Below are 72,089 nucleotides of genomic sequence, written 5' to 3'. Positions count from 1 at the left end.
TAGAACTTAGAACTACTTAAACCTAACTAACCTAAGGACATCACACACATCCATGCCCGAGGCAGGATTCGAACCTGCGACCGTAGCAGTCTCACGGTTCCGGACTGCAGCGCCTAGAACCGCAAGACCACCGCGGCCGGCTCGGAAACTGTGTTCTTGCGAAAAGTCACCTTAATGAAATGAACACATAGAGATACGGAAAGTGCCAGAATATAAACAAGAATGACCAAGATCATCGCACTTGCATTTTTTTCGCTACATGTAAGCTGTTGTCATATTATTCTCACATGTCCATCTGTATGCAGTTTCAAAGCTTTACGTTTCTTTGTACGTGAAGAACAAACTGTTAAATTGTTTTCTGAGTTTCTGCTTATGTTGCTCGAGATGATATCTCTTTGTTCGGGTTCCTTACGGGTTGGGATAGCAGGACGTCCGATTTTTCTCCATGAATTGTAATGGAACTGGATATTACAGGGGTCTATTTGGATAGTTCAAATGGCTCTGAGCACTATGCGACTTAACTTCTGAGGTCATCAGTCGTCTAGCACTTAGAGCTAATTAAACCTAACTAACCTAAGGACATCACACACATCCATGCCCGAGGCAGGATTCGAACCTGCGACCGTAGCGGTCGCTCGTTTTCAGACTAGCGCCCAGAACCGCATGGCCACTCCGGCCGGCTATTTGGATAGTTGTTCTACTTTGTCACGGCACTGTTTAAACTCATGTCGGCTAAATTTGTGTTAGTATTTACTTCGCATTTTTGTCGTATAGTTTTTAAATTATTTTGTTCAGTTTCAAGGTTGCTTAGCGTGACCTCAAGCCTTGTGTTTTATTCGAGTGTTTTGCCTATGTCTGTAACTGTCCTGTGTTTCGTTCAAGAGTATAGTAAGTCTAATAAAGTTGAATTATTGATTTCCGCATTCGCGTTTACTGGACTTGCAACAACTGCGTTCGAATTTTCAGTAACTGAAGATGGCGCGTTTATTGTTTGAGTGAAAGAAACGGAAGCAAAACCCGAATCGACTGTCTCAATAGGTGGTGGTTTTTGTGAAATTTTGCATGACTGAGGCTACTTGTCACCAGCCGTTTCGTCTTCTGAAATTTCTTGTTCACTGCTGGAAATCTGTTCCGTTGTTTTTATTGATAAAAACTTATTTGTGTTGAGAAGTTATTTGCATTCTCTGAAATCCCAAGTAAGTCATTTATATGTATCGACTATTGTGCTTCTTCTGTTTCATTAATAACTGAAACATTACTTTGTGATGTAGTTTCAGATCTAGTAACACTACAAGTATTGTGTTGCTAGCCATAATGTCTAAATGCAAAAACTGAGTCACCAAACAGGCTTTCTAATTGCAGTTAAATAACGGAAAGTAATTAATAAATTCTTTCACGCAACAAAAATATTGCGAATGCTCTATGAACACTGAAATGTCTCGCACGGTCTGTACTATCGTCTGCCTACGCAATAAAAATCTTCACACTCAACATTTTTTTGCAAAAGGAGAAAAAAAATTCACAAAAAATGACAATAAAATTACAATAGTTGAAAGAGAAAATTTAAGCGTTTGCGCATATATGTGTAGCCCTAATTTGCTTTAGATAACCTTTGTTGCAATTTAACTACCTGATCACAGAAGAGACAGAGGACTGTTCTCGGCGAAAAGAGTTAACATATGTAAGCTTTCTATAAAAAAATTTGTCTATATGTGAGAAAATAGAATGCATTGATTTTAAAAACTTCCTCCTCAAGTAACGCGTACTGTAGATAACGTATTCAGTTACTGAGCAAACGTGACAGTTGGTTGGCCCGATGTTGCGCGTGTGTACAGTGTGAACTTAGGTTTTCTTTTGCGGAGGAGTTTCCATGTGGTAAGTTCAGTTTTTTATGTTTTTGTTTTACTGCATTTGTTTGTTTTGACGTATTTCATTGTTGTATTATACCGTTACGTATGTACGAATGCATGCTTTCGCGGCGATATCCGTTAGTAAAACATTCTCGGGTTTCAAGCCGCGTCAAGTGGTTTACTGCCCACGAGATTTCGGCAGAGATCTCCTCTGCCACTGTCAAGTGGATGACTGTCGTGTTGTTGTCATTGCCGTGCTCATATAGCCGCGCCGTCGCTCGTGACGTCACTGGTGCTCGTTTCCGCACCATATATTGTAATGTTTTGGCCGCGCGACCGCCGGACCCGCTTCAACTCCCTCAACACCGGATCCCACGCTGTACTCAGCTGCAATCCACCGTCTCTATTGAAGGTGTTGTCAGAAATCCTAATCTCTATGGCCTCGTTTATCACGCTATCCCAGAAGCCATTAGTCCGTTTAATAATAGACGTCTCATTGAATGCAATTCGGTGTCCGTTTTCCAGAGCATGTTCTGTTACAGCTGACTTCTCGGGATAGCGCAGATGGTAACACCTTTCATATTCTAAGCGGCGCTGTTCAATAGTGCGAACAGTCTGGCCGACATAGAACTGCCCACATCCACACGGTATCTTGTAAATTCATTGCGTTCTGAGGCCTCCATCGTCTTTCACAGATTTCATTAGTTTGCCGGATCTTTGCCGGAGGCCTGAAGGTTGTGTCTATTTTACGCCTCTTCAGGAGCCGAGTAATCTTCCCTGTTGTCGAACCACAAAACGGTAAGAATCCAACCTGCTTGGTGTCTTCTTCAGATATCTTCTTCCTTTGAGGCTTGGATGACACAGCTTGTGAGATCCGTTTGTTGTTGTAACCGTTTTCCGTAAAAACTTTACGTAAATGGCTCAATTCTCTCGGCAAGTTTTCAGCGTCTGAGACGGTTTCAGCTCGATGTACCAAGGTCCTCAGAACTGATTGTTTCTGTGCTGGGTGATGGAAGCTGGTGGCCTGTAATACCGATCCGTGTGGGTGGGCTTGCGGGAAACGCTATGACCTAGAGACCCATTGGGTTTACGGCGGACAAACACGTCCATGAAGGGCCTTTAAAAACAATTGAAAGAAACTGCTGTGCGGGAAAGTGGCCAAATATTTCCAAGACAGTGTAAGGTAAACATATGCTGAAAATATAATTCATAAGTAATTAAAAACACATGAAAGCCACAGGAATCTTATGTCAAGGGAAGTGAAAATAAATCATTTGTTATTAAAGCAGATGATCATATTTTATTACAGTGTCTTACACTTTATAAAAAGGACAAGTGCTTATTTCTTTTGGATACCATCCTAATTTTACTGTGGGTTCCATATAGCTCAAAAGAGAGTCTTATCAGCTATCATGAAACTGTCGTTCTATTCAAAAAGCACAAAATCTCCTCTGTGAAAATTTTGTATCTCAATATTTACTTCGCTACTTCCAATAAGATAACGTTCAACCTAAAACTCACTGCACTGTCTTCGGCCCAAGTTGACACTGTAGATTACTTTCTTCTGGATTTCTCTGTGGTGGACACTTTTTACAAGAACAGCTGAAGTTTTCTTCCTCGTCCCTACACAAAAATGTTTCTCTTCAAGCTGTATTAGGAATGCATCTGACACAAAGTTCGAATCTAGGCACTTCTCCTGCTTCCACAATTTGGCCCTTATTTTAAACGAAAAACTATGCTCTCTTTAACCTAGGACATAACTAGTCTACAACAGTGATTTTTCATTCTCGTAAAACTTATTTAATAAGCAAGTACCACCTTTCCAGCAACAGATGGCTCCCTTCTGTTCGGTATTTCCCGACACTCCGCCACTCCATTTTGAGAAGATTCTTTAGTCAGCATTGTGTGGTTTTGGTAGATGAGAGCAATTTGTTAATCAAAACCAATCTAAACATTATTTTAGACTCTTAAAATACATTCAGCTGCTATGAAACCCACATTATCACTTATGGCAATCTTTTTACCTCACAGGAACCGTGGCCTACATTTGAATAAAAGAAGTAAGGACATTAGGTAAGGCAAGGGTGGAGGGAAGGGGCACCATTTCTTACAACAAAGTAAAGTATCATTAACTTATTCATCAGAATATGAGGGAATTAAGAAATAATGTGAATAATTTTTTGTTTATTTAGAGAGATATATACCCTATACCTGTCTGATACAGATAGAGAATATAATTATAAGGGTTCTGCAGTGGCGTTTCCTACTGTAAGGTAACTATGGAAAAGGAGGAGATGCGACATATACAAAGGCCAATTTCTTTCTTAGAAAAACTAAAATACGTAATTCTTGTAAGATCAAAACATGGAGGCACATGATTACGAGCAAATACTAAAAATCTTGTCATTCATAACTGCAACTGTGTATACATCAATTGAATGTGTATTAGGCATCTTAAGTCTTTGCCTGTGTGACAAACAAAAAGAAGCAATGGTCTGTGGTAATGTAAATGTAGATTGTCTCAGGAAGTGTGAGCTGACAAATTACTTAGAAACATTATTTGAACCATACATCTTGGTTTCAGTAATTAATTTTCTAAAAACCACAGATCAAGGTAGAACCTAGACTCATAACGTCTTTATAACTAAAGTTCAGAGCAACAAAGCAAATATACTCAGTAATCAATACTGTTCTTCATGAAGCTATTTAGGATTACATACTGAGATATCACTACAATTTATGACTAGGATAATTAATAACTCCAGGACAAAAGGTTTCAAAAATGATTTGACAAAGGTGTACTGGAACGAATTTTATATGGAACAAAATATTAATATTAAATTCAACAAATCCAATCACAATCTTATAATTCTCTCCACAATAAAATAATTAAAAAGTCATTAAACAAACAGCAGATCACTACTGATGTTCAGTATTTTGTAAATGGAACAAAGAATCTAATATGTAATAAGCACAAGTACAGATTCTACTTTTGTTTCATACTGCAACAGTAATTCAAATTTATCAAAAAAAGTTACTAGAAACTCCACACAAGACACCTGAAATTAAAAACTCATATAACATAGTTCAACTATATGTGTCATAGAAATCTTAGACATATCTACAGATCGAAGAAGTAAACAACATCTGACTTGTATCACTGCTGATAATATTTTCTGGTGTTCTCTAGAATAGTGACTGCCTTGGAAATAATAATATAGTGAGTAAGTCATTATTTGGCTTTCATGAAGGTTTATAAACGTATAATGTTATTTACACATTCGCTCAGCAAATATGTCATAGATTAAATACCAAAACAGAACCAGTGGTATTTTATGTGACTTTTTCTAGGCATCTAATAGTATAAATCACAACATTTTGTTAGAAAAATTGTGTGTTTTATGCAATTAATAGCCTCGCTAGCAAATGGCTCATATCATACCATAATGCAGAAAGATTTGCTATACAGTTCCACAACAGTTATTTTAGTAACAGGTATACCATTAATAGTGTTCTACAGTGTTTTCTATTATTTTTCATGCACGTAGGAGTTCAATGTAAGATACACAAAGCAGAACTGATTATTTTTGCAGCTGATAAAAGTTATAATCAACCCCAATAGTCATACAATAACAGAGGAAATTGACTGGTTATCTACATTGATCTCTTTGTCATTAAAAAACTCAGCATACCGATAGTAAACATCAAAACGTGCTACAGGAACACATTTAAATCACTGGCTAGATTTAGTGAGTATGGTATAATCTTCAAAAATGTTGGGCATACAGAATGATCAAAACAGAAAAAATCCATTTCAAAATTGTTAAACAACTTAGTTCAGCCACTTTTGCATCCAAGCCTTGGCAACCAACCAGTAAGTTAACAGACTTTTCATATATTCATTCAGTTCAGGTGATGCTAAATCCCTCAAACTAAATGTGAGTCAATCACTTAGAGACATTTCTATAAAAGACTAAGTCAAGGCAGCTTTCTTGACACAGTAATAAAGAGTGCAGTTGGTAATATTTACACACTAAGATACACTATCAGCTGTAACACTCTGAAGGAAATCCGTTAAGAAACACAAAGACGTTATGCTTAATCATGGCTGCCCTTAATATTCACGACAGCACAGCCATGTGTCAACGACTTTATTCTGTTAGCTAGTAAAAAATGATTTCAACAAAGGAAAGGAGAAACAACGTCTTTCGTTACGATCAATACTCAAGTGTTAAATCACTTATGTAGAATGGTAGTGCAAGGCAGATAACTCCATATGTAAAGCACTTAGTTCTTAAAGGCCCATGTATCAAGGGATATCGCTCAGTGGTCTTGAATTAGAGGGTACAATCACTTACGTCACCACCCTTAAACCAGGTCATATGATGACTTAATTAATGCAAAATTGGTTGCATGTGATTTTTAATGAAATATTCGTTGATCAAAGAGGATGCAACTTCCCCAATGAGAGGCACAGAAAAAGCTCTTTCAAATATGAAAAACCCTTTCTTATTCTTTATTAAAAATTCTAGAAGACATCTAGCTAATAATGTTGTTATATTTCAAAATTTTAAGATTTTAATAGAACTGCTGTGGATATATAGCGGAAAGTTCTATTCATCTACAGTTCTGTGTTTCCTGCAGTTCTGCAAGATGCTGCATTTTCTGAGCTACTTGTGATGCCAGTTTTATAAGGCAGTTTCACGATGTACAGAAAAATTTACCAGCTGTTTCATACAACGATCTGAAGATCTCCACTTGAGAAACTGTCTGCAAAAGTTTTGGCTTACTCTGGATCACCAACCAGTAACTTTTAATTTCTCTTTGGCTTTGCCTCTTCTTTTGAGGAAAGGATTAATGAGAACGCAATCATTGGCTGATGACCATGAAGTAGTTCAGCAAGTGATTGGATCTGGAGCTGTGCGATATGTAATAAGCCTTTTCTTTAGAGCATCTTGCTTGTTCACTCTTCCCCAGTTAGCCTTCTTCACAGCGTCCTTGAAATCCTTGAGTTCCTTTTATACAAATTGTGCACTATTGTCACAAACTCTGGAGTAGAGAAATCCATCTCAGATCGGGAGATAACAAAATACATTGGTATTGAAATGGACACGTTGTTTTAGGAACTCAGTGGTAGTCGAAATTTCGGCAAAGAAGCCATAATAGTATGGGGAATGATTTTAAGCAGCACAACCACAATCAGGGCGCAATAACTATTGTAAAATGTATAGAGAAATTCGATTGCGATGATATGGGTCTGAAAAATTTATTTTGTAGAAAGAAAGTGAATGATATGAATGTATGTTTGACAGAAAATTCTGTGATCAGAAGAGAGGCTGAGATGGATCTGATTTGGTGAATGTGAAACATATGATCAATTCTTATGAATTTCTAGCCAGTACCAACAATTAGAGTAACGTAAGTGAAAGTAATATAAACGAGATTGTGTTGGCAGCAGCAGGTGTATCTATCTATGAAAGCGTAGCTCTAGTCTGGTCAGCTGGAGATCAATTTTGTGATGTATCGACAGAAGGATGGAAATATATTTGTCAAGGTGGTGTAGCAGTAGTCTCGTCAACTGATGACGAATGTTATTATGTTTCGGCAGAAGTGGGTGGTATATTGTTGAAGGGAGGTAAAAGTGATGTTTTAGGTGCTGAAGTTGCGAAAGTTGAAGGTACTGAGTTAGGTATCTTGGGGGAAGGAATTTGTGCATTTATTTCTATTGATGAAAGTGAGCTGATGGTTCTTGATGAAAAGGAATTGTGAATGTATGTTGAGGAGTGAATGTGAAAACAATGTGTTAGGAAGTACCTTGAGGCACAAAGTGGCGGAGGCATCTGAGAGGAGAGGAAATGTTACAGAGACAGAGGTAGTTCAGAATTTGGTGGAATTCGAGTGTACTGTGAATTCTGATGTCATACGATGCAATAGCGACAATTTGTGTGATGTATCACAGGAGGTTAATGGAATGATTTCCATAACGTATCGACAAATGTAAAGGGATTTATAAGATACGAAACTTACAGGATATCTGTGGATGTTAATGGAGGTAATTGCGATACAATTTGAGGTGATTCGGCGGAAATAAGGGAGGTATTGTTTAATGGAGATGAAGTAAGTAGTGTGGTTAATTGTGGAGAGGTTGCAGCTACTGGTATCGTTACTTTCGAGGAACGACACACTTTATTTGATTCTAAAGAGAACGATGAAACGACGGACTACAGATGATTTAGAAGAAGATCTGAGGAAGCTAGTAATGGATAACGAGATTGATGGTTGATCTAAAGTTATGATGTATACCATAAATATGGACGATAAAGGAAGGGGCGTTGAAAATGGTCTTTTGAGGGAGCAGTGTTTGAGAGGGATGAAATTAAAAATGCGCAGCCTGTACGTAAAATAATCGATGTTGATGAAGAAAGTGAGTGTGAGTGCCTCGAGTTTAAATGTGGTGTTCCAGCGGTAGTAAAAAATTTTGTATGTAAACGCAAAGTCAGTTTGCAAACGAGGAAAAAGGCTTCGAATTTAAGCAGTTCGAAAAACGCAAAACAGTGAGATTCCAAAGATACGCACACTGTCAACATAAATGTGTAAGAGGCAACGGTAGCAGAGTTGCACCATGTTAAAGAAGAAAGTGCTGTGTATAAATATAAGTATGTATATAAGTGAACTTCCAGCATGCTGGAATAACTTGGGTCAACAACTTCTGTTAATCAAAAGAACAAAAAACCAGACCTAGTTGCAAATATTTTATTTTTAATTCGATGACTAGTTTTGGGCATAGACCAATTTTCAGATCAAAATAACAATGTCGAAATGGTATGTCCGAAGATGTGTAATGTACATTACAGTGCCTACAGACATCTGTGTATACAGTGCATATAGTTATGGTTTTTCTTTCTATGTACATAAGTGTATTTTCATGTTTAGTATTTAAGAATTTTGGGAGTTGTTTTTGCTTTGTGCAATGGATAATTTGGTAAATTTAATATAAAAGTGATAAAGTATGGATACACAATTTAATGCAACAAATGAGTAAATATGAACTACACAAATATTTGTGCGAGGAGATCGGAGGAATGTAAATAATTTCATCTTTTAGTAAAGAGATAAATATAAATTGTACTGTACATAAGGCATGGGGGAGATAAATTTCAAGGGGTTATTTAAATATGTTATTCGTAAAATTTTGGATGGGTTTCTCATGTCATATATGTAGCTAAGTTGTAATTATTGTCTGCACAAAATTTGCTGCACGGAGATCAGCAGACCTCAGTAAAAATTTAATTGTTTGTGAGGACAGAAAACGTAATTATGTGCAAAATATAAGCTAAGTTTTGGGTTCATTCCTGGTGTTCATACTACATGTTATTTTGGAAGGGTCATTAATAAGGTATATAAATCTGAAGATAAGTTTGTATTTCTGAGAGAATAAATTCTGGACAGAAATGTTTTACAGCGTAAGTACATACGAATACTAGATGAATTTATAATGTAGTTAACTGCTGAAAAAAAGGATTAAGTGGGAGAATTCTGCGCATAGTACATTCAGTTTTCTCTTTTAAGTTTCTTTTCTTTTAAGTTCCTGATTAGATCTGGTAAAATTGTGAGAAATGATAAAATGTTGACATACAGTGTCGAACAAATTTCCTAGCACGTAAAACATGTATTCTAATGGGAATGTGGGTGTTTGAAATGCCTAGCTGAATCGAACGGATTTTGCCAAAGCTATAAGTCAGTTTATGCTTTATTATCCTGTTTGTGAATGTATCGTCTCCACTGGGGAGGGCGTTCAGTGCTTGATTCATGGAGATTCGGGAAGTCATTTGATGAATGGAAACTACACCACAGTCGTATTTCGACAGCTATCGTTCTTCAACACTGGGAGTGGCTACGGTCTGACGCAGGTTTCGGTGCATATACGTAGAGTCAAGGGTTTCTGCAGAGGCGGTTGGACTGAATTTTGTAGCCAGAATGCCGATCGTGTGCTGTGTTAAATACAGTGGCAGGGAAGTGCTACAATGAAATGATTCAAGCAAAAATTTCCATTAAATGAGAGCAACAATACTAAAAACTTTTGAAAAAGTCGGGTTGACTTGAAAGTTTGTTTAAATCTGTTTGTTTTGTATTTATATTGGCATTTAATTGATATGCCAAAATGTTTATAATTTGTGTCGGATTTAGAAAATTTTTGCTTATAATATACGACGTTTCCTAGGAGATACATGCTGCTTTTTTCAGTTTTCTGACTGGTTAGATGTGGCCCGCCACGAATTCCTCTCTTGTGACAACCTCTTCATGTCAGGGTAGCACTAGCAACTTACATCCTCAATTATTTGTTTGATGTATTCCAATCTGTCTTCCTCTACAGTTTTTGCCCTCTACAGCTCCCTCTGGTATCATGGAAGTCATTCCCTGATGTCTTAACAGATGTACTATCATCCTGTCCCTTCTCCTTGTCAGTGTTTTTCACGCATTCCTTTCCTCTCCAAGTCTGCGCAGAACCTCCTCATTCTTTACCTTATCAGTTCACGTAATTCTCAACATTCGTCTGTAGCACCCGTCTCAAATGCTTCGATTCTCTTCTGTTTTTATTTTCCCACACTCCATGTTTCACTAACACACAATGCTGCGCTCCAAACGTACATTCTGACAAATTTCTGCCTGAAATTAAGGCCTATGTTTGATACTAGAAGACTTCTCTTGGTTACGAATGCCCTTTTTGCCAGTGCTAGTCTGCTTTTGATGTCCTCGTTGTACAGTCTGTCATTGGTTATTTTGCTTTCAGGCATTTAGAATTCCATAATTTCATCTACTTGATGACCATCACTCCTGATGCTGAGTATCTCGCTGTTCTCATTTCTGCTACTTCTCAATACTTACGTCTTTCTTCGATTTACTTTCAATCCATATTCCATAGCACTCATTAGACTATTCATTCGCCGGCCGGAGTGGCCGTGCGGTTCTAGGCGCCACAGTCTGGAGCCGAGCGACCGCTACGGTCGCAGGTTAGAATCCTGCCTCGGGCATGGATGTGTGTGATGGCCTTAGGTTAGTTAGGTTTAATTAGTTCTAAGTTCTAGGCGACTGATGACCTAAGACGTTAAGTCGCATAGTGCTCAGAGCCATTTGAACCAGCCACTATTCATTCCATTCAGCAGATAACATAATTCTTCTTCACTTTCACTCAGAGTAGCAATACCATCAGCGAATCGTATCACTGACATCCTTTCATCCTGAATTTTAATCCCACTCTTGAACCTTTCTTCTATTTCCATCATTGCTTCTTCGATATACAGATTGAACAATACGGGCTAAAGGCTCCATTCCTGAATTACTTCCTTTTTAATCCGAGCATTTCCTTCTAGGGCGTCTACTCTTATTATTCCCTCTCGGCTCTCGTAAATATTGCATATCACTCATCTCTCCCTACAGCTTACCCCTATTCTGCATCTACATCTACATCCATACTTCGCAAGCCACCTGACGGTGTATGGCGGAGGGTACTTTGAGAACCTCTATCGGTTCTCCCTTCTATTCCAGTCTCGTATTGTTCGTGGAAAGAAAGATTGTCGCTATGCCTCTGTGTGGGCTCTAATCTCCCTGATTTTATTCTCATGGTCTCTTCGCGAGATATACGTAGGAGGGAGCAATATACTCCTCGGTGAAGTTATGTTCTCGAAACTTTAACAAAAGCCCGTACCGAGCTACTGAGCGTCTCTCCTGCAGAGTCTTCCACTGAAGTTTATCTATCATCTCCGTAACGCTTTCGCTATTACTAAATGATCCTGTAACGAAGCGCGCTGCTCTCCGTTTCCGTTGGATCTTCTCTATCTCTTCCATCAACCCTATCTGGTTGATGAGCAATATTCAAGCAGTGGGCGAACAAGTGTACTGTAACCTACTTCCTTTGTTTTCGGATTGCATTTCCTTAGGATTTTTCCAAAGAATCTCAGTCTGGTCTCTGCTTTACCGACGATCAACTTTATATGATCATTCCATTTTAAATCACTCCTAATGCCTACTCCCAGATAATTTATGGAGTTAACTGCTTCCAGTTGATGACCTGCTATATTGTAGCTAAATGATAAAGGATCTTCCTTTCTATGTATTCGCAGCACATTACACTTGTCTACATTGAGATTCAATTGCCATTCCCTGCACCATGCGTTAATTCGTTGCAGATCCTCCTGCATTTCAGTACAGTTTTCCATTGTTACAACCTCTCTATATACTACAGCATCATCTGCAAAAAGCCTCAGTGAACGTCCGATGCTATCCACAAGGTCATTTATGTATATTGTGAATAGCAACGGTCCTACGACACTCCCCTGCGGCACACCTGAAATCACTCTTACTTCGGAAGACTTCTCTCCGTGGAGAATGACACGCTGCGTTCTGTTATCTAGGAACTCTTCAATCCAATCACACAGTTGGTCTGATAGTCCATATGCTCTTACTTTGTTCATTAAACGACTGTGGGGAACTGTATCAAACGCCTTTCGGAAGTCAAGAAACACGGCATCACCTGGAAACCCGTGTCTATGGCCCTGTGAGTCGCGTGGACGAATAGCGCGACCTGGATTTCACACGATAGTCTTTTTCGAAACCCATGCTGATTCCTACAGAGTAGATTTCTAGTCTCCAGAAAAGTCACTATATTCGAACACAATTGCCCGCATCTCGTGGTCGTGCGGTAGCGTTCTCGCTTCCCACGCCCGGGTTCCCGGGTTCGATTCCCGGCGGGGTCAGGGATTTTCTCTGCCTCGTGTTGGCTGGGTGTTGTGTGCTGTCCTTAGGTTAGTTAGGTTTAAGTAGTTCTAAGTTCTAGGGGACTTATGACCACAGCAGTTGAGTCCCATAGTGCTCAGAGCCATTTCGAACACAATACGTGTTCCAAAACTCTACAACTGATCGACGTTAGAGATACAGGTCTATAGTTCTGCACATCTGTTCGACGTCCCTTCTTGAAAACGGGGATGACCTGTGCCCTTTTCCAATCCTTTGGAACGCTACGCTCTTCTAGAGACCTACGGTATACCGCTGCAAGAAGGGGGCAAGTTCCTTCGCGTACTCGGTGTAAAATCGAACTGGTATGCCATCAGGTTTAGCGGCCTTTCCTCTTTTGAGCGATTTTAATTGTTTGTCTATCCCTCTGTCATCTATTTCGATATGTACCATTTTGTCATCTGGGCGACAATCTAGAGAAGGAACTATAGTGCAGTCTTCCTCTGTGAAACAGCTTTGGAAAATGACATTTAGTATTTCGGCCTTTAGTCTGTCATCCTCTGTTTCAGTACCATTTTGGTCACAGAGTGTCTGGACATTTTGTTTTGATCCACCTACCGCTTTGACATAAGACCAAAATTTCTTAGGATTTTCTGCCAAGTCAGTACACAGAACTTTACTTTCGAATTCATTGAACGCCTCTCGCATAGCATTCCTCACACTACATTTCGCTTCGCGTAATTTTTGTTTTTCTGCAAGGCTTTGACTATGGTTATGTTTGCTGTGAAGTTCCCTTTGCTTCCGCAGCAGTTTTCTAACTCGGTTGTTGTACCACGGTGGCTCTTTTCCATCTCTTACGATCTTGCTTGGCACATACTTATCTAATGCATATTGTACGATGGTTCCGAACTTTGTCCACTGATCTTGAGACAAAACTTTTGTGTTGAGCCGTCAAGTACTCTGAAATCTGCTTTTTGTCACTTTTGCTAAACAGAAAAAATCTTCCTACCTTTTTTAATATTTCTATTTACGGCTGAAATCATAGATGCAGTAACTGCTGTATGATCGCTGATTCCCTGTTCTACCTTAACTGTTTCGTTCGGGTCTGTTTGTCACCAGTAGGTCTAATATGTTATCGCCACGAGTCGGTTCTCTGTTTGTCTGCTCAAGGCAGTTTTCAGATAATGCACTTTAAAAAATTTCAGTGGATTCTTTGTCCCTGCCACCCGTTATAAACGTTTGAGTTTCCCAGTCTATATCCGACAAATTAAAATCTCCACCCAGAACTATGACATGGATGGAAAATCTACTCGAAATATTTTCCAAATTTTCCTTCAGGTGCTCTGTCACAACAGCTGCTGAGCCAGGGGGCCTATAGAGACATCCAATTACCATGTTTGAGCCTGCTTTAACCGTGACCTTCACCCAAATTTCCTTCGATACTATTGCACTTTTTATCGCTATGAACACGCCTCCCCCTTCAGCCTGTGTCTGCGGTATACATTCCAGTCTGAGTTTAGAATTTTACTACTGTTTACATCTGGTTTCAGCCAACTTTCTGTCCCTAGTACTATGTGGGCATTGTGACCGTTTATTAATGAGAGCAGTTCTGGGACCTTTCTATAGCCGCTCCTGCAGTTTACTATTACCACATTAATATTGTTATTCCCTGTTGTGTTTTGCCTACTACTACCTTGTCGCGTCTCAGGAGGCGTCTTGTCGGGCCTAGGAAGGGAATTCTCTAACCTAAAAAACCCACATGTGCACTCCACACTTACTCTGCTACCCTTATAGCCGCTTCCTGCGTGTAGTGCACGCCTGAGCTATTCAGGGGGACCCTACATTTCTCTTCCCGAAAGCAGAGGTCGATAAATTTGCACCCCAGATCTCCGCAGAATCATCTGAGCCTCTGATTTAAGCCTTCCACTCGGCTCAAAACCAGAAGACTGCGATCGATTCTGGGAACGATACTACAAATAGTTAGCTCAGATTCCACCCCGCGAGCGAGGCTTTCCGCCTTCACCAACTACGTCAACCGCCTGTATGAACTGAGGATGACCTCTGAACCCAGACGACAGGAGTCATTGGTGCCGACATGAGCAACAATTTGCAGTCGGGTTCACCCAGTGTTCTCTATCGCCGCCGGCAGGGCCTCCTCCACATCTCGGATGAGACCTCCCGGCAAGCAGACAGAGTGAACACTGGTCTTCTTCCCCGACTTTTTGCGCTATTTCCCTAAGGGGCTCCATCACCCGCCTAACGTTGGAGCCCCCAATCACTAACAAAGCCCTCCCCCCATGTGCCTGCTCGGACCTTGCTGAAGGAGCGGCCACATGTCCACTCACAGGCAGAGCGGGCGATGCCACTCGGCCAGCCTCCACATTGACCCTCAGCCTCGTGCGCCGCGAACGCCGCTGAACCCGTCACTCCCCTTGGGGAGAGGGTGGCCCAACCGCGCCCGGTACCCGCGAAGATGTCTCGACAGCAGGGACCGTGGGTGAAGCATGTAACACCTGGGGTGTACCATGCGACGCACCAGACTCCCCACTGCCGCTACACTCCGAGGCAGCAGCCCGAAGACGGCTGACCGCGGCCATCAACACGCTCAGCTGTTCGCGAACAGTGGCCAGCTCCTCCTGCGTCCGTACACAGCAGTCACACATCCTATCCATGCTAAGAAATCAACAATTTACTGTAGAGAGTTAATCAACTTTTAACTAGACTGCCAATTCAATAAAGGCGACTGATAGCTGACTAAACTGTGGTTACTAGACACTTCTTGTTGAAAACAATGAAAATAAGCACTACCTGTCTCTGGACTGTATTCAAAACAAACACTAGCACTACTGGCACTACAGCTGACTAAAGGGACTCTCTCTTACTGTATTCAAAACAAACACGAAATCTATGGAACACTATTACTAGTACTCGAAAATTAAAGCTTCCTAGAAGCAAAAACACACGGAAGAAGAAGTGACAAGTAAGAAAAACACATTTAATACTTACATTAACGTAGCTCGGTGCACAGCAGATGTGAAGCAGACTTTTTTCAGAATTTCAAACGTCTTGCACCATTTTACACTGTCGAACGCTTTTTCCATGTCGATAAATCCTATGAAAGTCTCTTGATTTTTCTTTAGTCTTGCTTCCATTATTAACCGCAACGTCATACTTGCCTCTCTCGTGCCTTTGCCTTTCCTAGAGCCAGGCTGATCGTCATCTAGCACATCTTCAGTTTTCTTTTCCATTCTTCTGTATATTATTGACGTAAGCAGCCTGGATGCATGAGCTGTTAAGCTGATTGTGCGATAGTTTTCGCACTTGTCAGCTCTAGTCAGATGATATGTCGCCAAATTCATACATTTTACAGAACAACGTGAACAGCCATTTTGCTGCCACTTCCCGCAGTGATTTTAGAAATTTTGATTGAATGTTATCTATCCCTTCTACGTTATTTGATCTTAAGTCTTTCAAAGCTATTTTATATTCTGGTTCCAATACTGGATCCCCTATCTCTTCTAAATCAACTCCTGTTTTCTCTTCTATCATATCAGACAAATCTTCCCCCTCATAGAGGCCTACAAATGTACTCATTCCACCCATCCGCTCTCTCCTCTGCATTTAACAGCGGAATTCCCGTTGCACTCTTAATGTTACCACCCTTGCTTTTAATTTCACTGAAGGTTGTTTTGACTTTCATTTATGCCGAGTCAGTCCTTCTGACAATCATTTCTTTTTCGATTTCTTCACATTTGTCATGCAGCCATTTAGTATTAGCTTGTCTGCACTTCCTATTTATTTCATTCCTCAGCAACTTGTATTTTTGTATTCCTGAATTTCCCTGGACACTTATGTACTTGCTTCTTTCATTGATCAACAGAAGAATTTCTTCTGTTATCCATGGTTGCTTCGCAGTTACCTACTTTGTATCTACGTTGTTCTTTCCAACTTCTGTGATTGCCCATTTTAGAGAGGTCCATTCCTCTTCAACTGTACTGCCTACTAAGCTATTCCTTATTGCTGTATCTGTGGCCTTAGAGAACTTCAACCGTATCTCGTCATTCCCTAGTTCTTCCGTATCCCACTACTTTGCGTATGGACTCTTCCTGACTAAAGTCTTAAACTTCAGCCTATCACTACTACATTGTGGTCTGAGCCTACATATGCTCCTGGGTATGCCTTACAATCCAGTATCTGATTTCGGAATCTCTCTCTGACCATCATGTAATGTAACTGAAATATTCTCGTATCAGCCAGCCGTTCCCGAGTATACCTCCACCTGTTGTGATTCGCTATTGCTAGCTGAAATTTATTACAGAACTCAATTAGCCTGTCTCCTCTCTCATTCCTTGACACAAACTCATATTTTTCTGTGACCATTTCTTCTACTAGTTTAGGGACCGTTCCACACCCCAAGGGCAAGAGAGTGCTCTGAACCTCTATCCGCTCCTCCGCCCCTTATGACAATGCCGTTGGCAGAATGAGGGTGACTTATTAAGCCGGAAGTCTTTGGCCGCCAATGCCGATTATTAATGCTGATTATTAAAATTTAAGCAGTGGTGGATTTCGAACGACAGTGCCCCTAGCCCACGGGTGCTTCATATACCACACACCATATATCATACCTATTGTTCTGACACACAAGTAGTATATTTATTGTTACGCATTTATTTATTATGTTATGTAAGTATGTCAGATTTTGTGTGACTTAATGTGCCAAGTTAGCAAGCTAATATGTGACATTAAGTAGTAGTGTAATGTTACAAGTATGTAGACGAGTTATTGGCTAAAATGGTTCAAATGGCTCTGAGCACTATGGGACTCAACATCTTAGGTCATAAGTCCCCTAGAACTTAGAACTACTTAAACCTAACTAACCTAAGGACATCACACACACCCATGCCCGAGGCAGGATTCGAACCTGCGACCGTAGCAGTCCCGCGGTTCTGGACTGCAGCGCCTGAACCGCTAGACCACCGCGGCCGGCAGACGAGTTATTCGGTCGCCTTGTGTTGTACTGAGGAGAGATGAATTTCCTTGCTTGGCTGAGTGCAAGTTGGCGAACTGTGGATGTCGTGCGGCCACTGCAGGTGAAGTCAGGTACCAAGGCAATCAGTGTGACCAGAAATGGGTAAATTCCAAAGCAGGGAGAGCTGGGCAATGGTTGCTTAGATGGTGGGTGCAGGAGATGTACCATAAATGGCGAACTTTAAGGTAGTTTGAAATATAGCTTGTTAAAATTCTTAGAAATTCTATAGCAAATGACAGTTACATAATAAATCGAAACTGAATACATCAACGATCTCAAAAAAATCAAGTGCGTTCAATGAAATGATAATATTTTCAATATTTTAAAAAAGTACAGAAGCTGATATCATACAGTGAATAAATATTATCACAATGGAAATTCGAATTAACAACTTTTAAAAGCTTCATGCGCTTTTAGCAAACGATGTCTCAGATGATAGCATTGCACCATAGCTACCATCCCTGAAAGCCATTCATCTGTATCTAATTTATTTATTGATTTGTTATGTTTCATACCTTTTCCTTCATGCAAATGTTTGTCAGGACACCATATCCTCCACAGTAACATAGCAACTTAATGCAGCACGAATACCTCATATTTTGTCAAACTTGTATAGTTATTTAAGGAATAGGTTATCAGTTTTGCCAATAAGTTTATTTAAATATAATTACCCCTGATGTGAGAAAACTAACGTAATTTAAAAGTGGTCAGTCGCATGTGTTAGCTGACACCGGTATTGAAAAAGAGTGCCAAAAGACACTTATGTCAAGCAGACCAAAATAATTGTTTAAACAGTATTTAATAACAATCTGCCGGCCGCTGGTGGCCGAGCGGTTCTGGCGCTACAGTCTGGAACCGTGCGACCGCTACGGTCGCAGGTTCGAATCCTGCCTCGGGCATGGATGTGTGTGTTGTCCTTAGGTTAGTTAGGTTTAAGTAGTTCTAAGTTCTAGGGGACTTATGACCTCAGCAGTTGAGTCCCATAGTGCTCAGAGCCATTTGAACCATTTTGAATAACAATCTGTTGTCATTTAACAGGAGCACATTTGCGCAAGAATACTAGCTTATTTGTGTGTGAACAAACTACTACCTGTGTTTATTATGAACAGTGTGTGCCAGAACGTTTATAACATTTCTTTACTCAAATATTATCATAATATATTAGTTTTATGCAGAAAGTGGTCAAATTGAGTCAGATCATGTCTGTAGAACATAATCACGATGTATTTTTGAAGGGGACGGTCCTCCGCCAATGGAGTAGGAGACAGCGGCGAAACATTGCTGGAATCAAGTGGAGATGGGCACTTTTTGAGAGTTGCGCTCAAGGGAACGACTTGGCTCTCTTACGTTTGAGCTGGAAGAAGGCAGACCTGCTTGTGGTAATATGGGTTATTTGATCGCGTCAGCGATAGATTCTGGGCTGTGTGCAGCCAGTACAACATTTTAACTTTTGAAGGAACTCTAACTCTCGCGAGATCTGAATCTGCTCCTGTGCAGAACTCGCCATTGCATTACGGAACTGAGAATAGACGAGTATTAATTCCTACCCATTATCTCGCATGTGTTAACGTGTGAACTATTTAAACTAGTGAATATTTTATTTATTTTGATCATGAAACGTACTTACTCTTCGCGAATCTTGGATGACTATTTAGCTAGAGGATTCAGCTACCATTCTCATAAGGCTCTCAATGCAACTTAATTGCTTTCAGTAAGGTTATCATTCCGTCTGACACACACTTTTTTAAATAAAATATTCAAAGGAAAGCTCTGGTGTCATCAGTTTCAGAATTTAGAATAGAACCCTTTTCACTAATTTTTCATTTATGTTTTATTTAATATTTTTGAGCCGGCCGGTGTGGCCGAGCGGTTCTAGGCGCTTCAGTCTCGAACCGCGCGACCGCTACGGTCGCAGGTTCGAATCCTGCCTCGGGCATGGATGTGAGTGATGTCCTTAGGTTAGTTAGGTTTAAGCAGTTCTAAGTTCTAGGGGACTGATGACCTCAGATGTTAAGTCCCATAGTGCTCAGAGCCATTTTTTAATATTTTTGTTTATTTTGTTAATTCACTATTCTAGCCAATGCATAAACTATTTGACTGCAGGATCACAGCTACAGATTATTATTTGCAGTGATTCAGCAGCTGGGCCTGAAAGCAGACGTGTGTGGCTCGACCCTACGACATAATCGAGCTATTTTTTCTAACAGAGTCGTCCTTAGCCGAGTTGCCTAAGGTACGAGTAACTGCCGACAAAGTCACAATTGGTTTGCCAGTATAGGAAGTAGTTAGAGAAGAACTATTCAGCGGGTATCCATAAGGTAACGTCGCACTCTCGAGATGTTCTGCCTGGACACTGTTATCTGAGGTCGATGTCGATGGCCTTTGTTCCCGATCAGAATCACCCATGCCTTGGTGCCACCATTTTATTACCGCTGTTTGCGACATTGCATTTGGTCCATATACTGCCAGAATTTCAAAGGGCATCCGAATGGAACTTAGACATTTTGCACTTAAGAGTCGTGCTGTCCTGCTTGTTTCAACTTTGGAATACGTTTTCAGTTGGTATGCCACTTCACTCGCCCACTGTGAAATGAAATAATCGTATGGGATTGATGGCAGGAAGTTCTCCCCTGTGGAAGTTCGGCCGCCGAGTTACAAATCTTTTCAGTTAACGATACATTGAGCGAGTTGCATGTCGATGATGATGATGAACTGCTGCCAAGGACAACACACAGTCCCTGAGCACAGAAAATCTCCAACCCGGCCGGGAACTGAACACGGGCCCGCTGCATGGCAAACAGATGAGCTGACCACTCAGCTAAGGGGGCGAACTATTCGCACGCTGTGTTGCACCTGTTATCCGTACTGCACCGGAACTGTGTCTGCAGGAAACTCAGACGTGTACATTGTCTTAGCCATGGGACGAAGTGAGTAACTTACTTTGTGAGGTTTCCACGTATTACACGAACAGCTGCTTTGAAAGTTTCAGGTACTAGTAGTAACAATTTTTTTTAATAAAACATGTGCTACAGCCATAAATTTGTTAAAAGACAAACTCTGTTTTCCACATTGGCTGTATTGCAACTGCAAACCTGAGATCTCTCTGCGATGTATTGCATGCATGTAGATAAGCCTCCACATCTGTGTGGTCCAGACCCATACAGGGAAAGAGTGTTTAATTACATAATAATCATGTTTCCAAAGGCAAATTTACACAGCGCACTTATTTAAGTTTCCAATGACAGTAATCATAGGCCTACGGCATAGTTAATTGTCAAGTCGATAAACTATATTGGTGTTTGTTTACAGCTGTGCGTCAACGCCAATACTCCGTTGGGTCTAGTCTTGTCCTTAACGTTTCTGACGTTATACTCCTGAACTCTGTGCCGTAAAACGTTATAACTTTGTAGGTACATTCAGCGGCATATTTAGGTACTGTCTACAAAATGTCTTACTAATGGGTTGCGTAGCAACGAAATAATAAATTTAAATGTTATGCACGTTGCTATTCTTCACGCTTCTCACTATTTGTGACGACATATGTCCTGAACTATATGCCGTACAATCATATAATATTGTACGTACATTCAGAAAGATATATGAATACTGTGTGCGAAATTTATTGCAAATAGAATTATTAGCAAACGAGTAATAAATTTAAACGTCAAATTGATGCGGCAGTTTTTCACGCATCTCGTCGTTTATGACGTAATATCTCCTGAACTACTCATCGTACAATGATGCAGTTTAGTTCGAAGTTACATGTGCATATTGTCTGCAAAATATCTCACGACTACAGTTAGTAGCAAAGAAGTAATAAATTATAGCGTCATGCCTCACGCGGCACTTTTACTGCGTGAACAGCGTAAAAGTATTAAGCGACATACCTTGTTCCTTTCTTCATTTTGTAGGGGTTGTCAGCGACAAAAATTTCGTAAGGGTTTCAAATTATGTGTAAAGTACACTACTGGCCATTAAAATTGCTACATCAAGAAGAAATGCAGATGATAAACGGGTATTCATTGGACAAATATATTATACTAGAACTGACATGTGATTACATTTTCATGCAATTTGGGTGCATAGATTCTGAGAAATCAGTACCCAGAGCAACCACCCCTGGCCGTAATAACGGCCTTGATACACCTGGACATTGAGTCAAACAGAGCTTGGATGGCGTGTACAGGTACAGCTGCCCATGCAACTTCAACACGATACCACAGTTCATCAAGAGTAGTGACTGGCGTATTGTCACGGGCCACTTGCTCGGCCACCACTGACCAGACATTTTCAATTGGTGAGAGATCTGGACAATGTGCTGGCCAGGACAGCTGTCGAACATATTTGGTGAAAAATATTATTTTAAAGGCAAGAAAACATTTTATTAACTGGAAATACAGAAGCGTCCGATCTTACCCGTCGGCTTTGACCCATGACGTCACAAATACCGCGGAAACGAGTATAAACAATTCCAATATGGCGGATATAAAAACATCGCATACGTATTGTAAACACTGAAATACACAAGTTTCACAAAAAGCCTAATGACTGTAACGGGACAAGCGTGGGAAATTAGGGGTTTCTGGGTGCGGAGAAACTAAATATACAGAAATGTAGCGACCGACCGCCATTCAAAACCACGCAAAACAACGAAGTAAATCAACATCACAAAACTGACCAAATACCAATACGTGTTTAAAGAACATGTATACGTAATATGAAGCAATTTGATGAACATATTGATCAAATCAATATTTTCGAATCATAGGCGGCCGCTGCCGCGGCCGCATTCCAAAAAAAAACTCCCAACCTAACCTCAAGTGGGCTACGCTACAGATCAATATGTTCATCAAATTGCTTCATATTACGTATACATGTTCATTAGTGTCAAATCAATATTTTCGAATCATAGGCGGCCGCTGCCGCGGCCGCATTCCAAAAAAAAAACTCCCAACCTAACCTCAAGTGGGCTACGCTACAGATCAATATGTTCATCAAATTGCTTCATATTACGTATACATGTTCATTAGTGTCAAATCAATATTTTCGAATCATAGGCGGCCGCTGCCGCGGCCGCATTCCAAAAAAAAACTCCCAACCTAACCTCGTATTCAGGGCTACGCTACAGATCAATGTGTAGGTCCCTTACGTGAGGGGTCAAAGCCGACGCGTGAGATCGGATGTTTCCAACCTATACCCAATACACAAAACATACATAAATAACCAAAAAAAAAAAACGGAACTTACCTCAAAAAAGTTCCAGCTCCACAAACTAGATTGGCCACCACAATCACACACAAATGCACACACGCACGCACGCACAGACACACACACACACACACACACACACACACATACAAAAACACACACACACACACCAACGAAAAAATACTGAAGTAAAATAAAAACCCAACCCACCCAAACGTCAACCCCCTCCCCCACAACTCCAAAATACAACACACAAACACTATACAACAAAATAAACCACCCACCCACCTACCCAGCCCACCCTAACTAACCACTTTCGGTCTATACATTTTACCCACAGCCCTTAAAAAAACCCGAAGAATGCAATAGCCCTCTGGGACACTCTTCCGCCAACAGTACTCATCTAAATGAGACTGAAGGTTGGAAGAGCGCCTCTTCCCCCTCCCAAGAACTGACTTAACCGCTCCCCACATCCCCTCAATTGTGTTAGTGCAAGCCCCAGTATCATAATTCTTAAACTCTAGACTGTGGTTCACTACTAAATGATTAAATCCCCTCTCACCCAACCCCCTATATGAAGAAAACGCATCTGAAACTACTGTGGACCCCGGCTCTACATACTCCTCAATTAACCCCACTAATTCAGGCTTCGACCTCCCCTCCACAATCCTAAAAACACATTCAGTACCCCCACCCCCCTGAACAACAGCCCCCCACACCCAAAGACCAGCCACAGACTTCCCCCTCCCATACTTCCTTTTACCAAACTGCGACTCATCCACCTCCACAAGCACCCCATGCCCACCCAACTTACCCCTGTACTTAATAAATTCGGAACACACCTCGCGGCAAAAGGAATACCAGTCTAAAACAGTCCTCTCACTCACACCAGTCTCAAACGCGCAAAAACTCTGTCCGCAACTGTAACAAAAATAATACGTAATAAGCACAATCTCACGCATGGCCAATCTAAACTTCTCGAACCAGGTACCACGCCTTACAGAACGCCATATGCCATCTTTCCGGCAACACCACATGTATCCGTCCCTGGTCCGAGAGTCCGGAACTTTAACCAATTTCATAGGTTCACGGCACACACCGCACTTCACGACCTCGGCAATTAAGCCAAATAGCTGAAGAAATTTAATCAGCTCTAAAGCTGTCTCCCCCATCATAGCCCTCAACCGAGAACTATTAATCCGGTCTTTCATATCCATTCCTGAACAAAAAACCACAACCGAATACACTTAATAACAAACTCACCCGACGTACAGCAATGAGCATTAAATTAACCATTAACTCACTATTAGAAATTCCGCTTCAAATCCAACACCTGAGCAACAGAAAACTGACCCCACCACACGAAACAAACGAAACAAACGAAAACCATGAACACACCACCAGAGAGCACGACAAAGAAAAACAAGACATCTACAAACACGCCACAATCGCAAATCAAACTCCGCGCCGTAATGACGTCACACACCACAACACGCTTACGTCACGGGTCAAAGCCGACGGGTAAGATCGGACGCTTCTGTTGACCCTATTAACTTTATAATTACACCCCTGGATACGAAAAAACACACATTTACTGAAAAAAAAACACAGAAGTTACACAAAACCAAAGAATAAAGATATTGACAGCAGAGTCATGGAACAGCACATAAACATAGACGTCAGGGAATTTTTTTCTTTTATTTTAACAATTTTCTGTGTCCAGAAAGGCCCGTACAGGACCTACACCATGCGGTCGTGCATTATCCTGCAGAAATGTAGGGTTTCGCAGGGATCGAATGAAGGGTAGAGCCACGGGGCGTAACACATCTGAAAAGTAATGTCCACTGTTCAAAGTACCGTCAATGCGAACAAGAGGTGACCGAGACGTGTAACCAATGGCACCCCGTATCATCACGCCGGGTGATACGCCAGTATGGCGATGACGAATACACGCTTCCAATGTGCGTTCACCGCGATGTCGCCAAACACGGATGCGACCATCATGATGCTGTAAACAGAACCCGGATTCATCCGAAAAAATGACGTTTTGCCACTCGTGCACCCACGTTCGTCGTTGAGTACACCATCGCAGGCGCTCCTGTCTGTGATGCAACGTCAAGGGTAACCGCAGCCACGGTCTCCGAGCTGATAGTCCATGCTGCTGCAAACGTCGTCGAACTGTTCGTGCAGATTGTTGTTGTCTTGCAAACGTCCCCATCTGTAGACTCAGGGATCGAGACGTGGCTGCACGATCCATTACAGCCATGCGGATAAGATGCCTGTCATCTCGACTGTTAGTGATACGAGGCCGTTGTGATCCAGCACGGCGTGCCGTATTACCCTCCTGAACGCACCGATTCCATATTCTGCCAACAGTCATTGGATCTCGACCAACGCGAGCAGCAATGTCGCGATACGATAAACCGCAATCGCGACAGGCTACAATCCGACCTTTATCAAAGTCGGAAATGTGATGGTACGCCTTTCTCCTCTTTACACGAGGCATCACAACAACGTTTCACCCGGCAACGCCGATCCACTGCTGTTTGTGTATGAGAAATCGGTTGGAAACTTTCCTCATGTCAGCACGTTGTAGGTGTCGCCACCGGCGCCAGCCTTGTGTGAATGGTTTGAAAAGCTAATCATTTGCGTATCACAGCATCTTCTTCCTGTTGGTTAAATTTCGCGTCTGTAGCACGTCATCTTCGTGGTGTAGAAAATTTAATGGCCAGTAGTGTATTTGCAAGTCCTGGCATTCTCAAATACTGTGTGAATAAAGTCTGGGAATTTACGTGTCAGGAGCTATACCTCTTTTCCACCCCAACTCCTTTGATAGGTAGGTGGTTTTTATTCCCACAGTGATTGTTGCCTGCGCAGGATACGGTGGCCAATGGGCAGTGATCAGTTTTCGTCCAAAGCGCTGGGGGAGTTCACTCCTTTGTTGAGAATGGGAGGCCAACAAGCATTTGCAACCTTCGGCCAGTCGGCGATGACCGAATCGAGGCGCACGCCCTACAGTCTTTCTCAAACGATTTTGCGGAAACTATTCGGCAAAAAATATTTCATTTTTGCTTTACTTATAGCTATGTATGTCAGGTTCATGACGACATGCCAATCATTTCGTTAATGTCATAGTTATTGTGATATTTGTGTGGAAGTAAAACACTGCATGAAATTCGAAAAAGTTCGCAAAGAAAAATAGGGATCGCTATGATTTTGCGTTTGGTGCATATTACATAATACGAGGGGGTACCCAAAAAACAGGAATAACATTGCTTGGACAGAGCTTGTGTAGTACGCATTTCTGCCGATAGGCGCGTATAGAGCAACTCATTGCCAGTTCAGTGATACCTGTGTTACCGACCTGTCTTGTTCAATTCATTTGCAGCGATTGTTTTTGCTAGCGTTGTTTTGTTCTTTTTTCGTTTTTTATGATGCAAGTTTAAGTGAACAATATGCAGCTGTGAAATTTTGTTATTTATTCGGTAAAGATATTGCTGAAATTGTTGTAATGTTGAAAACGGCTTACGAAGATGATGCTATGGGAAAAATCTCAAGTGTACGAGTGGTTTGCTTGATTTAAAAATAGCGACATGTCAATTGATGACAAACCTCAATCTGGACGTCCATCAACTGCCCGAATCGTCGAAAATATTGAAAAACTTCGAGAACTTGTACTCACAGACAACTGACCAACTGTCAAAGATTAGTGTGTTATCTTGGAGATTGGTTCAGTGAATTTTAACGGAAAATTTGGGAATGAAAAGGGTTACTGCAAAGTTCGTTCCTCGGGTTCTGACTGACAATCAAAAGAAACATCGAGATGAACCATGCAGAGGTTTGAAACAAATGCTTGGAAGTGATCCAGATTTTCTGACAAAGGCCATCACTGGTGATGAGTCATGGTGCTATCGTTATGACCCAGAAACAAAGCAACAGTCAAGCCAATGGAAAACGTCGTCCCCACCCCGTCCAAAAAACTGTCGTCAAGTCAAATCAAACATCAGAACAATGCTGATTTGCTTCTTTGATGCCAAAGGCATAGTTCATTCAGAGTTTGTTCCTCCAGGTCACACTGTCAATCAAACCTTTTATTTGGAAGTTTTAAGAAGATTGCGCAACAGTGTTGTCAAAAAAGACCGGATTTGTGACAGACAGCAGAGTGGTTTTTCCACCACAGCAACGCCTCTGCACGCACAGCCATCTCTGTTAGCTTTTGACCAAAAATTGTCATATTTCCGCTTCCCCATGCGCCTTACTCACCTGACCTGGCTCCATGCGACTTTTTCTTACTTCCATGCATGAAAGTGGCATGAAAGTACACCAATTTGACACATTGAAGAAGTCAAGATAAAATGCGAGAGAGGTGCTGTCACGCATTTCTAAAGATGACTACGAAAAATGTTTCGAAGAATGGAAGCACCAGTGGGACAAATGTATTAATTGTAATGGAGAGTATTTTGAAGGAGATAAGGTTGTTTAGTAAACAATTTGAAAATATACAGCTTTTAAAAAATAATTCCGTTTTTGGGTACGCTCTCGTAAGTTGCTGCATATGAAATTTTGCTAAATATTGAATTTTTCTTTGGGCGTGGGTGGAGGTCTCTATTTGTCATGAATCTCGAGAAAATTAATTTGACGTAGCGCACTCGTTTGCGATCGCATCGCGCCAGCGATAATGACACAGTGAAATATGCACGACATTCCTCATATTTCATAAATGGTTTGAAATATCGAAATGACATTTTAGCAGATGCCAGCACACAAAGATGAAAATATTTTGCCATACGGCTATTATAAAAATGGTTCAAATGGCTCTGAGCACTATGGGACTCAACTGCTGAGGTCATTAGTCCCCTAGAACTTAGAACTAGTTAAACCTAACTAACCTAAGGACATCACAAACATCCATGCCCGAGGCAGGATTCGAACCTGCGACCGTAGCGGTCTTGCGGTTCCAGACTGCAGCGCCTTAAACGCACGGCCACTTCGGCCGGCCACGGCTATTATACAAAACTTCATTATCTACCGTGTTATTCCACTAACTACAGACTTTTCCAATGAAAGAATGTGATTTTTAAGGGTCATCGATAGATGGTGAAATGAGAAATAACGGTGTGTACAGTGTTTACGTGGAATGGATTGGGTACTCTGGTCCACCTAAACTGGCCATTGCCTACTTGGAAACCATTTGCAGCCATTCATGGACTTCATGTTCCCAAACAATAATGCACCATGTCACCGGCCAACAACTGTTCGCTATTGGTTTGAAGAACTTCCTGGACAATTCGCACGAATGATTTCTCCCGACATGAATCCCACAGACACTTATGGAACATAATTGAAAGGTGAGTTCGTCCACAGAATCCTGCACCTGCAACATTTTCGCAATTATGGACGGCAATGGAGGCAGCATGGTTCAACAACTCTCCAGGTGACTCCCAACGACTTGTTGAGTCCATGCCATGTCGAGTTGCTGCACTACGCCGAGCAAAACGAGGTTCGACACGATATTAGGGGGTATCCCATGACTTTCGTCACTTCAGTGTAACAAAGCCACGAAATGACAAACTAATAAGTTTCGGAACAGTGGCGCTCAAATTTGAGCTACAGACACGACATCGCGGAGGAAGACTTTTTTCTACACAGTCGCTCTACTGGCATCACGCCAGGTTACCCAACATTAGCGCTAGGAGATGTTGCCGCTGCCCCGCCAGCCAAAAGTCGCGGGAACCGTCTTCGCTACCCCCACACCCTTCTGATTAGGTTGACTACAGGAATTACATTTCTGTCGGAATAGGCGTATCACTGTGTCGTTTTCGTGCCCATAAAACCACGGAAAGACGCTCTGCGAGACCGATTCCACTGTGGACCTGAGACGGAAGTACTTTATGTTAGATCTCACGGTCGTAGAAAGAAAGTGGCCTCCATCTTTATTTGACACGAAGTTACTCCCGTCGCCCTAGAACCAGGCTGGTATAATTTCAGATCAGTAGGAGCTAGGTCGCGTCGCCATAGTATGCTCGTGCCTATTTCGCCCGCCATTATTACGTGAGTATACAAGATTGCGCCACGAACTGCCGGTACCACGCGTTCACCGTTGCCAATGGGTCCCGGGTTCGATTCCTGGCAAGGTTTGTGACAGTGGCTAGATTGGACTGTATAAAAAATTGGACTGTGTAAAAATTGGGACTTTGCACGGGCGCTGATGACCGCGTAGTTGAGCGCCTCACAAACCGAATATCATCAACACCGTTGCCCGACGTGGCAAGAATTTTCACTTTGTTGCTCTTTGTGTCCATATCCGGTACTTCTCATGACCAACCACGAACTCTCGTGTTGCTTACTCCCTACAGTTTACCTGGTTTCACTGAGTATAACTCTACACGGAACGGACGATCTATGATTCCTCGGTTTGAAGTGATTCTTATGTTATTCACTTTTGCTACAGAAGAATCCCTTTCAGAAGGTCTTACAGAATTGTGGTTTGATGTCGTTTCAGAGTGTAAGAAGGCTACTTCGGATATTTTCTGATCTTGCCGATCAACATACGAGCAGTTAGTTCATGAGCCCACGCGAGTAGTAAACCGTTGTGAAAACACACTTGACCTCTTAGCAACAAATAGTCCTGAGTTAATAACGAACATAAAAACCGATTCAGGGATTAGTGAACTCAGGGTTGTCGTAGCGAGACTGAATATTGTAATCCCCAAATCCTCGAAAAATAAGCGGAAAATATACCTATTCAAAAAAGCAGATAAAAATTCACTTGACGCTTTCCTGAGAGACAATCTCCACTCATTCCAGATTAATAATATAAGTGTAGACCAGATGTGGCTTAAATTCAAAGAAATAGTATTGGCAGCAATTAAGAGATTTATACCAAATAAACTAACAAACGACGGAGCTGATCCTCCTTCGTACTCAAAACGGATTAGGAACACTGTTGCAGAAACAACGAAACAAACACGCCAAATTTAAACACACGCAAAATCCCCAAGATTGGCGATCCTTTACAGAAGCTCGAAATTTAGCGCGGAGTTCAATGCGAGACGCCTATAACAGTTTCCACAACGAAACTTTGTCTCGAAACCTAGCAGAAAATCCAAAGAGATTATGGTCGTATGTCAAGTATGTTAGCGGCAAGAAACAATCAATGCCTTCTCTGCGCGATAACAATGGAGATACTATCGAAGACAGTACTGCCAAAGCAGAGTTACTAAACACAGCCTTCCGAAATGTCTTCACAAAAGAAGACGAAGTAAATATTCCGGAATTCGAATCGAGAACAACTGCCAACATGAGTAACGTTGAAGTAAATATCCTCGGAGTAGTGAAGCAACTCATATCACTTAATAAAAGCAAGTCTTCTGGTCCAGACTGTATACCAATTAGGTTCCTTTCCGAGTATGCTGATGCATTAGCTACCAAACTTAACAATCATATACAATCGTTCGCTCGATGAAAGATCCGTACCCAAAGACTGGAAAGTTGCACAGGTCACACCAATATTCAACAAAGGTAGTAGGAGTAATTCACTAAATTACAGGCCCATATCGTTAACGTCGATATGCAACAGGATTTTAGAACATATATCGTGTTCGAACATCATGAATTACCTTGAAGGAAACGGTCTATTGACACACAGTCAACGTGGTTTAGAAAAAATCGTTCTTGTGAAACACAACTAGCTCTTTATACACATGAAGTGTTGAGTGCTATTGACAAGGAATTTCAGATCGATTCCGTATTAGTGGATTTCCGGAAGGCTTTTGACACTGTACCACACAAGCGGCTCGTGAAATTGCGTGCTTATGGAATTTCGTCTCAGCTATGTTACTGGATTTGCGATTTCCTGTCAGAGAAAAAATGTGTGTGAAATCTTATGGGACTTAATTGCTAAGGTCATCAGTCCCTAAGCTTACACACTACTTAACCTAAATTATCCTAAGGACAAACACACTCACCCATGCCCGAGGGAGGACTCGAACCTCCGCCGGGATCAGCCGCACACCTGTCAGAGAGGTCACAGTTCGTAGTAATTGACGGAAAACCATCGAGTAAAACAGAAGTGATTTCAGGCGTTCCACAAGGCAGTGTTATTGGCCCTTTGCTGTTCCTTATCTATATAAACGTTTTGGGAGACAATCTGAGCAGCCGTCTTCGGTTGTTTGCAGATGACGCTGTCGTTTATCGACTAATAAAGTCATCAGAAGATCAAAACAAACTGCACAACGATTTAGAAAAATATCTGAATGGTGCGAAAAGTGGCAGTTGACCCTAAATAACGAAAAGTGTGAGGTCATCCACATGAGTCTTAAAAGGAACTCGTTAAACTTCGGTTATACGATAAATCGGTCTAATCTAAAAGTTGTAAATTCAACTAAATACCTAGGTATTACAATTACGAACAACTTAAATTGGAAAGAACACATATAAAATGTTGTGGGGAAGGCTAACCAAAGGCTGCGTTTTACTGGCAGGACACTTAGAAAATGTAACAAACCTGCTAAGGAGACTGCCTACACTACGCTTGTCCGTCCTCTTTTAAAATACTGCTGCACGGTGTGGGATCCTTACCAGATAGGTCTGACGGAGTACATCGAAAAAGTTCAAAGAAAGGCAGCACGTTTTGTATTATCGCGAAATATGGGAGAGAGTGTGACAGAAATGATACAGGATTTGGGCTGGAATTCATTAAAAGGAAGGAGTTTTTCGTTGCGACAGAATCTTCCCACGAAATGCCAATCACCAACTTTCTCCTCCCAATGCGAAAATATTTTGTTGACACCGGCCTACATAGTGAGGAACAATCACTACGATAAAATAAGGGAAATCAGAGCTCGTACGGATGAATATAGGTGGTTTATTCTTTCCGCGCGCTATACGAGATAGGAATAATAGAGAATTGTGAAGGTAGTTCGACGAACCCTCTGCCAGGCACTTAAGTGTGATTTGCAGAGTATCCATGTAGATGTAGATCCTTTTACCGCCTGTCTGTTACTTGTCTGGAGCTTCCTTCCCTCTCCTTCCCTCTCGCTTTTTCATATCCTCTACTCTAGCAACCGATGTGCCTGTAATACGAAAAAGACATTCGATGTCTCCACAGTCAGTGGACAGAGGATGGGCAGAGGATTTACAGGTAGCAGTTCTTTTACCTGCGAACAGGGAAATTGTAACAGCTAGGACAGTTAATTCATTTATTCAATTTTCATCTCTTCAAAATGCAAGTATTGCACAGTCATTGTCGTTTAGTGCACACGATCGTCTGACTTCGGCGGTAAGCTGTTTTCAGGTGCTTAGTCATATCCTCGTAAATCTTACACAGTCGTCCTGTGTGAGTGCAAACAACGACAGACGTACATTGTATACTAAGACGGACGTATAATGTATACCCCCTTTTTGAGTCATCTATCTTCCGACTGGTTTTATGTGGCCCGCCACGAATTCCTCGCCTGTGCCAATCTTTTCACCTCAAAGTAGTACTTACAACCTACGTCCTCAATTATTTGTTGGCTGCATCCCAGTCTCTGCCTTCCCTTACAGGTTTTACCCTCTACAGGTCTCTCTAGTACCATGGAAGTTATTCCCTAATGTCTCAACACGTGTCCTATCATCCTGTTATTCCTTCTTGTCAGTGTTTTCCTTTCATCGCCGATTCTGCGGAGAACTTCCTCATTCCTCGTCTTATCAATCCACCTAATTTTCAACATTCTTCTATAGCACCACATCTCAAATGCTTCTGTCCCGGTTTTCCCACAGTCCATATCTCACTGCCGTACAATTCTGTGCTCTAAATGTACAGTCTCAGAATTTTCTTTCTCAAATTAAGATCTATGTTTGATAGCAGTAGACTTCTTTTGGCCAGGAATGCCCTTTTTGCCAATCTGCTTTTTACGTCCTCTTTGCTCCATCCGTCATTGGTTATTTAGCTGCCTAGGGAGCGTAATTCTTTATCTTTGCACTAGAATGTGTATAAAGAATGCCTTAATATGCTAATACATCCTATACTATCGAATAAGTGATTATTTCATCACAATAATACAGGGATATATTTATGTCGACGCAGGATTGGGAGTGCAATCGGCAACATTTACATTATAGCGGTATGGTTTTCATAATTTTTAGGTGTTATACAGCATATTGAGTTTTCTGTGAATTGCATGTATTTCAGTTATTTTCTAACGTAAATAATATGCGCTTTGAACAAGTTGTGTCATTTTGATGAACGACATCAGTTTTCTTTAAATTTATAAGGGACAGGCAAATTAAAACAAGGTGATGGAAAAAGTAAAGGTCCTTAGCAGAACAAGTGAAAGCTTTGACTTAAATAAAGGTGTGAAGCAAGGGGATAGTCTCTCCACTGCCCTATTCAATATAGCCCTGCATAGTGTAGTAAATAAAATCAAAAAAAGAGGCACCATATTTATGAAAACTAGCCAGATATGTGTATACGCTGATGACATTGCTATAGTAGGAAGAAACACCAATACACTCCTAGAAACATACCGGACTATGGAAACAGAAGCCTTAAAAATTGGCCTCATAGTAAATGAAAACAAAACAAAATATATGTTAATGTCACAATCTGAGGCCAGAAGAACCCCTAAAAACCTAAACAGCAATGGGAAATGCTTCAATGGAGTTTCCTCTTTTAACTACTTGGGAGCCCTAATAACAAATGACAACAGTATTGGAAAGGCTATAAGGGAAAGAATACAAGCAGGAAACAGAGCTTACTTTGCAAACATGCAGCTTTTCAAAAATAGCCTTGTTACAAGAAAAACTAAACTGCTAATATATAATTCCCTAGTCCGCCCAGTTATCACATACGGCTCAGAGGTATGGACGCTGACAGAACACGATAAAAATGCACTTAGAAGCATTGAGCGGAAAATACTACGCAAAATCTATGGACCAATAAGGGAGGAAGAAGGCTGGAGAATACACTACAATGCCGAATTACAAGAGTTAATACAAGGCGGGGACATAGTAAAATTTGTGAAATCACAGCGAATACGATGGCTAGGACACTTGGAGAGAATGGCAGAGGATAGAATTCCAAAGAAAATGATGAAAGGTATGATCCATTCAGTTAGGCGAAAAGGGAGACCTAGAAGAAGATGGATCGACGAGGTAATAATGGATATCACCAATATGGGAGTCCGGGGGTGGAAGAGAGCAGCAAATAACCGAGAAGTGTGAAGGAAGATTGTTGAAGAAACCAAGGCTCACTAAGGGCTGTAGCGCTACTAAAGAAGAAGAAAATGGAAAAAGTAAGTAAACTGTTTATTATTTCAAAAGTAATCGCCATAACTGTTAATACATTTATGCCACTGTTAGGCAAGATGGTCAGTGCCTTCATGGAAAAACGTTTGCGATTGCATATGGAGCCATGATTGTAGCCAGTTGTGCACTACCCATCCGAAGCAAATCAACAGTCACGAATGTCTTTCTTCAGGGCTCCAAAAATATGGAAATCACATGGGAACAGATCCGAACAGTATGGAGGATGTGTAGAGGCTTCACAGCGAAACTTCTGCAGCGTAGTCGAGACAACCTTGGTACCATGAGGGCCCACTCTCACACATACTCCGTAAATGCAATCCAAATCTCACACAGTGTGATTTCCATAGTTTTGGAGCCCTGAAGAAAGACATTCGTGGTCGTCGACGAGTAGGTGCACACCTGGGTACAATCATGGTTCCGTAGGCAACTGCAGACATTTTTCCATGAAGGTATTGACTCTCTTGTCTCACACTGGAACAAATATATCAGCATTTAGGGCGATTATTTTTAGACCAATTTATAAGTTTACTTTTTTTTCTCCATCTGTCTCGTTTTCATTTGACTACCTCTTACCGCATTTCGAACTTATTTTGTTCCAGGACAGTGCATTGAGCAGGAGTGCAAATTCGTCATTCGCAGATCTAACCTCAGGACTGTGGAGGATAAGTGAATAGAACGGTAATGTAACATAACCTGGAAAAATTGTTTCAAACGTATGTCCCATGAACAAAGCGCAAGAACGAAAGAGCAAGGAAAAAACTGCGTGTTAATCTAAAAACAACGAAATTGCAGAAAGAGAAAGAAAGCTGAAATTTAGTTAATGTTGTGTATGGAAAAATAAATGCAATTATGTGTTATCCATGTATAGTAAAAGTGCAAAAAAGCCATTCTCTAGGAAATCCACCTCTCTGATGTTAAAGAAGAATAGTTTTACTATTGTTATGGAAGCGAAAACTTCCGGCCTATTTTTTGTAAATGTCAATGTACGTGTCTTTTCGCAAATGTAATTGTGTATCCCTTCATTTATCTCAGTCCATGTGAAATAATAAAGAAAATAATGATACGACAATCTGGTAGCGAGATTCTTTTAACCATCTGATTTTCGTATGTCATAAGGGCACACACGCATCCATTACGTTAAATTTGGAAATATTAATTATTTACGGGCTGCACTCGACAGGATAAACATAAGAATTAGTTTCAATCAGTTCTGCGTAATAAGGTCATTATATTAAAGTCAGACTGATTTCAGCCTGAATTTGAATGAGAAAAAATTTCAAAGTTCTGGTCTGTATCAGTAAGAAATGAAAGCTATCATCTCATTGGTACTGAGCAAAGATATTATTACTATCTTTGCTCGCTAACGGTGAGATAACAGCTTTCACTTAAAAAGTGAAATACTTAAAAGCATTTCACCGTTAAAATCAGGTTACAAAAAGGATATTATCATTATGATAATCGATAATTCGAATCGAGAACAGCTGCCAACATGAGTAACGTTGAAGTAAATATCCTCGGAGTAGTGAAGCAACTCATATCACTTAATGAAAGCAAGTCTTCTGGTCCAGACTGTATACAAATTAGGTTCCTTTCCGAGTATGCTGATGCATTAGCTACCAAACTTAACAATCACATAAAACCGTTCTCTCGACGAAAGATCCGTACCCAAAGACTGGGAAGTTGCACAGGTCACACCAATATTCACGAAAGGTAGTAGGAGTAATCCCCTAAATTACAGGCCCATATCGTTAACGTCGATATGCAACAGAATTTTAGAACATATATTGTGTTTGAACGTAATGAATTACCTCGAAGAAAAGGGTCTATTGACACACAGTCGCCGGCCGAAGTGACAGAGCGGTTAAAGGCGCTACAGTCTGGAACCGCACGACCGCTACGGTCGCAGGTTCGAATCCTGCCTCGGGCATGGATGTGTGTGATGTCCTTAGGTTAGTTAGGTTTAAGTAGTTCTAAGTTCTAGGGGACTTATGACCACAGCAGTTGAGTCCCATAGTGCTCAGAGCCATTTGAACCATTTTTGACACACAGTCAACATGGGTTTAGGAAACATCGTTCTTGTGAAACACAACTAGCTCTTTATTCACATGAAGTGCTGAGTGCTATTGACAAGGGATTTCAGATCGATTCCGTATTTATGATTTTCCGAAGGCTTTTGACACTGTACCACACAACCGGCTCGTAGTGAAATTGCGTGCTTATAGAATATCGTCTCAGTTATGCGCTGGATCTGTGATTTCTTATCAGACGGGTCACAGTTCGTAGTAATTGACGGAAAATTATCGAATAAAACAGAAGTGATTTTAGGCGTTCCCCAAGGTAGTGTTATAGGCCCTTTGCTGTTCCTGATCTATATAAACGATTTGGGAGACAATCTGAGCAGCCGTCTTCGGTTGTTTGCAGATGACGCTGTCATTTATCGACTAATAAAGTCATCAGAAGATCAAAACAAACTGCACAACGATTTAGAAAAATATCTGAATGGTGCGAAAAGTGGCAGTTGACCCTAAATAACGAAAAGTGTGAGGTCATCCACATGAGTCTTAAAAGGAACTCGTTAAACTTCGGTTATACGATAAATCGGTCTAATCTAAAAGTTGTAAATTCAACTAAATACCTGGGTATTACAATTACGAACAACTTAAATTGGAAAGAACACATATAAAATGTTGTGGGGAAGGCTAACCAAAGGCTGCGTTTTACTGGCAGGACACTTAGAAAATGTAACAAACCTGCTAAGGAGACTGCCTACACTACGCTTGTCCGTCCTCTTTTAAAATACTGTTGCGCGGTGTGGGTTCCTTACCAGATAGGAATGACTGAGTACATCGAAAAAGTTCAAAGAAAGGCAGCACGTTTTGTATTATCGCGAAATATGGGAGAGAGTATCAGAGAAATGATACAGGATTTGGGATGGACATCATTAGAAGAAAGGCGCTTTTCGTTGCGACGGAATCTTCTCACGAAATTCCAATCACCAACTTTCTCCTCCCAATGCGAAAATATTTTGTTGACACCGAATTACATAGGGAGGAACGATCACAAAGATAAAATAAGGGAAATCAGAGCTCGTACGGAAAGATACTGGTGTTCATTCTTCCCGCGCGCTATACGAGATTGGAATAATAGAGAATTGTGAAGGTGGTTCGATGAACCCTCTGCCAGGCACTTAAATGTGATTTGCAGAGTATCCATGTAGATGTAAGATGTAGATGTAGATGATTGTTGCCATAATATTGCTACGTAGGTCGTTGTATCGTCTCTCTCTGTAGTATTGTATTGTAGCGGGTAACATAGATATTTCTTAACAAATCACTTGTATATGGTGGAAGCCTATTTGTATTGGGAAGCGAACTTCCGCAAAGAATTAATTTCATCCGTTTTCGCCTACGTAGCGTACCTTATTGCTACCAGCATATAAATCTAGCCATTCATGAGAAAGTGTTAAAAACTCATACGGAAAATTATCGACACGCTTAATTAAAGGAGAGAATGACGATGTAGTAAGAACCTTTAATACTTGTCACTATGATAAATACCCTCTGCTGCGCACTTTACAGTGGCTTGCAGACTACGGATAAAATCGAATCGGCCAGTTTACGTCGTTCCGTCGTCAGTGCGCTCTTCTTCGAATGAGTCGAACTGCATCATGACGATGGTGTAGGTGAAGACGGTACCGAAAAGTGCGCACACCGTGCTGCCGTCGAGGGGGAAGAGGCCGCGTGCGCTGAACGCCAGCCTCCTGGCGCCGATGTAGTCGCCCAAGAGCCGCAGCGCCGCCGAGGCCCGGTCTGCGCTTGCGCGGGCGCCAAGCAAGCGGCGCGCCAGCACCCGCTGCACCAGGTGAGCCGCGTGGTTCGCCTCGCTGCTGGTCACCTGGCATTAAGAACGGGAAAAACCGATATCGATATTTTAGTTCTCAATAATTGATATTTTTGGTATCTGATCTTGGTTATAACAGGTGTTTATTTTTTACTAGTAACCGAGTAGAATAGCCGAAATATGAATTAGCCATGGCAGCAAGGCTATTTTTTTGTTTTTAAATAAACCTTTTTTACAAAGAGAATAATCTTTATTCGGACAAGTTGCATTGGTTTGAGAAACTGCGTTATTTCAGAGAGTGGGGAAAGCGATAAGCCCCCTCGCAGCGATAAGTGCTATTTTAATAACAATGCCAACAGAAACGAGCAACGAACACATGGCATAAGAATCGGTACAGCTTGGCTGAGACAACAATGTCCGCGTTTACGTGTGTTATTGTTTTAAGGTACGTGTGTACATCCATCGTGGAAGACTTGCCCCCATCTGGTCTATACGGTATTTTCTCGCTGTCGTCGCCGGACATCCGTTGTACGAGGGCTATGTCGAAAATTTTTAGCGCCGCGACTTTCGCGCCATGATTTTTTACGATTATAAAAAGGGTTTAAGTGCCGAAGAGTGCGATTCTTTTTGCTGCGTGTTTTTGGTGAAGCTTCCCCTTCTAGGGCCTCAGTTGGAAATTGGTTTCGCGAGTTTTCGAGGGGTCGTCAGTCAATTGAAGATGAACCTCGTCCCGGTCGGCCAGCAACAGCTGTGACTCCTGAAAACATTGATGCTGTGAGGAAAATGATCAAAGAAGATCCAAATCTTACATTTTGCGACATTGAAGGGACCCTAAATATTAGATCAACAGCATCACAGACCATCGTTCATAGTCACTTACGCCCTACTAAGAGATGTGCCCATTGGGTGCCACATTCCCTGACAGAAAGCCAAAAGCAGGCGAGAGTGGACTGGTGTCGTTTCATGCTCGAAAAATTCAATGGAGGGAAGTCCCAAGACACCTACATATCGTCACAGGTGACGAAACGTGGGTCTACCATTACGACCCTGAAACGAAGAGACAGTCTTCTGTGTGGTGCTCTCCAGGGGAGGAGCCACCCACAAAAGTTCGATGAAGTCGGAGCTCTGGAAAAAAGATGGTGGCAACTTTATTCACGAAGATCGGGCATCTCACCTCTGTGACCTTGGATACACGTCGTACAGTCAATGCTGAATGGTACGTGAACGATTGTCTTCCAAAGGCCATCGCCACACAGAAGTCACAGCATCCAAAGTCCAAGAGTGGGCACCTTCTGCTGCATCACGACAATGCATCCGCCAGAACGATGGACTTTCTGGAGAAGGAAACAGTGCGAGTGCTACCCTGTCCCCCCTATTCACCTGACCTGGCCCCCTGTGACTTCTTTCTGTTCCCTAAGACTAAGGGAAAAATTCGAGGGCAGCGGTTTTCATCAGATGAAGAGGTCATTGCAGCGTACGAGAGTGCACTAAGTGACATCCCAAAAGAAGCTTGGACTGACATATTTTCTAAGTGGTTTCAGAGAATGGAAAAATGTATACAGGCTAATGGAGAGTATTTTGAAAAGTTGTGGACGTTTTTTTGCAAATAAATTTTTTTTCAGACATTCTGCTAAAAACTTTCGGCATAGCCCTCGTATTACACAATGACACCAACCCCCGTCTGGAAACGTTTCTACTAAATAACGTACCAGCGAACTACAGTGCTTCATTTGCTTTAAAAGATTAAAGATTTGTCTGCCATTTCTATGGTATAATAAGAGGAGGAAAATTATGGTAAAAGCAATAAATTAAAATCTTTATAGTTCATTCCTAGTACACAATGCCTGTGTCTACACAATATGCCTTTATCTGCAAATAGCCTCTGAGGACGGTCAAATTAACGCTAAAAATAGAGTTCAACATCAGTTTTCATCATTTAGCAGTGATTATTCGTAATGCCCAAGCAGGGGGTGTGATCCCCCACTTCAAGAAATTGCGCTGAAGAGCCAAAGAAACTGGTACACCTGCCTAATATCGTGGAGGGCCCCCGAGAGCATGCAGAAGCGCCGAAATACGACATGGCATTGACTCGACTAATAGCTAAAGTAGTATTGGAGAGAACCCACAAAGGAAAGGCTTAGCAGACTGAGATTGAAAGGGAAATTCATAAATATAACGATAATAACAATATACGCACCAACTAAGGAAGCAGAAGAAGAAACAAAGGAAAAGTTTTATGAAGGCCTAGAAAGGGCATGCAATATAAGTACAAAACTATGATCTATTCTTAGTTATGGGAGATTTTATTGCACGGGTTGGGCGAAGCGAATATGAAAGAGTATCTGGGAGATACGCATTACATGAAGAAAGCAACGATAATGGAGAAATGTTATGTCAGTTTGCTGCTAGATATAATCTAATCATCAGGAGCACATGTTTCTCACATAAAAGAATACATCTCGGAACATGGAAATCAAATGTAAGTAGAGTAGTCAATCAAATAGACCATGTGTTCGTAAAGGCACGACATGCCATGTCAGTTATCGATGTGAGGAGCTGCAGGGGCCCAGCTGTGACTCAGGCCACTGTGCTGTAAAAGCTGCAGTGAGAGAGAAACCATCTGTAGCACCTAAACCTGGAATGGAGAAAAATATAAACTGGAACACAGAAAAATTGAATGACCCAGAAGTTGTGAAAGCATACCAAGCAAAAGTTATAGATGCACTGACTCCCGGCGAGGAAACAATGGGAATTCAAGAGAGAGGGACTAAGACCCTGAAAGCTGTGAAAGAGGCAGCAGAAGACATAGTAGGGATGAGAAGAAATACAAGAAATGAGTGGTTTGATGACGAATTCACGCTAGTAATAGAACGTACAAATGCGGCAAGACTGAAAATGATACAGAGAGAAACAAGAAGAAACGTGGAGGCGTACAAAGAATCAAGATCCAATGCCCAAAGAATATGCAAGAAAAAGAAAAAAGAATGGCTGAAATCAAAGTTTAAAGAGGTGGAAGAATTAAAGAAACAGAATGAAAAGAAGAAATTCTATCATGCCGTGGGAAATATGAGAAAAAATATCAACCCAAACAAAATGCGTGCAAAACCAGAAACGGCGAGATAATAAGAGATGAACAAGAAATATTGCAGAGGTGGGCAGAATACTTTGAAGACACGCTCAACAAAAACTCAGATCAGGCCCCAAGAGGTACACAGGAACAGGAAGAGAACACAGAGGCAAGAGAAATTGAAAGGGACGAGGCACAAAAAACCCAACAATGCTGGAAGTGGAAGCAGTGATAAATAAACTAAAAAATAACCGTGCACCCGGTGAAGATGGGTTCGTGCCAGAACTAATAAAATCAGGGGAGGGGGGGGGGGCAACCTCTAAGACGTAAATATTTAAACTAATAAAGAATACATGGGTAAATGAAAGCATCCCGGAGGAGTGGAACACTGGAATAATATGCCCAATATATAAGAAATGAGAAAAGCTCGATTGTGAAAACCATAGAGGCATAACCCTACTGAATACAGTATATAAGATTTTCTTTGGAGTGCTGAACGACAGAATAAAGATGTGCGCCGAAAAGATTCTCGGAGGATACCAATGAGGTTTCCGACCAAACAGAGGTACATCTGATCAGTTGTTAGACAAATAATGGAAAAATTTTATGAATATGATATAGATCTCCACTTCCTGTTCGTTGACTTTAAACAAGCTTTCGATAGTATTAATAGACCAGCATTGTATAAAGGGCTGAAAGAATTGGGCATCTGTGATAAACTGAGAAGGTTAGTCGAGTTAACAATGAAGGATACAAGAGCAAAAGTAAAAATGAATAACAGAATGACCAGGCAGTTTGACTTTGAGCATGGACTGAAACAAGGTGATGGCCTCATGGCAGTCCTTTTAACTTAGTGCTGCATAGTATCATACAAAAAGTAGATAAAAGACGAACAATAATGATGAACTACAGCCAGATATGCGCATATGCAAATGATATTGCTATCTTGACAAGGTATGTAACATCGCTTAAAGAAATATATGGACAAATGGAAGCAGAAAGAACAAGAATTGGACTTACTCTAAATGAAAGCAAGAGAAAATATATGGTTATGACCAATTCTGAAGCTAGAAGAACACCACAGGACTGGATATCTCTCATAAATGCTTCAAATCTGTTATATGTTTCCATTATTTAGATGTCCTCCTAACCAATGATAATAGTATGAGACAATGGATTAGAGAAAAGATAGAAGGAGGAGACAAAGTCTATAATGGAAACCTAAAGATACTCAAGAACTCTCTAATTACAAGAACAAATAAATTGAGAGTATACTGTTCCCTTGTGCGACCTGTTGCCACGTATGGATCAGAAACGTGGTCAGTGACAAAAGCAGACAGTAACAGCCTAAGGGCATTTGAGAATAAAATCTTGTGAAAAATCTATGGGCCTGTGAGAGAGGCAGAAGTTTGGAGATTGAGATACAACCATTAAATACAAGCCGGCCGGTGTGGCCGAGCGGTTCTAGGCGCGTCAGTCTGGAACCGCGAGACCGCTACGGTCGCAGGCTCGAATCCTGCCTCGGGCATGGATGTGTGTGATGTCCTTAGGTTAGTTAGGTTTAAGTAGTTCTAAGTTCTAGGGGACTGATGACCTCAGACGTTAAGTCCCATAGTGCTCAGAGCCATTTGAACCATTAAATACAAAAGCTTATACAAGGGAAAGATACAGTGAAATTTATCAAATCTCAAAGAATACGTTGGTTAGGGCATATGGAGAGGACGACGGAAGACAGGATGACCAAACGAATAATGAATGCCAGACTGTATTTCACCAGAAGGAATGGCAGTCCAAGAGCTAGACGGATGGACACTGTGATGGTAGACCTTGCCAATTGGGGATCCGTGGATGCAAGAAAAGAAGAAGTGCTGGAGAGAATTGACACCATGAATCCTGCAAAGCTGCCCATAAATCCGTAAGAGTACGAGGGGGTGGAGATCTTTTCTGGACAGCACGTTGCAAGGCATCCCAGATATGCTCAATTATGATCATGTTTGGGGAGTTTGGTGGCCAGCGGAAGTGGTTACACTCAGAAGAGTGGTCCTGGAGCCACTCTGTAGCAATTCTGGACGTGTGGGGCGTCTCATTGTCCTGATGGAATTGCCCAAGTCCGTCGGACTGCACAATGGACATGAATGGGTGCACGTGATCAGACAGGATGCTCACGAACGTGTCACCTGTCAGAGTGGTATCTAGACGTATCAGGGATCCCATATCAATCCAACTGAGGACGCCCCACATCATTGCAGAGCCTCCATCAACTTGAATTGTCCCCTTCTGACATGCAGGGTCCATGGTTTCACGAGGTTGTCTCCATATCCACTCAAGTCTATCCGATCGATACGGTTTCAAACGAGACTCGTCCGATCTGGCAAAATGTTTCCAGTTCAAAATGGTTCAAATGGCTCTGAGCACTATGGGACTCAACTGCTGTGGTCATAAGTCCCCTAGAACTTAGAACTACTTAAACCTAACTAACCTAAGGACAGCACACAACACCCAGCCATCACGAGGCAGAGAAAATCCCTGACCCCGCCGGGAATCGAACCCGGGAACCCGGGCGTGGGAAGCGAGAACGCTACCGCACGACCACGAGATGCGGGCAATGTTTCCAGTCATCAACTGTCCAATGATGTCGGTGTTGAAGGGCCCAGGCGAGGCCTAAGGCTTTGTATCGTGCAGTCATCAAGGGTGCACGAGTGGGTCTTCGGCTCTGAAAGAGCATATCGATGATGTTTCGTTGAATGGTTCGCACGCTGACAGTTGTTGATGGCCCAGCATTGAAATCTGCAGCAATTTGCACAAGGTTTGCACTTCTGTCACGTTGAACGATCCTCTTCAGTCGTCGTTGGTCCCTTTCTTGCAGGATCTTTTTCTGGCCCATCGATGTCGGAGATTTGATGTTTTACAGGATTCCTGATATTCGCGGTGCACTCGTTACATGGTCGCACGGGAAAATCCTCACTTCATCACTACCTCGGAGATGGTGTGTCACATCACTCGTGCGCTGTCTATAACACCACGTTCAAACTCACTTATATCTTGATAACCTCCCATTGTATCAGTAATAACTGATCTAACAACTGCACCAGCACTCTTTGTCTTATCGACCGCAGTGCCGTATTCTGCCTGTTTACATTTCTCTGTATTTGAATACACGTGCCTATACCAGTTTCTTTGACGCTTCAGTGTACAATTAACAGGAGAATGCTGATTTTTGTTGTAGTACTTAACCATCTATCAATTTTCGAGAAAAGCACCGAACGGTGGACAGAGAAAGTTTTCTTTTCTTTGTCCATGTAATTAAATATTTTGATTTTATGCGTTTTGAAACTGAGTGAGTCAAAATTGTTCAAACTTTCTTCGATTTGTACATTTATTACAGGAAATAATAAGAATTAAAAAATGGTTCAAATGGCTCTGAGCACTATGGGACTTAACTGCTGAGGTCATCATTCCCCTAGAACTTAGAACTACTTAAACCTAACTAACATAAGGACATCACACACATCCATGCCCGAGGCAGGATTCGAACCTGCGACCGTAGCGGTCGCGCGGTTCCAGACTGTAGCGCCTAAAATCGCTCGGCCACTCCGGCTGGCTAAGAATAAAAAACCGGAAATCGGTTATTCCAGAGACCGGTTATTTTGAGTGGTCTCATTAGTCCGATTAAATTGGCTTGGAAAAAAAAATAGATTTAAATTAAAACAGACTGTTTCAGCGATAACCGCCACCCCTACCTGGCACACCAGGCACGTGCTCGAGAACCTGACGACTGTGCGCGCCAGCCTGGAGCCGATGGTGACCAATACGGCAGGAGAGAACGCTGGCGGTGATGTGGCGACAGAGGATACGAAGAAAAATATGATCGCTACGACAGACAGCGTCACATCCATGGTCGATAACGCGTTCCAAGACGCGTACGTTTTGTCCAGTGAATCTGCCAGCTGCGAGAGCCCTACGTATGCCTCGGAAATGGTGCTCGCGAGTCGGGCTTCATTCTGCTCGGTCATTTCGCAAGAAGTAATCCTGTGTGCGATTGCGTCGGACGTGCCGTCGAGGAACGACTCTCGAGTAGCGGTAGACAGTAGCGCGAGCGCTAAATTTATTTTCTTGAAAGCCGATCCAGTTAACGACACAAAGCAGATAAATTCGATCGACAACAGTTCCACAGCGAAGTAAGTGAAGTATAGTTCGAGTGGTGTGTAGTCGTCGGCAAACAATGCAATCAAAAGCGCGTCCAGTAAGTGGCACGTGAGAGTGGTGGTAAGTGCAGAGACTAGCAGCAGCCTGTGGCCCCTGTAGGACGTGGGGACGAGTGCGGAGAGACACGCGTCCGCTTGCTGCAGCTGGGAGGCGAAGCGCGCCTGCCGTGAGCAACGGGAGCGCGCCCTGCCGAGGCAGGCGGAGACCAGTGCGGCGGCGGCGGCGGCGTTGCCGGCCGCGGCGGGCAGCCAGACCGCGCGGCGCGAGACCCGCGAGGCGAGGCGCGCGCAGGCGTGGGCGGCGGCGGCGGCGTGGGCGGCGGCCAGCAGCAGGCAGCACGCCGCCTGCCGCCCGGAGCGCGGCCGCAGCGCGCACCACCGCAGCGCCGCCTCCAGCGGCCGCAGCGCCCCCACCGTGTCCACCCCTCTCGAAGCACTAGAGAAGAACAAAGAAAATAAGAACTATTCCAGTCCATCTTCGCGTGTTTACACTTTGTGCACAACATCCTGTTTCGCACTGTTACGCTTGTCGTCGCCTCCGTGGAAGTTGCCTTCTAGTACGCTTTATTCAGTATCATCGCTTCTTTTATAGATGCTTTTTGGTGGAAAATTTATGACTTTTTACCGTAACCTGATTATGCTCTATCCAGGCGGAACGCTCGTTCTCGTTCTTCAGTTAAGGAAGGGGGGGGGGGGGTGGTAGGACGTCAAACGGGCTGACTTGAAGCAGGAGAGGCACCAGAGGACATTTTAATTTCCACTGTCTATACTTTTACAAGTAAATTCATAAAACTTTGTCAGCATGACCAGGAAGGATTCAGGATTCACACTCGTAGCAGCGGAAGTTCAAAAACATAACAAAATAATTTTTTTACGTGTGAAATTTCATCATTTTTTCACTTACTATTGGCTGCATTTGTTGCTATACGTACACTTTTCTTCATAAGTAAGAGACACTGTTCGATGAATTTTGCACAGCATACAAACCATACTTACAGGTGTCTGAAACTCTAGAATCTATTTAATTTATGAAAAAATGAATGAGCTCTTACGTTTTAAACTTTATGTCTAGAAAAAAATCAAATTTTGTCGTTAATTATCTCAATTTTTACCATAGTTTTTAATAGATTTTGAAAATTCTAGAGTTTCATACACCTGCAAGTATGGTTTGTATGCTGTGCAAAATTCATCAAAGCCTCTCTCTTAATTGTGAAGAAAAATGTACCTATAGCAACAAATGCAGCCAACAGTAAGTGAAAAAAATGATGAAATTTCATATCTAAAAAAAATTATTTTGTTATGTTTTTGCACTTATACTGCTAAGAGCGTGAATCCTGAATGATTCCTGGTCATGGTGACAAAGTTTAATGAATTTATTTGTAAAAGTATAGAAAATAAAATGTCCTGTGGTGCCTCTCCTGCTCCAAGTCGGCCCGTTTGACGTCCTACCCCCCTTAATAAAGAATATTGTGCAACCTACGACTATTTTTCAAATAGCAGAAAAAATAACAACAGCTGCACTACTTTTGCGGGTAGCTACACAACGTACTTGAAAACAGCAACTCTCACAGGCGGACCTCACTGATTTGCCCCTTTCATTATTTTCATTCTTGTAGGGTTTGATTGATACCAACTTTTTTAAAAAGATCTAACAAACAACTGTCAATATTATAGAGGAAGCAGCGTCCCAAACTCAGTCTGTACAATTTTTGCAAAAACAATCAATAATAGTTTACGAAGCCGAACAGAAACTCTCCTGTTAGAAGAACAATGTGGATTCCGGACACGCCATCCATGCACTGATAATTCACTGATGGCAAAAAAATCGCAACACCAAAAAGGAGTTTAGCGACATAAACGAAAGTCGGTAGGCTTGTCTACATCTGAAAGATGATGTCTATTCAAATTTCGCACCAGCCCCATAAAAGTGGCACTTGTAGCGTCACTACGAGGATGCAAATCACGTTTGCTTTCAATACACCCTGTAAGGGTCGTGATAGTTACTTACCTTTGAGATTGGACTTGGTGACTTGACGTTAGTCAACAGTCTCTTCAAGGTGACACTGAGTTTGAACGAGGACGTGTAATAGTACGAGAAGCTGGAAGTGTTGGTCAGAAAGGAGCCAGCTCAGGGCCTGCAACCGACCTACTAGATACACTGGTCATACAACTGGAGTTATCGTCTGGTGGTGATTTCGTGAGTACTCTCGTGGTTACTCCACGCACTCTGACTGCAAATTTGTACGTCAATCTGGTGATTCGACGCGCTATGCTGCCATTTGTGAACAGCATTTCGAAGAGTGTTTTCCAACAGGATAACGGTCGTCCACACACCGCCGTTGTAACACAACTCTCTAAGAGTGCTCGATCACCAGATCTGTCTCCATTCTAGAACATATGGGACCAATTCGAGCTTAACCCACAAACAGACCGACCCAGTGCAACAGGCATGAAACTCCATCCCACAAACTGACACCCAGCACCTGTACAACACAATGCATGCACGTTTGCATGCATGCATTCAATAGTGTGGCAGTTAAACCGTTTATTAATTTACCAACATTTCGCATTTGCAATGGCGTATCTCGCGCTTACATAAACCTGTGATCTTGCAATGTTAATCACTTAAATACACTCCTGGAAATGGAAAAAAGAACACATTGACACCGGTGTGTCAGACCCACCATACTTGCTCCGGACACTGCGAGAGGGCTGTACAAGCAATGATCACACGCACGGCACAGCGGACACACCAGGAACCGCGGTGTTGGCCGTCAAATGGCGCTAGCTGCGCAGCATTTGTGCACCGCCGCCGTCAGTGTCAGCCAGTTTGCCGTGGCATACGGAGCTCCATCGCAGTCTTTATCACTGGTAGCATGCCGCGCAGCGTGGACGTGAACCGTATGTGCAGTTGACGGACTTTGAGCGAGGGCGTATAGTGGGCATGCGGGAGGCCGGGTGGACGTACCGCCGAATTGCTCAACACGTGGGGCGTGAGGTCTCCACAGTACATCGATGTTGTCGCCAGTGGTCGGCGGAAGGTGCACGTGCCCGTCGACCTGGGACCGGACCGCAGCGACGCACGGATGAACGCCAAGACCGTAGGATCCTACGCAGTGCCGTAGGGGACCGCACCGCCACTTCCCAGCAAATTAGGGACACTGTTGCTCCTGGGGTATCGGCGAGGACCATTCGCAACCGTCTCCATGAAGCTGGGCTACGGTCCCGCACACCGTTAGGCCGTCTTCCGCTCACGCCCCAACATCGTGCAGCCCGCCTCCAGTGGTGTCGCGACAGGCGTGAATGGAGGGACGAATGGAGACGTGTCGTCTTCAGCGATGAGAGTCGCTTCTGCCTTGGTGCCAATGATGGTCGTATGCGTGTTTGGCGCCGTGCAGGTGAGCGCCACAATCAGGACTGCATACGACCGAGGCACACAGGGCCAACACCCGGCATCATGGTGTGGGGAGCGATCTCCTACACTGGCCGTACACCACTGGTGATCGTCGAGGGGACACTGAATAGTGCACGGTACATCCAAACCGTCATCGAACCCATCGTTCTACCATTCCTAGACCGGCAAGGGAACTTGCTGTTCCAACAGGACAATGCACGTCCGCATGTATCCCGTGCCACCCAACGTGCTCTAGAAGGTGTAAGTCAACTACCCTGGCCAGCAAGATCTCCGGATCTGTCCCCCATTGAGCATGTTTGGGACTGGATGAAGCGTCGTCTCACGCGGTCTGCACGTCCAGCACGAACGCTGGTCCAACCGAGGCGCCAGGTGGAAATGGCATGGCAAGCCGTTCCACAGGACTACATCCAGCATCTCTACGATCGTCTCCATGGGAGAATAGCAGCCTGCATTGCTGCAAAAGGTGGATATACACTGTACTAGTGCCGACATTGTGCATGCTCTGTTGCCTGTGTCTATGTGCCTGTGGTTCTGTCAGTGTGATCATGTGATGTATCTGACCCCAGGAATGTGTCAATAAAGTTTCCCCTTCCTGGGACAATGAATTCACGGTGTTCTTATTTCAATTTCCAGGAGTGTATGTTACCTGGACCAACGTATTCCAGAAATTTCGTAAACCCATACAAATTATTTTTTGCGGTTGCTATTTTTTAACAGTTTATGTTTACTTTAAAAAGTGTTTTAGATTAATGACTAGAATCCAGTTTAGAGACACATATACTTTTATTGACGTCAAAAAATCTTTTGACACTGTGACCAGAGAGAAACTATGGGACATAATGATCAAACCTAGATATCCTAGACATCTTATAGACGCTATAAAAAGCTTATACAGGGACACAAAAATAATAATTTAAGTTAATATTAACAAAACTGAAGAAATCACTGCCAATATGGGACTGAAACAAGGATGCAGCCCGATACCAACCTCATGTAATGTGTGTATAAATGATTTGATTAAGAACTGGAGACGGGAAGTAAACCCAGGTATACAGATTAATTAAAAAAATGTGTTAATATCCTATTCCAATTTTGGAAGAAAGTGAAGATGAGCCACAAAAAGTAGTCTATAATGTTTACGTGAGTTAGTTCAAATGGCTCTGAGCACTATGGAACTCAACTGCTGTGGTCATCAGTCCCCTAGAACTTAGAACTACTTAAACCTAACTAACCTAAGGATATCACACACATCCATGCCCGAGGCAGGATTCGAACCTGCGACCGTAGCAGTCCCACGGTTCCGGACTGCGCGCCTAGAACCGCGAGACCACCGCGGCCGGCTACGTGAGTTAGTGAAAAGAGAATATAACCTTCAAATATCAGCCAAGAAAACTAAAATCAATGCTCACTATGAGAAATACCCCTCACACTCAAAAATAATAATAGATAACACACCACTTGAGCAGACTTCCAACTTTAATTTATTAAGTTGCGACATAAGACATGAAATGGACAAGGATATAGAAAACAAGATTCACAATTATCAGTCACTAAGCGGAATAATAAACAAAACATTCCAGAACAAAACACGGAAGGAAACAAAATTGAAATTTCATAAAACCATGGTTTCGCCTGTATTACCATATGGAAGTGAGTGAAGGATCCCTGAAAACGTGATAAAAGTAAACCACCACCAGCAGAAATGAGATATCTTAGAAAACTGAGCGATATTACCAGGAAGATTGTATAAGTACTGAAGATATTAGGAATGAATTACATATTTACAGCACTAATGAAAAGATTGAAAAAAATAAAACATCATGCTACTATCATACAAAGAATGAGTGAAGAGACAAGAGAGTATCTCACATTTGGCCATGCTGTAGCAGCCAAGGGGAAGGAGGGATGTAAGAAGACTCAGAATGAGATGGCACTGAAAAATGAAGACAGAACATGGACAAGTACCTAAGTCTTGAAGTGCAGAGGAAGAAGGACTTGATCAGACGACCTAGGTTCGATTTCCGGAACAGCCTGTGATTGTTCGTTGGTGGGAGGATTGGAATGGGGTGTGCTCAGCCTCGTGATGCCAGGTGAGAAGGAACTTTACTGAGTAGTAGCTGCTCCTGGTCTCGGACACTGACAACGGCCGGGAAGCGGTGTGGTGACTCCAATACCGTTTCCAATGACATTGCTGGCGAAGTATGACACGGCAGTCGGTCGGTACCGATGCCCCCACTCTCCCTCCAGAGCCTGTGGAAGGAGGTTATGTATTGGATTTAATGGTCAGTGCCTGGACATCAATTTCCTAATGCAAGTCGACGCCATACTCGAAAAAATCAACTTTGAAAACTAGAAGATTTCCGAGTCTTGTTAAGTAAGGGGTTTGTAATTTGGAAGTCCGTATAGCGGTCATCAGGAAAATAGGCACGTCAAGGCCATTTCATCGTACTACTGCACTGCCTGTTAGTGATGTTTTCAAATGTTAGCAAAGAAATCTTAAATATGTATTAGACATCTCTGTTTTTAGTCTAGAATATGCGGGACTACTTTTCTAAAGAAAATTCTTGCTGCTGCTATGAAAAAAATAAAAACTAACGTTACAAGAAATTTTGAAGAAAAATATTTTTTTACTTCATCCTATGTTTTATATTGAACAAGCAGTAAAGGAAACAAAAGAAAAATTCGGAGTAGGTATTAAGATCCATGGAGAAGAAATAAAAACTTTGAGATTCGCTGATGACATTGTAATTCTTTCAGAGACAGCAAAGGACTTGGAAGAGCAGTTGAACGGAATAGACAGTGTCTTGAAAGGAGGATATAAGATGAAAATCAACAAAAGCAAAACGTGCGTTTGAACGCGGGTGTCAACACGCTCTGTGCTATTCTGTCCTCAATGCTAAAGGCAAGTGGTGCCTGGAGATGCCTCGAATATGAGACTGGCGTAAACGAGCTTTGGAATGCTATGACAGTATAACTGTCACTGTATAGAGGCATGCAACTTTCACTGGTGTTCGACGACACCGGCTAGAGGACTAACGGAGCGTGCGGGACCCAAGCTGTGGCTGCCTTACTTCGCGGTGGTATGCACAGTGAAGCATCAGTCAAACGTCACTTATGGTCCGTTAGAATCGCTGAGGGGAAAGCAGGTTCTGTTACTGTGGAATGGAATTCTGCAGCGTCTTCGCCAGACCGCAGTTAGAGTGAGGGTGGCGAGGAACGCCCCACGCGTGCGGTTCTGTTTGGAGTGCACGCTATGTAAATAAGCTCACCATCCCTGTCCAGTCGCGTCATCAACGGTGGCTACATACAACTTTCCCCTGCTTTCGGGGGCAGCTCACGGCTGCGCTCCCGCCGGATAACGTCAACACGTGTGTCTAGGTGAACACGAGGAATTTCTCAGAAATGAAGTATGAATGAGATGCCGCCGCTTGCGGGACGCGGGCGGGGGCCTGTGCGTGGTTTGACAGTTGACGGCCGCGTCGACCGTATGTGAGATCGCGTCATCATCGGTGTCTAGCAGATAGCGTATGAATGGGGATGCCGCCACCTCATGCTTGCGGAAGCCGAGCAGGGGCTGTGTGCGGTTTGACACCTTACGCACGCGTCACTTATCACTACCTCCTGTGTACTCTACTGGACAGGGGGCGGTGGACTGTCCTTGCACACGTTGATTGCATTATTTCGCGAGCGGCTCTGTAGGCCCTGCTATGCGCTATTTCGACAGTTCACAAGTACTGAGCGTGTCTACACATCAGTGTGAAGAATTATATGGGAGCAGTTTGCTATTGTGTACTGAAATTATTAGTTGTTTGCGTGTCTGCAGACTGTGTATTGTGACCCCAAGCATAAAATGGTGAGTGTTTTGCGTCAGTGTGATAAATATATTCGATTCCTAAATAAGTTGTTTCAAACTAAATAGAGTGCACTCCATCCTTACTCTCCCCAGCGGCCCAGCGCAGGCTGAGTCGTTTTCCCACCATTTTCCCTCACCATCTTGGTTTATGTCACGAAAAGGACGACAGCGTCCTCTGCTGGTGCTACTGAGTACTAGACCCCGCGGAGAACACACTGTCTGCCGCCATCATGGATAACCATGGAGGTATAAGGAGGGGAGATGCCATGACGTCACAAACTTGAAGCCGACAGAAACCGAGCTCCGCCATTGCAGTTTGGTCAGAAGACTGTGCTACTGTCTAGAGCTGCTGAAGGTTTTTTCATTTTAAAATGCCGGTTTGCGTTGTTTACGGGTGTACTAACCGTTGGAATAGTGCTACCAAGTTAAAAGGAATCACGTTCCATGCGTAAGTAGCCCCGTTCGTAAAATATTGTCGTTTATATTCGTGAGATGTGCGGCCTTGTTTACGTTTTGTGAAACTGTTTTCTTCTTATTTTATTTCAGATTTCCGATCAATGAAGCTCGTAGGGCTCTGTGGGTTCATATGCTTATTTTTCTTGACAAAGCACAAACGATGTTTGTATTTACAAATGAAATTTTGTATAAGTGTGTAAACGAGTAAGAAATATCATCCGGTATGTAAACTAGCATAGCTTTCGGGTTCTGCTTTCAGTTTACATCGACACAAATACAGTAAAAGGTGATTTGAGTTTGAAAAGAGCTTTGTACACTGTTATTTTTCATCATTCGAAGTTCGTATCCAAAAGAAACACTTAAGTTAACGAGACCAAATCAGTTGTACTGCTGGGGCAAAAACGCATTAAAAACAAAACGAAAACACCTGAAAAAGCTATTCTGACGCTGTGTTATGCATGTAAACATTGTAACACTCATCATCTGAAATTATTTCGCAGACATAACGTTAAATATGAAGAACACGCAATTCTAACAAGAGCTCTGTCACTGTTTTGACCAATCAAACATGGCGGCCCACCGGCTTCAAACAGACGTACAGCAGGCGGCCATAGTGCCATCTCCCCTCCTTATACCTCCATGTGGATAACTGTACTTGCGTCATCAGCTGGTGTCACGGAGGCGTCCTCTGGCGGCGACGAAATGTACTAAGACAGTTTGGGTCTGGAGCTCGTGGTGAACCCACTAGGTGGCGCCATCTTAGATTACGGTACTTGCGTCATCACCTGACATCACTAGAGCATCCTCTAATGGCATCGATATGAACTAAGCCAGTTGGAGTCCAGACCCGGTGGCGAATACACTGGGTGGTGGTGCTGCCTCTAATTGTTTAAATAAAGGCTAGTGTATGATTTCGACAGTTGAAGATTAGCAAGTACAGTCTTTTAGATGCATTATTATTTTCACAATTTATGAGTTGTTTGGCTATCTGGACGTAAATGTATTGCATTATTTACGAGTGGTTAGCATGTCTGTAGGCTGTGCAATGTGTTATTTTTGACAGTTTACAATTAGCAAGCGTGTGTGTGGAGCCTTATAAATGAGTTATGTATGAGTAGTTTTCAGGTCTGTATGCTGTGGGACATGTCAGAGCGTGTGTTCTGTGATGCTCCCAAATAAATAAAGTAAATTCCTTCCTCTCTTCATCAGCCTAGTGTGGGCTGAGTCCTTTTACAAGCAACCCCTACGAAGAGGTTGCGCCCTGGAGGCTTAGGTTAGTGGTAGTGAGCTTCGTTTGCAACAATTTTCTTAGGTTGGTGGCTGGAGCGCAAGTGACCTTTCTTTACTGCCAGAATCCAGATTCGGTGGCGGTTCCTAGGAAGAGGTAACCTTGAAAAGTAGTTGAAACTAGGTAGTTGAAAGTATAGTGAACTCATTTTCTTACCTATATGAAGTCGAATCACGTGACTAATGCAGTAGCCAATAGTAGTGCATTATTCTAGGGGTGAGGGGGGGGGGGCTGCTAGGTCGTGAATGAACACTGCAACTATACCTATATCAAGTGGAATAACGTGACTAATGCAGTAGCCAATAGGAGAACACTGCACTGATAGTGGGAGAATGTGGAACTTCTCAATTGAGCATTGAATATTGAAACTGTAAATTGAATTATTGAATACGATTAAAACTGAAATGGAATTAAGTACTTAGGTAATTGATAGGTTAGATGCACGATGTGGGTGTTACTTTAGTTAGCATATTTACAGAAGACTATGTACAGAGCGAGTATAAAGGTGCGGGCTTGAGGCTGTGGAGTCAAACGGTGATGTACAGTTATGCTGCCGCAGCAGGTAGGACCACGGCGCGCTATTAGTGCGGGCCCATGTGCTGGCTGCGGCGACCGGGCAGTCCCACGTGCTCGCTGTCAGACAACGTGGCAGCTGTCAACACCCCCAACGTGCTCGCGAAATGACGGACAGAGTGGTGCGTTCGGGATGTCAGAGCAATCTTGGATAACGGTACTCGCGTCATCAGCTGACGTCAAGACAGAGTCCTCTGTGTACCAAGCCCCGTGGTGGATACACTTGGTGCAGCCATCTTGAATAATAGTACTTGCGTCATGATCTGACGTCACAGTTGCACTCTCTGGTGGCGACGATATGAACTAAGCCAGTTGGAGTCCAGACCCGGTGGCGAACACACATGCTTGAATTTGGTTACATAATAAATACAAGTCCATTTTTCCCGCCATTTTCCTAGGTGTGACGCATTATGATGTTGGAATTTGAACTTCCGGCCATTTTCTGGGTGGGAGAGGGGTTAGGTTAGTGGAGGCAGCCCAAGTTACTTTCTTCCCGCCAAAATCCGCCATCTTAATTGACGTCACTGGGGGGGGGGTCTGTGACGTCATGGCCGCCATCTTGGATGCCGTTACTGGGGGTGTGTCTGTGACGTAACGGCCGCCATCTTGGATAACGGTACTTTGGGCACAATCCGTGTAATTCCAATACTTACGTCGGCCCCACATAATGCCACCCCAAAACAGCAGGGAACCTCTCCACCTTGCTGCACTGGCTGGACAGTGTATCTAAGGCGTTCAGCCTGACCGGGTTGCCTCCATACACATCTCCGATGATTGTCTGGTTGAAGGCATATGCGACACTCATCAGTGAAGAGAACGTGATGCCAATCGTAAGCTTGGCTCTGAGCACTATGGGACTCAACTGCTGTGGTCATAAGTCCCCTAGAACTTAGAACTACTTAAACCTAACTAACCTAAGGACAGCACACAACACCCAGCCATCACGAGGCAGAGAAAATCCCTGACCCCGCCGGGAATCGAACCCGGGAAGCCAATCGTAAGCAGTCCATTCGGCATGTTCTTGGGCCCATCTGTACCGCACTGCATAGTGTCGTGGTTGCAAAGGATGACCTCTCCGTAGACGTTGGGAGTGAAGTTGTGCATCATGTAGCCTATTGTGCATAGTTTAAGTCATAACATGACGTCCTGTGGCTGAACAAAACGCATTATTCAACGTGGTGGCGTTGCTGTCAGGGTTCCTCCAAACCATAATCTGTAGGTAGCTATCATCCACTGCAGTAGTATCCCTTGGGCGGCCTGAGCGAGGCATGTCATCGACAGTTCCTGTCTCTCTGTATCTCCTCCATGCCTGAAGAAAAACGCTTTGGTTCACTCGAAGACGCCTGGACACTTCCCTTGTTGAGAACCCTGCCTAGCACAAAGTAACAATGTGGATGTGATCGAACCGCGGTATTGACCGTCTAAGCATGGTTGAACTACAGACAACACGAGTCGTGTACTTACTTCCTGATGGAATGACTGGAAGTGATCGACTCTTGGACCCCCTCTGACTAAGGCACTGCTCATGCATCGTTGTTTACATCTTTGGGTGTGTTTAGTGGCATCTCTGAACAGTCAAAAGGACTGTGTCTGTGATACAATGTCCACATTCAAAGTCTATCTTGAGGAGTTCTGGAAACCTGGGTGAAGCAAAACCTTTCTTGTGTGTGTATATCACCACCCTTATATTAACTAAAACAGTCTGTGATGGTCACACCGTTTCTGGAATCCACACATGTAGAAAGATACTAGTTCGGAGTTAAAGATGTCGTCAATCCAAGCTCATGAATAGGTTATTTTATGAAATTAACAGAATGTAGATGGGTGTTCTCGTACAGTACCAACACTATAGCTCGTGTCACTTACGAAGGCGCTTACGCGCATTGAGGCGGAGCAGTGAAGAGATGGGAACTTCGCATCCGCGACAGCAGAGAACGGGCAACGATCACGTTGCCGAACTGCGATGCTGCGGACAACTGTCAGGTTCATTTGCCTACAGTACATAGTATTATACACTCAAATGTATGAGGGGAATAGTAAGTATTAAAACCAATCTCTTTCAGTCGTCATGAGAGAAATATTAATTCACGTGTTGACGACGTTGCGTCCACTGCTCTACAGATTTATTCTGCGTGACATCGGTAGGCAAGAACAGCGGACACAACTTTGTGAAGACGTGAAATACAATTTTTCTCTAAATTACAATTGTCTAATGACAAGATCATTAAAAATATTTGTAATAATTATCATTTTTTGAAATTTGAACTGTGTTATAAGTAAAAATTTAATACACAACAAAATTAAACCGAAATAAAACTTCCTGGCAGATTAAACATTCTGGAAACAAACCGAAATCACTATATTTGCTTGACACCTGTTTCTACTCCATAGAATTTTTAAAAACGTGTATAAGGTGAGTATGTTAATGCGTTTGACCGTAGTTAAGTGTAATCCCTGCGTGTAAAAATGAATTAGTGGTAGAAAAGACTAATGAAAAGACTATCGTAGAAAGTAAGTTGTCACATTTTTCGCTGTTAATGGGCCGTATGAGTGTAAACTAGCTCGTTCGACATTACAGTGAGAGACCGAATTTATAATCCATTGAATAAGCAAACAATTAACCATCATCTGTGAATAACTTCAGCAAACGATGACCAATAACATTGAAAACCATCGATATCTCGACCAGTAGCAGTTACTGTCACTTTAGAGCCTTATCCAGTTCGTGCCTTGAAAATGACAGGGGTTTACATTGGAAGTATTGTACTTTTGACAGATTTATCCAGCTGCATTCTCGCGTGTTATTAGAGCATACAACATGGTGGGAGAAGCTTAACTTCTCCTTGGGCAGTACGTTGAACAATCATGTTCAACGTATGCAAATTCTAAGAATACAAAGTCCTAATCAAAAATGCTAGGAAGCTCTCATTATTATGTATGCAACTGATATGTTGACAAACACATAAATAAAACCACGTGTCTTTAAAACTAAGAATATTATTAATTTGCTCCAAAGTTCACATCGTAATACCACCGTCTGTTTCCAAACAATCTGATTGTAAATTTATGATTACAGGTTCAAGACTTATGTCCATCATCACTTCCCTGTCAAATTACTCTTTCTGAAGCTTTTTAGCGTGCCGCACAGACTGTGTCCACGCTACAGATAAGATATTGTCTATTGCCTCATGCACAAGCAATTCGGTGAATGAAACTTCCTGGCAGATTAAAACTGTGTGCCGGACCGAGACTGGAACTCGGGACCTTTGCCTTTCGCGGGCAAGTGTTCTACCATTTGAGCTACCCAAGCACGACTCACGACCCGTCCTCAATTTTACTTCCGCCAGTACCTCGTCTCCTACCTTCCAAACTTTACAGAAAAAAATTTCATTCTGAATTTAGTATATGTTATCTTGAATGTCGTTTTTTCTACCATTTAGCCTTATCCTTTGCCCAAATTATTTCCATAGGGCTACACTGACAGTGACACGTTGGTAAACGCGAAACAGTGTGACCCCATTCACGTGCAAAGAAGTCAAGTTTGTACATACTGCTAGGTGACTTACATAAATTAACGAGCTGCAGGAGATCGGCCCGCGTCTCGTTTATACCGCGCTTAATATTTTTATTTTTAAGCCAGCGAAAAATAACCGCTTTTCTTGGGTTTATACTTTGTGTTTTCTCTGCAACAGTTGTATTATAATTGGCAATGACAGACTTCAAAGAAAGCTAAGACAAGAATTGTGAATCACGTCACAAAACTGACAGTGTTCATTTTCGAATGGTAGTCACTGCTGTTTTTCTTACAAGTAAATACAAGTTTACTCTCAGAAACAAATGCAGAAGAAGAGTCAGCATGTAGACTTGCTAACCGAGAACCTATTCCTATGAAAACTTTAAAACCGCCAGCACCATTTTCTAGCAGATCTTCCTGGAATTATTCTAATTGGCCCATGTTTCATCAAGGTAATACACTGTCGAACTACCTCCTTCTCTTGTATCGTGAATCTTTATATGGGACGTAGTTCGTGCTGCACCTATGTCACTACTTTGAACTAAAAGCTCTCTTCTTAACATATTAGGAACCAACGGCTTTTAAAATACTTTACATTGACGAAGCGCTTGCCACTGAAGCTAATTTTCTCCTGCATAGCTGTAACACGTTTTTGTGATGTCGGGCATTCATCATTCTCATGGAGAACTTTAAAACATCGTTTTTAAAGCCATCCATTTGTGTTACAGGTTCCTTGCGATTTCGATGCTTTCCAGGCGAAACGAAACCAACTTTTTCTTCGGTGCCTACAGCTCTGACACTTTCGTTTACAATTCTCTTTATAGTTGTCTTGCCGACACCACACAGTTCTGAGTCCGTTCTTGTGTCTTCAAATGTCAACAGTAGGAGACTTGCTTTCAAACTCACGTTCGAAAAGTTATAAATGCGGTAAATAATCCCCATCGCCTGCTTGTGAAGCACTTCACATTTCTTGCTGTTACCTTTTTTTTTGTTTTTTTAATCGCCTTAAACATTTACAGATGAACATTCACACCTACACTGCTTTAAGGAAAAAAAGAAAAAAAACTGACAGCTGAATGAATAATTCGGTTGTCACGAAGTACAGCAACAGTGCAGCATGTAGTAGCGAGATTCTCGCTGTCAAGCTGTAACTCGCTGCTAGCCACTCGGAAAGAGAAGGAATATTATTGGCTGCCAGTGGCTAGTGGAGGGGGATGCGCAGAACGGCTCAAAATTGGATCGCCTTCCAAAATGATACAGACTTTAGTCACCTTTCCCTAGGTCACTTTTCGTAAGTTGCGACTGCAATGCGCCTCATTTGAAACAGATGCCAACTGCGATGGCCAGATCTCTGGGATGCATACTGTTATTACCACAAAACATCAATCTGTTTTTCCTTAAAAAAGTTTCAATTTAATGCAATCATAAGATTCCGCTTCCAGCAAAGATCACTTTTTCTCAAAAATATATCAAGTTTAAATTGTGTCAAATACTATGGTCTACAGTCGCTTGGATGTGTAAATAAATAAGGCTTCAAAGTCAATGCAGTCAGAAGATACGACCATATACGTCGCATATTTTGATACTCGCAAACTCAAGCATCAAATAATATAGATGAAGAACACACAGCCATGTTGGTCCTGGTGGTCTAGCGTTGAAGTGCGTTCTTGGAAACCGGGAGGTCGTGGGATCGATTCTCGGTCAGAACATCAATTTTTGACACTTCGTCTTAACCTAGCCTTCACCTCTCTATGATGTAAGGTGTCCAGGTTAAGCTAAAGGTCCTGTTTACCTGTCTGGATAACTGGGGTAGATTACATGTAAGTCGCTGAAGAGATGTTGAAAGAGTATACTTACTTGCGTTTCCAAGAATTTCTATTTTATGAGGAACACCGCCCTTTATTTTCAATCAATAAAGATCTTTATTTGCTTTATCATTACCTACAACATTTTGCTCATGTAGTATGCGTTTATTTTTAATTCTCTACAAGGAAGACATTATTTTATATTTAAGAAAGAGAGCATTTCCTTATTTCATTCAAGACACTTCTGTTATGGAATTAACAGTGGAGACGAAGCCACGCCGAAAACACATGCTTAATGTGAGCCTAATAGAGAAGCGTTCAAGAGGAGGAAGGAGACCCGTAAACATAAATTATTATTATTATTATTATTATTATTATTATTGTTATTATTACTATACATAAACATAATTAAGTTTGAGTTGAGTCCTCAGAACGCCAGTTCTACTCGTACTTGTACAGTTTTTTAGGTAAACTTTAACCTGGTGGATTACATACAGAAGTACGCTTCACATAACATGCTGCAACTGAAAAAGTCACAACGCCCTTACCTACGTAATTATATCAGACGAGATGTGGTTTAAAAACGCAAAGATGAGAGTGTGACTTTATTTAAGTGATTAAAAAACCAAGTCAAAAACACGCAGTGAGTAGACAGCTAGTGAATATCGATGTGGACGATCAAGGAAATGAATCTATGGACCAGGTGCAGTCAGTCTCCATATAATCAGAATTTGCGACACAATCAACAACCAGTCTTCTATGTAGATTCCTGGTCTGTTGGGATGGTTCTACCTACGTATGCTTAAGGTCTGGTTTCGATCCACACATCAGGTACCCATTTTTAACAATCACGAACAGATCCTCTTCACCTCTAGTATCAAGTTGAACAATGTGGGTTATGCACCGTGGTTTCAAATCTGCATTATGACGTCCTTTCGCGACTTACTTTAGAACGGATGGTGTGGATTGGGGCATGATGGAGGCGATAGTTACGCCAGGTAGAAACTTTGAGTTTGCTTTCTTACATGAGTTTTTTATTGTTATTATTGAACGAATTGTCATGTAAGGTCAAGGGGCACTTATTTTTTATTGTATATGAACATGAGATATTGAAAATATTTATGCTGAACTGTGGTTCAAATTCAGCTCTCTCGTTTCGTGGGTTTGACGCCTTTGAAATGATGCAGTTCCATCGTTTTATTGTTTTCCCATGATTCCGAACTTCTCAAGGTCTCCATGAAGCTCGTGTCTCGGGTCGAACGCTGATCTGGCATAAAAGTTTCAGTCGTGTCATTTCAGATCGTAGCATGCGCACACCAAACTAAAGGTGACAAATAGGTGTGATTTTTAACACCTCCCTGTGAGTTCTTAACAACAGTGGTTGATACCGGTTTCGACTCCCGGACACAGAACTTTACGTGGTATCATTTCAGGTTCAAACATGCCACTGGTGAAAAAGTATTCTATAGTAAACGTCTCGTCCTGTGTAGTCAATGACGATGATAAGTCCAGGTATCGACTACCAATCAGCACAGAACCTTAAGTAGTGTTATTTCCAGTTCAGACATGTGCGCATCTCACAGCTGGTGAAATAAACCGATTTTTAACGTCTTTTCGCGACTAGAAGTCGACGGCGGTGGGTACTGGGTTCGAATTCCGATAGTGAAAACTTTTTCGTCTCGTCATTTCAATTTCAGTCAGTTCGCTATTGGTAAAAAACGACGATTTCCAACTTGTCTGCGTTTAGTTAACAATCCGGTTAGGTGCTAGGCTCGAATCCACGTCCAACGCAAAACTTTATGCCTTGTCATTTCATGTTTAAATCTGTGCACACTTTGTACGTTGTGATCGGAAGGATATTTAAGTTCTTTCGTGGTTAGTTAACAGGAACAACTACTGGATTGGACTGGCAGATCCCAGCCCAGTGCAAAAATTTTCGGAATGTAATTTCAAATTAAAACTTGCTTTTTGAAATGTCATTTACTGTAATAATTTGAGTTTACAAGCATAGTGGTTGTGTCATCTCTAAAATAACGTGTTTTGTGATATTTGCATTATCGTGATATTAATTTGCATCTGGATTGACAGACATACACAGCAGTCATCTTTTGTGGCCTCCTGAATAAAAATTTTGTATAAACGGCTGTAGCGAAAAGAGAGCAGAAGACCTGCAAGACATGTACGTTATGAGAGTTGCATATCGATCGGGTCGTTCGGATACTTTTGAACATTGGAGTACAGGTGCTCATGCAGCTGCCATTAGCATCGACAACTTTCGGTAAATTCCGCCAACGTTCGCAAAGTGGTGTCTTAGCGCTATCACTCGCACACCACAGGCGCTTGCAGGCCAAGCGGATAGGCCATGCGGTTGCTGGGCTCTTGGCTCTGAGCACTATAGGACTTAAGGACATCACATACATCCATGCCCGAGGCAGGATTCGAACCTACGACCGTAGCAGCAGCGTGGTTCCAGACTGTAGCGCCTAGAACCTCTCGGCCACTCCGGCCGGCTTCTTGGCTCTGACTTAGATTAGATTAACTACCGGTTTCGTAACATTTTTAGTTGCATCTCTGTATGAAAGTTAACAGTACTACTCTTTCAGTGAAACCGACTATGTAGTTATTTTTGCGCTGTAATAATAATATTGGTAATTTTTATACAGAGACGCAGCAGTAGATGCTACTAAAACAGTTGCGAAACTGGTAGTGCGAATCTACAAGGATTTGAATAAATACAGCTACAGTGTATTAATGAGATTTATTCATTTTGACATACGTTTTACTGCTTGGAAGTTCCTTAAACAAGTCACATTTCAATGTAACAAACTATACACGATGACCCAAATATTATGTCAACTGCCGAGTGCAAGAGCGAATGTTCGCTTTGCGGCCACGTGATGCGGTGGGGAAAATATAGAAGCGTAGCAGAAATGAATGGGAAATCATTCCTACCTGGGCTTCTCTCTGCCCTATTTCCAGTCTGCTGGGATGTCATAAGTTGACTGCACCCCACCCTGCTCTCAAGAGCTAGGAATAAATGAAGAAGAAAGGATTTCTAACAGCGATATGGGCCACAAATGAGGAAATGCACTGATGTAAGCGACTCTGAGAAAGGGTGTATTGTTGTGACCTAGCACTGGGTTCAAATGGCTCTGAGCACTATGGGACTTAACATCTATGGTCATCAGTCCCCTAGAACTTAGAACTACTTAAACCTAACTAACCTAAGGACATCACACAACACCCAGTCATCACGAGGCAGGGAAAATCCCTGACCCCGCCGGGAATCGAACCCGGGAACCCGGGCGTGGGACCCTAGCACTGGGGAACGAACGCCCTGGGAACAGCAAAACTGATCGGCTGTTTTCGCGCTACTGTCCTGAGCATCTATGGAAAGTGACTGAAGGATGGTGAGATCACGATTAGGCGACAACACACCTCATCACAGAACCTGAAGCAAGATAGGCAGCGATCTGACGGCAGAGTACAATGTAAGAACGCACGTTGTTGAACTTGCGACTCCACAGCAGACGACCTGTACGTTTCCCCCATATTGATTAAATGGCACCGTCAATTACGATTGCAGTGGGCAAAGGCTTATCGAGATTGAACCATGAATCAATGAAGACATATCGCCTGGTCGGGTGAATGATGTCTTTTGTGGATGCTTGTGTCCAGATACGGCATCACGCAGATGCATGGCTACTCAGAGCATACACCTCCCCAAGAGACTAGAACTGTGGAGCCAGAACTACGCTATGGTAGACATTAACCTAAGCTTCCATGAAATTTTTGACATTAATCGAAGACACCATGATAGCCTTGGAGTATGTGAAAATTACTGCATAGCACTTGCATCCCTTTATCCTTGATGTCTTCCCAAATGACTATATTTTCCAGCAGCATAACTGCCAGTTTCACAACGCCAGAATCGTATGACAGTGGGTTGAGGAGTATGATAGTGAACTCACGTTGATGTATTGCCCATCAAATTCGCCTGCCCTGAACACCTGGGACGCTATCAGACACCAGCTCCGTGCCCCAAAATCACCGGCCCGTAATTTACGGGAAATCCGTGACGTCTACCTAGGCATCTGGTGCAAATACCCTTGGAAGCCTACCAAGGAGTTGCGAAATCAGTGCCATGCAGAGTCCCTGCTTTACTGCATTCCCAATGTGCACCAGTTAAGCTATTAAGCAGTTAGTCATAATGTTTTCGCTTATCACTGTATGTCACATAGTCGTTGTTAGAACTATGACGCTGAACAGTGTTTAAAACACCTGTCTAGCTTCTAAAAACCATGAACTCAAATCCCCTCACACCATCCTCATCTGAGTTTCACTAAATTACTTGAACAACCGAGATATTTCCTTAAAAACTCTGAATTAGCACTCGTCATTCCTTTGATTTTTGTGCCCACACATTAAGCTTCAATCTTTCTTGTACCCTTTTTACGAGAGATGCATTACTGATGTACAATAGTTTGTTCTGCTTCTGTGAAAGTAATCTGTCAGTATTATCCCTTGGGATGCAAAAAATTAAATAATATAGAGGAAAAAACAGTAATCAGCAAGACCGAATGACATTTCCGCCACTTGACTGTACAAACGTCCTTATTTTATATTTTAAATCGACGAAAAAAAAAAAATTTCAGCTTGCTTCACTGCATACGCAGGAGCTGTTCTTCGGTTTCTGGAGTGTGGCGATAGATACAAGTTTCATACAAGCCGACAAAATAGATTTGCGGGCTGCGCCTCAAAGTTTCCAGAATTTCCGTTTGTCAAAGCTCTGCCCTCAGCAGACACCGAACATTCTAACCCCAGTTCTTGGGCAGCACGTAGCGTCCTGGTTCGGTTTAGACGTCTCCTATATCGTTTCTCCCGCGTGCTATCATTCTAACCACTTTCCACTATCATATGACGAACTTTTTCATTAGTTTCTCGTATGGTGATCTCAACTGCCGAGATGGAGCGAGCGTGATATTCTGTGATTCTACAACCTGTTTTACAGAAATAACTATGGTCGAGATGGCATAAGAAGCCCTGTCAGCTCGTAGCGCTGTTGTCAGCTTGCAACCACGAAGCGGCTTCAGGCGAAAACAGTACCCGTTTTTGGAGCTGTGTCAACACTGAGGCATTGCTGTAGGGTCGCGGACGCCAGGTCTGTTGCAGGCAGAAACGCCTGGGCGTGCTTATCACTATAAATCTCTTATTTTTGGACAAAATGTTTGGTATTGTTTTGGATTCTGCAGTTTTATTTAGATGAAAGATTTTCTTACTATCGTAAAGCTACAAATGAAGATCTTAGTTCTGTATTACTGAATCCTGTCGAAACAAACGTAGATCAATATGAGAAGATGGTTTGCCCCATTGCAAGCTTCGGAAATTTTACATTCAAGTAACTATATTTACTTGATACATTTTGTTATCGAAACTTACCCCAACCCCCTTGCGATTAACTCGTTTCTTTTATTTATTTATTTATTTTCGTTTGACATCGTCACTGGAAATGTGAACTAATTTACATGTGTAAATGTCGAACTGTTGCCAGTCATTAGATTACAGTCGTTTTCAACGAAAGAAATTCTAAACAGGAAACAAAATAGCTTCATACATCGAAAATACTGCTGAGCTTAAGCATTTTTAAACATGCACATTAGAAAAGATAAATATTCCCCTCTTGCAACTGAAAGGAGAAACTTTATAAGATAAAAAAAAATTTATTTGATAAAACAAGTATCTCTCTTTTGCCTCTTCTTCTGTCCCTCACCCTCTCCCCCAACGTGTACAATCGCAAGATATTTCATTAACATTCGGTGCTCCTCACCCCATAGTCAACCAAGATACCTAAAGAAGAGCACCAATATGTTCACAGTTTCTTGTAAAAGCAACCTAGTACAAACGTAACTTCCTCAGATTTACAAATAAGGTAAAGAAGCACGAATTCTGTTGCTGCTGGACCATGAAGTTGTTTTTGTATGTCAATCCTTAAAACAGGTGAAAATTTAAGTTCAGGAGTACACTATTTGTTAAGAAGTGTAATGAATTGCACAATTAATTGATTGCAGAAATCTCTCAGAACAATGTGCGTTGGTCAACTACCGCCAATAGTTTCACATTTTCCTGTGTCAGAGAGGGAGACACCACCATTATGAGTGTGCCTGCAACAGACCTGGCGTTCGTCGTGCCTAGCTGACGTGACGTCACCAACAAGCGCCGAGGCCTTCCTTTGAGTCGGTGTCAGCGTTGCCAACCATACGATAAATTATCGTGGTATACGATAATTACAACGTGAACACGATATACGATAGTACATTGCTGACAATTGCGGAATCTACGATAATTTTTGTGAAGATTTAAAATGAAAAAAAATTGATACTTGTAGTAGTTTCATACGTTATTAATCTGTTTTCATATAAGTCCATACTCCATTCAATGTACGCAATTTCCTCTTTTTCTCTCGTCCACTCCCGCAACAGTCCAACGACTGCCGGCCGCGGTGGTCTCGCGGTTCTAGGCGCGCAGTCCGGAACCGTGCGACTGCTACGGTCGCAGGTTCGAATCCTGCCTCGGGCATGGATGTTTGTGATGTCCTTAGGTTAGTTACGTTTAAGTAGTTCTAAGTTCTAGGGGACTAATGACCACAGCAGTTGAGTCCCATAGTGCTCAGAGCCATTTGAACCATTTTTTTTTCCAACGACTCTTAACTCTGTATATTCGCTTCCGGGGAATACCCTTACCGCCTACCAAATATTGTTTCACAGCTATATGGGCTATTAGGGCTAGGCCATCGTCATCAGTTGCTGGTGAAATTGGGACTTGAATGCACGGGTATATCTTGTTCCAAGTAATAAGGTGGGCTATGATTCCAAGCTAAACTCGTGTTTAAAATAGATGAGGTTTATAAACCAGCCCTTCGCTTCTTCTTTCCACCAATGTTTTCCGTCCTGCACGACGGTATTTACCGTGGTGTGATTTGAAGCTGAATCTCGGGTGGGCGCTGAACTTCTTTACTTCTTTACAGTCATGTGTAAGTGCGGAGGACTGCCTTGGCCAGCTACGTTATTAGCTTTTAATGACTTATCACAACTGTTTTGTCTACGCTGCCAGAGTGAAATCTAATGACTTCAGTATTTATTTGTATTTGTGCCGTGAGCCCGCTTTTAATTTCGCGTAATTCCGCGGATTTGGAATCCCTCTGGCCGCAAGAGCGCATGGAGCGTTACTGTTGCCGCTAGAGGGCTGGTCGGAAGAGAAGATAGTTAAGGGCTGCGGCGACCTGGAGGAAAGGAGAGAGTGACACCGGCAGCCAAGAGCGCAACTGAGGCGGCGTGTCTTTGTGCTCTTAAAAGAATATTAATTTTTCGTTCTTAATGGAAATTAAAGTGTAGTGTTCTTTAAATAAATACTGTAGTAGTGTATTCAAATATAAATAATGGAAAGTGCCAACAGTGATGTAGATTCTCCGCAGACCCCACAGAAGAAATTGAGGCTGCGTGGTGAGTTGAAATTAAAACGTTTGAAACAAAAGTTCAGAAAGGAATGGTTGACTGATTTATCTTTCAAGGATTGGCTACAACCTGTTAGTGATGATGCATATAAAGCTCGGTGTAAAGTTTGTAGATGTGAATTCAGTGCTGAGTTGGCTGTAGTGAAAAATCACGCTAAAGGGAAAAAAACACTTAAGTGCCGTAAAATGTGTCGGGCCTCTACAAAAGAAACTTTACTTTTCATCACAATCAAAATCGTCTGATACATTTGATAAGCAAGGCAAGAGGGCTGAAATATTGCTATGTGGATTTTTGGCAGAACATAACATCTCTATTAATACAGCCAATCACTTAACAGATGAAGTTAAAAGTGCCTTTCCCGATTCTAAAATAGTTGATAACTTGCAGTTGGATAGAACGAAAGCCACAGGGTTGATAAAGAATGTCATAGGTAAATGTCATTTGGATGAACTGAATGAAGTTTTACGGAGACAAAAGTTCAGTTTCATAATTGATGAATCTACCGACATTTCCGCTACGAAAAATTTGTGTGCAGTATTTTGATGAAGATAGCTCCAAAATACATACTAAATTTTGGCAGTTGTTACAGCTGTTTGACGAGAAAAATGCAGAGGCGCTCATGAAGGTGCCACAGCTAATCGTTTGTACTATCTCGTACGTAAAGCCTTGTCAGTACATAATATTCCTCCTGAAAATTTAGTAGGATTTGCTTCGGATGGGTGCAACACAATGATGGGGAAAGATAATTCTGTTGCTAGTCGAATAATTAGAGATTTTCCTGGTATTTTTATACAGAAACGTATATGTCATTCATTGCACCTATGTGCAAGTGAGGCTTGCAAACAATTACCAAGACTATGTGAAGACACAGCAAGGGATACATATTCATTCTTTAAGCATAGTTCAAAACGAATAGTTTGTGGAATTCCAACAGTTTTGTAATGTCGAACCTCACAAGATACTGCATCCGTCTCAAACAAGATGGTTATCTTTGTTAACTGTTGTTTCACGTATTCTAGAACAATGGAATGCATTGCAATTATTTTTCACTTGCAAGTGGGAAGAAGAAAGACTGTATGCAACTGAACAGTTAGCAAAGGCATTCAGGGACAACTTTGTACGTGTATTTTTTATATTTCTCGAGTGGATTCTACCGAAATTTGTGTCTCTGAATCAATATTTTCAAAGCGAGAAATTAGTAATTTGCTCTTTGCATGGTAGAATGTGCAAAACGTACAAAGAAATCCTTCTCTGCTATATGTCTCCTGATTATATCAATAAAACTGATTTGACAGACATAGATCCAGCAAACCCAGCCCAACTTGTTTCTTATACGCAAATGTATTTAGGTGTAGGTGCGATGGATTTCATGAGCCAACATCTCACAAAAATCTAAAGTGACTGATTTCTACTACAGAGTGCAACAGTTTCTTATAGTATCTTGTTGTGAGATAAAAAAGAGGTATGATTTCAACAATTCTGTTCTAAAAATGTTGAGTTGGTTAACACCAGAAATACCATTGTCAAAAAGTGCTGCAAGGCCGTCAACGCTTGTTCCACTTTTAAAGTCGGTTCAGAGGATTTCTCCAAAAGACAAACGGCTTATGCAAATGATTGATGATTAGTGAAGAGCATTGCCACATGCAGAATTTCCCGAAAATCTACGGTCTAAAAAGGTGGACGAATTTTGGGTGTTCATAAAGAACACTAGGGACCTTCATGGTAACCAAGAGTTCCTCCAAATAGGAATCTTTGTGCTAGAGATATTAGTTTTACCACATTCTAGTGCTGATTGTGAGCGGGTCTTTTCAAAAATGAATCTAGTGAAGACACCATTGAGTAATTAGTTACATTTGGGTACAATCAGCGCAGTAATGCTCACTTCCCAGCGTGTGAAGAATTGTGTACAGTTCGAACCAACCAGTGCAATGATTGCATCAATGAACACGTCGAACATTTATGCTAGGAAGAAGGAATCTCATCGGGATAGTGACGCCGATTTCGCCGATGTCGAGTTCGACAACGATGCTTATTAGGGTGAGTTTAATTATATTATTAAAAATATTATATTACGTTCACAGTGCTACTTTTCGATCGGGGTTAGCGAATTTTCCTTGCATAAAATCTGTGATGCTTTGGACACTTCCGAGTATATCTGGTTCTGAACGTATTTTTAGTACTTAGCATCGCGATTAGAGACGTTTTGGTTCGTAATTAGGAGATTTTATGTATAAAAATTTTAAAAGATGAGAAGACTTTGCCATTCACGATTAAAAACAAATATTGTGTACGTCATATTATCAGAATTATTGTTTTTGTTTTTTTTAAGATTATCAATATACGATAATTTTAGATAAAAAACGATAATTTTAAATACAAAATGTCATAATTTTATCTTCTGGGGTTGGCAACGCTGGTCGGTGTTGGTCAAGTCGCGTTACGTTATCGGTCGAGGCAGGCCTGCGATGCTACTGCGCCCAGCCCACTGCAGCTGTTAGGATCAACTTAATTGGCTCAACTATAGTCTTGGAAGTCATTACTGAACACTAACAACTTCATCCAGTTTGGTTTTCATTATAACAGCTGTCCAACTATACAAATCAAAATATTTAATAATAGCACAAGTCGTGATTCTGTATATCCTTCGGTGCACATCGCGCTTACCACTTGGAATGGCTGCTGCTGTTAAAATAATATGCATATCAGCATTGACTCCACGTAACAAAATGTATCACTCTTTATAAAAAAAATTATCCTACATAAAACATCGTCTTTCTACATATTGGCCGTGAAAAATATAAAAGTAAACAAAATTATACCTCATTATGCAACCTTAACGGAGATCTTGAAGTGAACTGCGTTTACCCTTGGCAAGGTGCTTCGAAATGTGGGACAAAATTTAATTTCCAGAGTGCTCGTATGTGCCCTCTTCCGTGAAAAGGTACCATGAAAGCATGCAACATGAATTATTTACCACTAGTCAATATCTGCGAAAATCGTAATTCTCAACTTATATAGAACATGCAGTACTTGACAATGCTTTAGAGCTGCGTTCACTGTTGCCACAACATAACGCTTTTCCAATTTACTAAATGTTGTTGTATTTGTGCACGTCGTGACCGTAAAATACTATTGCAAACTGGATCGCAACAGGTAAGTTTCATTCAGCAGAGTATCTAACTGAAACCGCATTTAAATGCACTGTCACATTTATTTTTTCTTGTTATCACAATTGTTGCATGTCGAATGTGCCACCAGAGGATACATCGCATTTGTACTTCCAGTCTACGTGAATACATTGACCGCCGAAATTTATAAATTTTGTGCCTTCCTGGTTGAATCGAATGTCGTGAGAAGATAACAGCCTAAAGCTTCTATAGTGTATTTTTCGTGTCTTTTTTTGTGTTTCTGCTAGATAGAGGTGTAGCACTTCACAACTCAGGTGCACAAAAGCACATTCTCAATACAGAACGAAGTCCAGAAAACTGTAAAAAGAGCAATGCCAGAATCGTGCACGGAACTCGAATGTAAATTCATCTACCGATCAGATGAAAAATTCTAACAAGTCTTAGTTCACTAAACTCTTTCAACAAGGGAAAGACGTGTGGACTTGATGCGATATTGTACGACTCTATACAGGGTGTGACAAAAAGAACAGAACATACCAACGTACCACATACGGCTGTTTCTTACGTGAAATGTTCAAAATGTTCTCAGTTACCACTGATACCTGTACCAACAGAATGTTGCGTTAACCCACGTGCACAGAAGTAGCCTTAGAATGTTGCGTATGGTTTCGCAGTCTTTCGCAATACGAGCATGAAGCCTCTCTACATCTTGTACTGGGGCTCCAAACACGAGAGCTCATAAATGCCCCCACAAACAAAAGTCTAGTGAGGTGAGTCTTTAAGTCAGGGAACTGGTCCACTTCTGCCTATTTATGTCACGGAATCTGTTATTTAGCTGAAAGCATTTTCAACATGTTATACTAGAAAGAATTTCATGTGATTTGTTGACACATTCTGTTCTTGTGTGCACCCAATGATTAGTGTACTCTGAACAGTTGTATGAAATGAATTCTAACGGTCAAATAAGGCATTTCTGAACCTATGGCCACGCAAGAGATTTTCTTCTTCATAACAATAACGGAAATTCCTGCATGGAGTAATATGTAATATAATGGAAAGTCAACCATTCCCCTATAGCAAATCGATACATGGAGCACAGAAGCATGTAAAAGAAAATGGCGTTGACACTAGCTTTCGAGCTCTAGCTCTTTCTCCAGCAAATGTACGCCCGTCGCATACACAACCACATGGATATCCAGACTCCCGTGACCACGGCAAGACTAATTCTTGATGCTCGATTACTGAAAAAGCTGCCTGAGCACATGGAAGTGGAGAGGGGCAGGAAAAGTTGCAGGGAGTGGATATCGGGAAAGAAGCAAGTCTTAGG

General features: G+C 42.1%; 1 protein-coding gene across 1 annotated transcript; it reads right to left on the bottom strand.

Annotated features, from left to right (window-relative positions):
* Positions 1-37,618: 37,618 nt before the first annotated feature.
* LOC126259196 (uncharacterized) lies at positions 37,619-45,464 on the bottom strand. The gene is made up of 2 exons (XM_049955788.1): positions 44,755-45,464; positions 37,619-38,001 (listed from the first exon to the last, which is right to left on the bottom strand). Exons 1-2 carry the CDS (start codon positions 45,025-45,027, stop codon positions 37,723-37,725), a joined length of 552 nt encoding a protein of 183 aa, XP_049811745.1. The 5' UTR covers positions 45,028-45,464; the 3' UTR covers positions 37,619-37,722.
* Positions 45,465-72,089: the final 26,625 nt, after the last annotated feature.

The sequence above is a fragment of the Schistocerca nitens genome, chromosome 1 (assembly GCF_023898315.1).
Source record: "Schistocerca nitens isolate TAMUIC-IGC-003100 chromosome 1, iqSchNite1.1, whole genome shotgun sequence".
In the NCBI taxonomy this organism is placed as follows: domain Eukaryota; kingdom Metazoa; phylum Arthropoda; class Insecta; order Orthoptera; family Acrididae; genus Schistocerca; species Schistocerca nitens.
This window is presented reverse-complemented; position numbering and strand designations above follow the sequence as displayed.

Excerpts from the sequence above, each read along its gene's own strand:
- LOC126259196 (XM_049955788.1), bottom strand. The coding sequence starts at position 45,027 with ATGACCGAGCAGAATGAAGCCCGACTCGCGAGCACCATTTCCGAGGCA. Across the intron at positions 38,002-44,754 it reads GCACGTGCCTGGTGTGCCAG|GTGACCAGCAGCGAGGCGAA; the intron begins GTAGGGGTGGCG and ends TCTTAATGCCAG.